Genomic DNA, 71,535 nt, shown 5'->3' on the forward strand with positions numbered 1-71,535 from the left:
GATCAACAAGGAAATAAAGGCCTTAAATGACACACTGGACCAGATGGACATCACAGATAAATTCAGAACATTTCATCCCAAAGCAACAGAATACACATTCTTCTCTAGTGTACATGGAGCATTCTCCAGAATAGATCACATCCTGGGTTCTAAATCAGGTCTCAACCGGTATCAAAAGATTGGGATCATTCCCTGCATATTTTCAGACCACAATGCTTTGAAGCTAGAACTCAATCACAAAAGGAAAGTTGGAAGGAACTCAAATACATGGAGACTAAACAGCATCCTTCTACAGAATGAATGGGTCAACCAGGAAAAAGAATTGAAAAAATTCATGGAAACAAATGATAATGAAAACACAACCGTTCAAAATCTGTGGGACACAACAAAGGCAGTCCTGAGAGGAAAATATATAGCGGTACAAGCCTTTCTCAGGAAACAAGAAAGGTCTCAGGTACACAACCTAACCCTACACCTAAAGGAGCTGGGAAAGAACAAGAAAGAAACCTAAGCCCAGCAGGAGAAAAGAACGGCAATCATAAGATCAGAGCTGAAATCAATGAAATAGAAACCAAAGAAAAAAAAAGAACAATAGAAAAAAATCAACGAAACTAGGCGCTGGTTCTTGAAAGAATATAAAATTGATAAACCCATGGCCCGAACTTATCAAAAAGGAAAAGAGAAAGGACCCAATAAATTAAAATCATGAATGAAAGGAGAGATCACAACTAACACCAAAGAAATACAGACAATTATAAGAACATACTATGAGCAACTCTACCAACAAATTTGACAATCTGGAAGAAATGGATGCATTCCTCGAGACATATAAACAACCATAACTGAACCAGGAAGAAATAGAAAGCCTGAACAGACCCATAACCAGAAAGGAGATTGAAACATTCATCAAAAATCTCCAAACAAACGAAACCCAGGGCCAGACGCTCCCGGGGGAATTCCAACCAAACTTTAAAGAAGAACTAATTCTCATTCTCCTGAAACTGTTCCAAAAATAGAAATGGAAGGAAAACTTCCAACTCAATGTTATGAGGCCGCATCACCTTATCCAAAACCAACAAGGAACCCACCAAAAAGAGAGCTTATAGACGCTATCCTTGATGAACAGAGATGGCGAAATACTCACCAAAATATAGCCAATAGGATCCAACTAGTACATTAAAGGATTATTCACCATGACCCAAGTGGGATTTATTCCAGGGCTGCAAGGTTTGGTTTAACACCCGCCCGCGAATCTATCCAATGTGAGTGCAGGTTACAAACACATATAATTACAACAGAAAGAACCAAGAACAATACCTTCCTGATCAAAACTCGCTCTAAAGTGTAGGGGATAGAGGGTATCATACCTCAATATTCTCAAAGCCATCTATGAAAAAACCCACCGCAAATATTCCTTCTCAATGGAGGAAAAATGAAAAGCTTTTCGCTAAGGTTAGAGCACGGTAGGGCAGGGATAGCCACTGTCACACCGACTGCGTATTCAACATAGTACTAGAAGGCCTACCCTCAGAATCAGACAATGAAAGGGAAATTTAAAAAGGGCATCCAAACCAGCAAAGAAGAAATCAAAAACTATCACTGATACTTATGAAAACGCAAGAGACTCCACTCCAAATGCTGATACAGGAATTATATGTGGAAATGCACAGGGGCAAAAGACTCCTGCCTTCGGCCAAAACTCCAGGGCTGGGATAGAACTTGTACAGGAACTTCCTCTCTCAGCCTCTTGCCCTACTAAGTGTCATTGAAATTAAAATAAAAAAAAAACAAACAAAAAAAACAATGCACAGAAATCAGTTGCATTTCTCTACACCAACAACAAGACAGAAGAAAGAGAAATTAAGGAGGCAGTCACATTTACAGTTGCACCCAAAACCTTAAGATACCTAGGAATAAACCTAATAAAGAGGCTAAGAATCTATACTCAGAAAACTATAACGTACTCACGAAAGATCTGAGGAAGACAAGCAAAGAAATGGAAAAAATGTTCCATGCTCCTGCATTGGAGGAATATATATTGTGAAAATATCTATGCTACCGAAAGCAAACAACTACACATTTAATGCAATTCCTATCAAAATACCACCCTTTTTTTTTCAAAGAAATGGAACAAATAATCCTAAAATTTATGAGGAACCAGAAAAGGCCTCGAATATCCAAAGGAATATTGAAAAAGAAAGCCAAAGTTGGTGGCATCACAATTCCGGACTTCAAGCCCTATTACAAAGCTGTCATCATCAAGACAGCATGGTACTGGTACAAAAACAGACACATAGATCGATGGAACAGAATAGAAAGCCCAGAAACAGACCCTCAACTCTACGGTCCACTAATCTTCGACAAAAGCAGGAAAGAATGTCCAATGGAAAAAAGACAACCTCTTCAATAAACAGTGTCAGGAACATTGGACAGCCACATGCAGAAAAATGAAATTGGACCAATCCTTACACCACACACGAAAATAGACTCAAAGTGGATGAAGGAGCTCAATGTGAGAAAGGACTCCATCAAAATCCTTGAGGAGAACACAGGCAGGAAGCTCTTGGACCTCAGCTGCAAAAACATCTTCCTAGGAACATTGCCAAAGGCAAGGGAAGCAAGGGCAAAAGGAACTATTGGGATTTGATCAAGATCAAAAGCTTTTGCACAGCAAAGGAAACAGTTAACTAAATCAAAAGACAACTGACAGAATGGGAGAAGAGATTTGCAAATGACATATCAGATAAAGGGCTAGAGTGCAAAATCTATAAAGAACGTAGCAAACTCAACACCCAAAGAACAAATAATCCAATCAAGAAATGGGCAGGAGGGTGCCTGGGTGGCTCAGTTGGTTGAGCAACTGCCTTCCGCTCGGGTCACCCATCAGGCTCCCAGCTCCATGGGGAGTCTGCTTCTCCCTCTGACCTTCTCGCCTCTCATGCTCTCTCTCACTGTCTCTCTCTCAAATAAATAAATAAAATCTTTTTAAAAAGTTTATTTAAAAAAAGAAATAGGCAGGAGACATGAACACACATTTCTGCAAAGACAACATCCAGATGGCCAACATCCAGATGGCCATCCAGACGGCCAACAAGACACTTGAAAAAGTGCTCCATATCACTCGGCATCAGGGAAATACAAATCAAAACCACAATGAGATATCACCTCACACCAGTCAGAATGGCTAAAATTAACAAGTCAGGAAATGACAGATGCTGTCGAGGGTGTGGAGAAAAGGGAACCCTCCTACACTGTTGGTGGGAATGAAAGCTGGTGCAACCACTCTGGAAAACAGCATGGAGGTTCCTCAAAGTGTTGAAAATAGAACTACTCTAAGACCCAGCAATTGCACTACTGGGTATTTACCCTAAAGATACAAATGTAGTGATCCGAAGGGTCACGTGCACCCAAATGTTTATAGCAGCAATGTCTACAATAGCCAAACTACGGAAAGAATTTAGATGTCCATCAACAGATGAATGGATAAAGAAGATGTGGTATATGTACACAATGGAATACTATGCAGCCATCAAAAGAAATGAAGCCTTGTCATTTGCGACGACGTGGATGGAACTAGAGGTATCATGCTTAGCGAAATAAGTCAAGCAGAGAAAGACAACTATCTTATGATATCCCTGATATGAGGAGGTTGAGATGCAACATGGGGGCTTAAAGGGGCAGGAGAAGAATGAATGAAACAAGATGGGATTGGGAGGGAGACAAGCCCTAAGTGACTCTTAATCTCAAAAAACAAACTGAAGGTTGCTGGGGGGAAGCGGGTTAGGAGAAGGGGGGTGGGGTTATGGACATTGGGGAGGGTATGTGCTATGGTGAGTGCTGTGAAGTGTGTAAACCTGGTGATTCCCAGACCTGTACCCCTGGGGATAAAAATGTATGTTTATTAAAATTTTTTAAAAACTTAAAAAAGAAAAAAGAAAAAGAAAAGAAGGAGATAAGCAGGGGCACCTGGGTGGATCAGGTCTTGATCTCAGGATCCTGGGATCGAGTCCCACGTTGGGGTCCCCTCAGTGTTCAGTCACCTACCTTGTCACTCTGCCTCTCTGTCCTCACCACTGTAGTTGCTTAAAATCGTTAAAAAACAGAAAAGGAGATGGGTGAAAGGTACGTTTTGAAGATATTATTGATGAGTTTCCTTCCAATGAAGACTGGAAAGGATAAATAAAACAATTCCTGTTGTCCTTGTAAATTTAACTCTAAAAGAATAAAAGGTTTATGGTATCAGGGACCTGTCAAGTTAACCCTTGGTTTCCAACTACTGTAACAATGTTGGAAAAAATAAACACTGAAAAGTAACAAAAGCATGTTCCAGTGGAGGAAAGTCTGTGCTTTTACCTGGGGCACTGGTTCTAGCAGAACTCAAAGAGGGGAACGCCAGCTCCTCCTTCTCCAAGGTCCTGAAAGTCAGCTATAAAACCTATAAAGTACTCACAAAAGAAATTGAGGAAGACACAAAGAAATGGAAGAATGTTCCATGCTCCTGGATTGGAGGAATAAATATTGTGAAAATATCTATGCTGCCGAAAGCAAAGTACACATTCCTGCATTCCTGTCCCAACGCAATGTAGCTCCAGTTCCTCTGAAGCTGAGTCACGGCTTCTTCCCAGAAACAAGTCAGGATCGGTAACAAAGCAACCCCAGCATTTCTGATGTGGTGTCCCCTGACTACTCAAACCAGAGATCCCTGAGTAAAATAGGGCTTGTTCAAATGCCCTCAGGGAAAAGGAGGACCAAACCATGGGAAGAGCCCCAGTATGGAAGGGCCGGTATTTCTCACCTACCAGCACGTCCTGGGGAAGCTCCCAGAGCCCCCTCCTCAGCACTCAGCCAACAAGGCAGTTTCTCTGTCACACCTCAGGAGGCAACAAGTTGCTGCAAAGCCCCCAGGTCTCCCCAGGGGTCGGGGGAACTGGCTGGAAATACAGCTCTGACTCTCTATCCTGGGGCAGTGAGAGGGGAGCTGGATCCCTGGGTGGCTACAGAAGCCCTTCCTGCAGAGGCCCCTTGGGTCAGAGAAGCCGATGGCGCGCCCTCTGCTGGCCATGGCTGCGCACACAGAGAAACCGCCCCCTTCCTGTTGGAGGTGCGCGGGCTCCCTCTGCTGGCCACCCTAGGAATCCCTGCAGTGCTCCAATTATGGCATTTCAGTAGGAGGGACAGAGGGTGCTGTCTCTCCCCTGACAGATCCTGAGGCTCGGCCCCACAACTCCATGCAAAAAGAGGTGCGCTCATCTTCCCAAGTGAAAAGGCCTCTGCAGAGCTCAGCCACTGAGAGGTCGGAGCTGTGGGCTCAGGGAAATCAGATGACCGGGATTCCCGCCTTCTCTAGCCCTAATGCTCAGAGCACCTACCTACACCTCCTCCACCCAGGTCCTTTCTCCACCTCCACACAACTAGGCCACCAACCGCTGTTCAACCTTGAAACTCTTCTTTGTCTCTGCTTCTGTCTACCCTATCTCCTTGCTTCCTCTCCCTTGCTAGCACTTGCACAATTCCCCCTACCATTCATTCAGTGTCTCATCCTGACAGTCTTTTTTTAAAAAAATATTTTATTTACTTATTTGACAGACAGAGAGCACAAGCAGGCACAGAGGCAGGCAGAGAGAGGAGGAAGCAGGCTCCCTGCCAAGCACAGAGCCTGATGCGGGGCTTGATCCCAGGACCCTGGGACCATGACCTGAGCTGAAAGCAGAGGCTTAACCCACTGAGCCACCCAGGCGCCCTCCTGACAGTCTCTTGATCACTCCCCAGACCCTCAGGCCTCGCGCTCTGTGCAGCTCTGTCTGGGAACACCACAGGGAACCGCCTCTCCTGTCAACCCCCTCTCTCCTGCCGTCCTTCGGCCTAGGCCCTGTCACAGGATGTGACAATCCCATTGACGAAGGCTGCTCAGGCTGACCCTGACTGCCGCAGTGCAGTTACCAGCCCCTCCTGGGCAGCATGTGAACAGACTGAACTTGATCCTTCGGTGGCCCTGCCATGACCCCAAAGCTGCTGGGGGATGGCTGCGTCCATGACCTGGGAAGAAGGAGGGCTTTGCAGAATCCAGCCTCTGTGGCCGAAGGGATTGGCAAAAAGGGCCTAGAAGGGGACAGAAGCATACCCCCAGCTCCTCCTGCTGCTGAGGAAGGGATGGGTCTCCTGTCAGTGACCTCTGCCCTGCCCATCCCTCCACAGGGAGACTGTGGGAGCATTGTGGGGCATCATGGGTCTCACCAAGAAAACTGCCACCATCAGCTCCCCTAAAGCACCCCTGTGGTTGGGGGGCAGCTGAGAAGGTGAAATCACTGCACAAAACCCGGATTAATGCTGGGCCTCCTCACCAGGCTCTCAGGGCCTCTCCAGACACCTCATTCTCTGCTCACTGTCACAGCAGACTACGGCCTGGGGACAGGCAGCTGTCTTGCCGATCACTACCCCCTCCCAAACTAGCAGGTGCCATGTGCTCAAGGGGATCTGTCACCAGAGTTAAGACAAGCACCAGTGGATCTAAATTCAACTTGGGCCCCCTCCCCGGAAGGATTCCTGGGGTCCCTTGCAGTAGAGGTACCACGAAGCGTAGTCTTGCTCTATCCTCTGTCACCAGCACTGCTGCCAGGGTGTAATCTGTGCGTGAAGGCGTCACCCTGTGCACTCGAAGGAGAGGGACTGTAAGTCCTCCTGAAGGCAGATGCTGACACAGACACAGAACTATGAACGGTTTATTGGGGCGATACCAGGAGAGACGAAGCACAGGGGAGAGGATGGGCAGGGAAAGCACTCAGACCACCAGGCAAAAAGCATTCATATTTTTACTAAATAAAAACTCATTGGAGCCTGGTTGTTGGAGGTCAAGGAAGTCTTCAATTTACAAAATGATTAGCCTGTAAGGCAAAAGGATTTGGGTTAGTACACTAGGACCTTAGATTTTCCCAAATGCTCTCTGCCTCCCATAGTGTATCTGAGGCCTTGGATGAACACTTGCATGTGTGGCCGCCTCTGTGAGTCTATTTGTAATAGACAATAATTGTCTTCGCATCTCACATATAAAGCTCTGATTGTACCCGTTCTCCTAACTACCGTTTACTTCATTGTGGCTGTGACCTGACATTTAATAGAAAAGGGGGCCCTTTGCCTTGTCTTTGAAATGAGAATGGCCACTACCTGGGCTGAGGTGATACACTCAGTGCATTTTGTGGACTTAAGGGAACATCTTTTGATGCTCTTCTGCATGGAGTGATTTTCATTTAAACAGAACAGTGAATGGTCAGAGCCCATGTATTATGCATATTACTTGCTCTAGGGAAAGGATGAGAGGGAGAAAGGGCGACATGTGAGCCAAGAGGGAAAGGGGAGATGGTGAGGGAGACAGAGGATCCCAGAGAGGCTCCACACTCAGCACCCGGCCGGCTGGGGGCTCAATCTCAGAACCTCGAGATCATGCCCTGAGCAGAATTCAAGATTCTGCTGCTTCACTGACTGAGCTGCCCAGGGGCCCCTGCAGGTTCTTTATGGACTTAACTCCTATTGCTCTAGTGACCTCAGAATCCATGATGCTCCCCGTTTCACAGATTAAAAAAAAAAAAAGCTGAGGTCCTGAGAAGACCACACTGAGAGTTGGATTTTGGGCTGAGAAATCTGGAACACGGGCAAATCTGCAGGACACTGGGACTGAAGTCCCAGGGGAGGTGCACAGCTGCAAGCAGGGTGGTGACATAGATACAGAGGCCTGGTGACAGGGCTCCAGCTAAGGTGGCTCCTGGTCAGCCCTGACTCCCCCACGAACAGTCTGACTCTGGCCGATGAGGCGAGGGCCGCCAACCTTCACCAGGTCTCGCTCCTGTCTTCCCTTTTTCTCAAACCCTACACGCCGCGGATGAAGCGAGAGGTGTTTCATCCCTCCCAGAACAACAAAGGCGGATGCTGGACACGCACGACCGTAAGAGACAGACGTCTGCCATTGTACAACAGAGACTCTTCTTCCCAACAATGGCACCTGCCCACTGCTCAGTGTGTGCAAAGAGCCAGGCACATGCATGTGTGTGCTGAGGAATTTAAAAGCGCCCCCAGCCCGATTTCCCCTTGAATGTCAAGCCCTGAGCACAAACTCTGCCTTTCCCTACCGACACAACTGCAAGGTGATGATCTGGAAACAGAGACGCCTGTACTCTCCGCATGAAGACTTGCCACTTTGAACAGGAAAGGACACCACCCACAGACCCCAGGATATTCCCAACACACACAGGTCAGGACACTGTGAGGCCCAGAGAGGAACAGGTCTCCAGAAATGGGTACAACTGAAAACACCCCTGTACTTACTTGGTTCTCCTCTGGGACCTTCTTGGGCACAGCGCTGCTATTGTCCCGTGGAGCTCCACGGGCTTCTGAGTGGAAAGGAAGCCCTAGAAGGGACGGAGGTGGATTCAGAAGGGCGAGGGCCACGCAGGATTCAAGCCAACCCTCTCCCCCTGCGCCAGCCTATTCCATGCTGTCCCTCTTCCTGTTTCTCACGGGACTCCCCTGACCCCTGTGGAAGAAGGAGGGAACAGTCCCCTCACCCTCACACGTACGACCACTCTGCCTGGGAACAGATGTTTCCAGAACTAATCTATTACGCTGGACAACTGGGGCCTCCACAAATGAGGGTGATGGGAAGGTTGTGCTTCATGCAGCCCAGAGCCCAAAACCTCGTGTCTGCGCAGTGCCCCTGGGCAACGCGTCTGTGTCTGTCCTCTGCGAAATGTCACCTTTCTTCTCCATGGCAGACACCTGCTGCCCAGTTCTGGGCGGTGGACCAGACAGTCCATGAGATGGACGTCCACACAAAGTGGAGGAATGTGACCATGTCCTCACTCGGGCTTATCTTTGCTTTGCAAAGCCTTGTGGTACCACCTCTCCATCCTCTCCACTGACAGAAGTGGCTAAACTGTGAATGTGCTTTATGACTCACATCAATTCAGATCATCTCACCGTGTGGTGGAGGAACGAGGTGGGGCTGAGGCCCCCAGGTCCCCCAGTGTGGAGGTGGAGGAGGAGGAGGAAAGCCTGGTATATTCCGCCCCACGTGGTAGGGCATACGGAGGGGCCCTGGGCTATGAGGAAGCACTGCCACACCTGTACCGACCTGCAGAACAGACAAGAAAATGTCTTAGTAAAACAGACAAAAGTTGCAACACCAAGGGAAGAAACCAAAGTAAAGAGCTCTCAGCACCCGGCTTCTTCCGGAGAGCTGCATCTGCTGCAAAACTGACGAGCCCCTCCCAGCTGGTGCCAGTATAAAGACGGGGGAGAGGGCAGTGGCTGTCACAGGAATAGGCTGTCACCAAACATCACTGCCCATGTCTGCCCAAGTACACCAGCAAGTAGTCGTGTCTTAAAGATGAAAAAGGGTCACTGAAAACTAGTCAAGCAGCAGATTCCAGACACGGGGGCATCGGCATCCAGGACAACACTTCGTCTTTCCTCCTCGGTCCCCGGAGAAGATTCTGGTAGGTCAGAATAGAGGGAATGGGATGAAACTGATTGTCCTTTCTCCACAAAGTTCCTGAGCCATTCAAGGGGAATCGTGCGCTTGAGAGTCCCCAACTCTCCCCATGCTGCTTCGCCTCCTGACAAAGGGTTCTCTACTCTCTACAGCTTCTGGCCATGGACAAAGACCCTTGAGGAATTAGGGGCTTGTGGTCTGACAGAGGCCCTGGAAAAGTGTCTTCCGAGGAACATGATACCAATAACCCTTCTTTACACTCAGCAGCTGTGTTTGTCTTAAATTTCATTTGGAAATTTCAACCCACTGAGTTCCAGAGTCATTTGGTCCAATGGGAAATGAAGATGGGAGGGCCAAATAAGAGAATTCACAGAAATGTGTATGCTTCCCGACGGAAAACTCCACACGTATGATGAGAACAGAAACCAGCTCTTAGGAAAGTTAGGACCAAAGGACCTGCTCCTGGAAGCCCTGTTCAAGGGCGGGGGAGGCAGTGGTCAGTGGCAGGTCATCACTGACGTCCCCCAGTAGAACAGGGTGCGCGGGCTGCGACTCCGACAGTGCGCCTGAGAGCTCGGATACTTCAAAATACTTGTAGAAAGAGTGTGAGTAGGTGGTTCTGCACAGCATGATTTCCAGAGAGGTAAAACAGGGATAACTCGTGTGAAACTTGACCTGAGAACATTCTACACAGCAAAGGAGACAGTATAAAATTCAGAGAGATTTTCCCCAGGCTCCATTTGTGAGGATTCCCGGACCCATCCAACACCAGCATGAGCACAACACCAGTTGCATCTAAACGTAACCTAAAGGGAGTCGGGCCGGCCAAAGGACTTCACTGGGGAGGGAGCGGCCCTCCTCCCCCAGTTACTTCCCAGGGGTGCACTGTGGGCAGGCAGGGGTGCACACACATGCACACGCATCATCCGCAACACCAAGTTGCAAGACGGTAGCACCCATGCCAGAACGGCTACCCGCCCCCTGCGTCTCACCTACAGCCTAGGGTGAACAGAGGCGGTGGGGACAACTGCTGTCACCACATATTAATATACGTCTGCACCTCGACACAGACAAGGAGTCTACCGCCAAGGATAATCCACTAAGGAAAAAACTCCATTCCGGACAGGCCGGGATCTACGTCCAGGATCACACTGCCCCATCATGGCAAGCACAGCATCTCCTTCTGTACATTGAGAACAAACACAATGAGAGGCTATGGGAAGCCCGGTGTCCACGCGTGGACGTGCAGCCGCTCGTGGGTCAACCGGCGGCCCACCAGCCCCCGCCTGAGCGGCTCGGCTTCCCTCCCTGACAAAGGGGTCTTCTACTCTCCACAAGGACTGTCCATGGCAACAGACACCACCAGGAGATAGGAGTGTCTGGAGTCCTACAGTGGACCTGGAAGAGTGATTTCTGAGAGAAGCACGACCCCTACGAGTGAGCGAGACCAGCTCTGTGGACCCGCGTCCTTGACTTTTGGACACTCCTTAGCTCAGGCGCAGAGCAAATGCATAGTCCTTGGTGCTGAGAAACACTGAGGGGCCGATTCACCAACCCCAAATGCAAACCAGTGTGTCTGGAGAGCACATGTGACGCTCCCAGGATGGGTCGGGAGAGACACGATGAGCTGGCACAGCCACCAGACCCCATCTGAACCCGCTCACGGGAGCACAACTGAAACACGTGTGAGGGGTGGGCCCTGAGGGGAGTCACCGGGATTCCCTCTGCAGGGCTGCTGCTCCAGGGGGCGTTTCTGAGACACACCTGCCCCTGGCAGCGAGCCCCATCATCTCACCCAGGCGCCAACTGGAGGGATTCCAGCTCACGTCTTTGTCCGCACAATTGGAAAGCAGAGGAGGTCTCACAACTCACCTTCTCCAGCAACACTCAAGCTGCCCAAAGCATGTGGCACAAGAGGGAGGCAGTCCTGGCTTTTCCCATTTTTCCCTCTGTTAGGACCTCTGCAAACCTCCTCCCGGGTTAGTCTCCTGACCCGAAAACCAAAAATGCTCCTGCTCCCGCAGGAAAGTAAACCACAAACCCAGCCGGACTAGCTGACTTCACTATGGAGTGAGACGTCTTCCTCCTCGAATTATTTACACACATCCGTGCGTGTGCGCGCGCGCGCACACACACACACACACACACACACACGAGGTGAGCATCCTACCACCACATGTCTCTAAGCATCTGCGTTTTGGAAGGAAGCGGGAAGTTGAGGATCTCTACCGCAGCACCCGGAGGCTCCTGGGGGAGCGGCGTGCACTCTGAAAGGGATGATCGCAGATCACACGCAACACCAAAAGGCCAGGACAGGGTGCTGTCCACACTGCAAAACATTTCAGAAACAGACACAACTCAAAACGCCCACACCACTTACCGTAGGCATCTCTGGGCCCTTTTGAGGGCCGGTGTGGCTGTTCATCCTGGGAACCGGTCTAGGTGCTGGATCAGACAAAGGACAGAGGTTTATTGTGGTTTGCACGCCCTCCATGCCTTCCTCTCCCATCTTGCACTCTTTCCCACACACGTGTCCCTTATCAGAGGGTTTCCCACGTGACTCAAGTGACTCCTTTGCTAGGAGAGACACCAGTCCCCTGACTCTTGCGGGAGACACTCCAGGACCCCGGTTCCAGTGTTTCCATAAGTAATGCATCCCGTGTGGACAGGTCGGGGTACAACTGTCTGGAAATCAACACTAAAATTGGGGTGCTCAACACACATCAGGCAAGTCACTTTTTCTTCATAGATTAAACATTTAAGTGAGAAGAGCCTTGGGTGGGTGACATCCACAAACCCCCACCATGAACGGCCCACGTTCTCTTCCCCGGCCACAAGGGATGGTTCGTTTGTCCAGCCTGCGGATGGGACCTAGCACGCGTGACTGACCAACAAGTAAGCATTTCAGAGAAGAAACAGACTCTGAAGGTTGTAGAGTCACAAACAATGAAAGCATAGGCAGATGGAGCAATAAAGCTATGGCATGACACCAACAGCATGAGAGGAATAAAATACATTTCATTGATGAATATGGTCCTATAGATTACCAATAAAACAAAAATATAGGAACCTCCATAACAAGCAAATAAATGTCCTTTTTCACAAATAGTCTTTTTTCCCCCAAGGCTTGACTCCTGAGTCCAGGTGGGAAGGGAGCTCGGCTCCCACCTTCTCAGGCGCAGCTCTTCAGAAGGGGGTGGCCGGGGGGAAGGTGTGGAGGGGCGTGAGCTCCACCTGTCACAGGGGCAAGTGTCCAGGAATGGGAAAGGCACCGTGTGGTTTCACGGCAGAAATCAGGCTGCTGCATTTCACATCGTGCTTCCTACCTTGCCACAGAGGCTTCTGGAACTCAGGCCTTCCCGGCATCGGTCTGCACCGCGTGGGTCCCACAGGCAGCATCTCCCCTTCCATCATGCGCAGTCTTGAACACAGAAAATAACGGACATTTCTTAAGAATTAAAGCACCATGTCCTCTCCTAGGCGCTAAACAGCAGAGCTGTCACCCCTCCAAACCGTAAAAACGCACGTCAAACTCTCACACCTGTGTTTCAGGTAGGCGTTCTCCCTGCTCTGCTGCACTCTCCTCCTCTCCCAATCCTGAGCCCTCATCTGTGGGAGAAAAACACACCCATCATCGGTTGTGCCAGACTGTGCCCCAAGAGAAGATGAGGAAAAGGAAAACACTTACCCAGTTAGCCACAGCATTCCTCTCCTGCACTGCCATCTGAAAAAAGCCAACACACCAAAAGCCCATGTTCAGGGCTCTAAGGGCCACTACCATCACCTGCAGGGGGCGCCAAGGGGTCAGTGTGTTGGGCACAACTCAGGTTACCTGGCTTTGGAAGGTGAACTCCGCCTCTGAAAGCTGATGTTGCATGTCTTCCACTTGTTGTCTGAGGGACAAGTGTTTTCATCAGACACAACCCAACATGGGGTGTGATTTTCCATCATTGCCCAAGTGACCAACCTCCTCTATCAGTCCCCTCATGCATCAGATCCCGACACAAGAACCACTTTCACCTCATTATAACTGGACAGTAGGATCAAAGCTATTGTTACAGCCTTTCTTAATCGTTTTCCTAGGCCTGCAGGTTCAGGATTGAATAATTTCCTTACCCATTTTCAATCCCTCCCTCAGTTATCACATGACAAGTGTCTTTGGTCATGAAGCTCTATTCTCCTTGAACTTCTATCCTCGCCATGGTTCCCAGGGTTGCAAAGACCACCACCATCAGATGGCACTACAACGTTTATAGGTAAGATTCATCCTAGGACAAACTGCTCTCCTCAAGATTAGGACAAGTGACACCAAGGACACTGGTGCGGAGTCAGTTTCCACAGAGTCACACCAGCGCTGGGGATCAGGACATGTTTAGTAATGTAATTGTTTTGTTCCTTATCTTTCTGTAGCTGTTAATTCTCTCTGGATATATCCTCTGAATTTTTGTGTATATTACCTGAGTCCTAATAATGTACCAAGATGAGGAATCCAAAGGGAACAGGGATTTCAGGAGCCAGTAGTAGGTAGTGTCTGGACTTACCGATACTTCTCCATTTCTTCTTTAGTCGCCTTCAGATTATGTTTGGCAGATGACAGCTCATTCCTGGTTTCATTCAGATCATGAATGGTCTCTTCTAACTTCCTAAGATGGGAAAGGTATGTACATTGTCCAGGAGACAAGGTCCTGAATTGCTACCATTTATCCTCCCAAGCACACTTGGTGGCCTAGGTTGGAATGTCCCCGCTAAAAGCACAGACTGACAACACAACAGGGAGAGGAATGAAGGCCCCATTTAGGGTTCAACGACAATCAAACTCTGGCTGCCGCCAAGTTCCCTCCAATCGGGACTGTCTTTATACTTCCCTACTTCAATTCATTCACCATGTCACCAAATAACATTGCACTCTGTGCCCTCTCAGAGTTGGTCTTTGGGTTGAGTCGGTGAAGGCTCATTTCAATTCAAAGTGAAAAGCCAAGCCTGACCAGCCACACCCATTAGGATGAAGCAGTGGCCCATCATTAGTCTCACACCTCCATGGGGAGCCCTGATCCTCAGACCAAGGTTGGGCAACACAGTCAGCCCAAAGGAACCTTCCAGAATGAGGATTCACTGGCATGGAAACTCACTCCCACACATCTCTAGGCTTGAGAAGTACAAGCCCTGCCCCCTCTAGAAAGATCCTGGTGTAGGAAAAGGCCAACCGTACTGCCAAAAATAGGTCCTCAGATAATCCATGTGAACTGTCACATACTCAGGGTGTTTTGTCCAGGGAACAGACTTCAGATGGAAAACTGTCAACTCCATTGAGTCAACCTTCTCGAATACAAGACCAAGTTCATGGATGGTGAAGGCAGCAAACGGTGATGTTAGCAAGGTTGGTTTGCTGGGCTGCCTCAGACTCTTGTTCATGGTGTTGATTCAAAGGTTTCAACAGGACACATGTCAAGAATCTAAAGACTTTAGAAACTGAGACAAAACCTCTAGAAAGAGGAGGACATGAGCATCTGCCTCTGGCCTCTCAACTATCCTTCAGCAAATGGCTTCTGGAGCGGCAGTCAATGTGTGGCCCAGGGATATGGTGTTGAAGAGAGAAAGGTGGTGAGACACAAGACCCACCCCAAGAAGAACTTACCAATGAACAGAACCCAGGTGCCTGTGAGAGAGAGCGGCCCCTACCCCTGGAGAGGGAAGAAATAACACAAAGCTGAGTTTCCAGGGAAGACAGGGAACAGTTTTGCTTTTCAACAGGAATGAGGGCCTCCACCATCCTGATCTCCTCCTGAGAAACAAAAGGAAACACTGGACAAGAGAGCAAACTTGTGAAATTTCTAGAGCACATGAGGAAACATGAGAACCAGATGGAGAAGGAGGAAGCCTAGGAGAAAGGCAGCCTGGCAGTGGGGGCCAATCTCCCCAAGACACATCCGAGAATTCTGGAACAGGCGAGTGAATACAAAGTAAATGAACAAGCAACCTTTTGGGGACAGGTTGGAATGCAACAAGCAAAGTTCCGGTTCAGCCAGCAAAGATGAGACTTAGTAAGACTGCAGGATTTGGATGGGATCCGGGAGAGTTCCACCTAGAAAATCATGTGGAGGGGCACAAGGGTGGCCTGGTCTTTAAGTATCTGCTTAAAAGTATTTGATTCAGGTCATGATCCCAGAGCCCTGGGATCGAGCCCCACATTGGACTCCCTGTTCGGCGGGAAGCCTGCTTCTCCCTCTCCCACTCCCCCTGCTTGTGTTCTCTCTCTCACTGTGTCTCTCTCTGTCAAATAGGTCAATGTACAGTCTTTTCTAAAAAGAAAAGAAAAAGAAAATCACGTGGACAGGAAATACCCTGACCTTCTTAGCGACTGGGCTGCACCGAATGATCTCAGTTGTGCACCAGATGAAGGGACCCAGGATTGCTGGAGCCCCAGCCCATTTTCCACAAAGAAACTTTCCTGGTTTCTGCAGGAAGAGAATTCCATTGTTCTCTCCACATTCTGGAGCCAAGTCTCATGCTGAGCAAGAACTGGACCTAATGCAGGAGTGGTAAGAGCACGTGAGGAGAGCGAACCTGAAAGCACAGTGCAGACTGACCCAGAGGGGATCCAGAATCCAAGGGATTAATGCTGCTACCTGCCCCCGCACGTCCGTAGAACAGAAAGGAACATGCAGGTTACACATATCAAAATAGAAAGGGCAGGCACAGTTCTACAAATTGCCTTTGGCAAACGTACTCTACGATCCAATTCCAGAAGTTCCAAATACAGTTATCTAGACTTGACGCCACATAAATTTATACAACCGTATTTAGGACAACAGAGCAAGAGCTTACTCCTCTGCAGTCCGTTTTTTGTTGTTCCGTGAACTCCACCATCATATCCACTTTCTTCATTAGTAGGTTGAATTCTGCTTCTTTAGCTATTTTCCGAAAACTCGGGGCACTATATAGCGGTCTTCCAGGAACTTTTCCTTCTCTGTAAAGGATGAGTTTCCTTTTGTGTGTTTGTGCCATGACCTGAGAACTTGGTTTTGATGAGGAAGGACAAGGGCAAGACCGCGAAGGCAGGAAGGGATTCTTTCCCTGCCCGATGCAAACGCATCGCCACCCTATGGAGATTTCTTCCCCCCAAACAACATACCTTTCAGTTTTTGGTTTTCGCATCTCAAGGCTCTCGGCACTTCATCATCCAATTCATCTTGGACCTTTAAGACAGATTTAAGAGAAGACCTATGAGGGCACCTAGCAGGACAGCATCACAGAGGGCAACAAAGAAAGTCCCTGAGGCATAAATAGAATAAGGAGAAAGTAAGACAACTGGTTCATTTCAAAAAACGCACAAATGGCTTTCTCAGTGGAACAGATATTTAAAAAAAAAAATCTTCTACTCTATAATTGACTTGCTATCGCCCTTCATCGCTCACATATTTTGTGGGATATTCTACATAACGTGGAGGGCAGCGCTGAATGATGTGAAGATTACCCAACTGTGAAATAAACCATACTTCCCAGATCTTGAAGTGGCAAACCTCATCGTGGTGGTCCCAAATGAAATCGCAGCTCGCTGTTCAGTAGAAGCTGCAGTGCCCAGAAGACCACTCTCTACTCCGTAAACAGCTCCCGGGTACACTGCACTCACCTCCCCCACTGAGTCAAAAGCCTCCCGAGCAGCATTCTAGGACAACGAACATCGACCTCTTACCCCATCCATGGTCTGGATATCTCTGGCTCTCACAATCTCTGAGAGAGCCTGTTTAAGATGAAGGGTGTCCTTCAAATTTTTATTGATGATTTCCAAGTGTTTGATGTTCTCCTTCAAGAAAATATATGGAAATATATATATGTATTGAATGAGGAACAAGGACTCATTCCGTGGGACACTTGGGTGGCTCCTGGATGGTCCAGTCTGTGGAGTGTCTGACTCCTGCTTTCATTGGCCTCAAGTCCTGATCTCAGGGTCATGGGATTGATCCCTGCTTCAGGCTACACACTCAGCATGGTGTCTGCTTGGGATTCTCTCTCTCTCTCTCCTTTAGGCCCCCTCCCCTCACTCTTTCCTTCTCTCAAATCAATCAATCTTAGAAATAATAATAATAAGAGTAATTCATTATTTTTATTTCCATTGTTAGAACACAATGCGGGCAAAGAAAGGATTCTTACTTTGCATTCATTTATTTCCGCAAGGGAAACCTTATGTGCTCTCTTCCTGTGAGATTCTTGCTTTGCTTCCCTGATCTGTAAAGCACAGGAAAAAGGAATCAGAATCCCAAAATAGCATCATGTTAGAGAATCTTTTCTAACAATGTGTAACTCCTTTCTCAAAGAGAGAGGCAGTGCTCTACATTTGTGAAGCTTCTCTTACTCAAGGACCACTCTGGATCCCATGAAATAGATCAATAGAATGAACTAGTCGAGGAGGAAGGAACCAAAATGAAATCACAAAAAATATTTGAAAGGGCACACATACCTTCTCCTCCCAACTGGCTATGTTTGTGTCAAGATATTTGTTTTCCTTTTTCAGCTCAACAATCTTCCTCTTTATTTGGTCTAAAGTAACTGAAAGGAGAAAAAAGAATTTTAAGATAATTAGCAAAACCAGCGACACTGAATAATCCCAGGGGGATTGAATAATCCTACCAGGGACACATTCTCTGACACGTGGGTGTCACTAACTTGTTAGCATTCCCACTGTGCCTGAAGAAAGCAAGAACTCACAGCGATGAACAACGGCATTCGACGGTTTCCAAAGCGCCTGACGGCCACCCAGGCCGTCAACAGCCAGCACCACAGAATCACCACACTCCATGAGCCCCAGACACTATCCATTATCCCCTCTGGCACACATTCGATTCAATTCATTTTCCCTTGGCAGGAAAGGCTCCCTCCACTTCAGACTCAAAACCATGCTTTGATCCTCTCCCGTGACACGTGCTCTGCGTGGCAATATCTGCCTTCTTCTCTGAGTGTAGCCTGTTTGCTAGACTCAGAGAGCTTTCTCCTCTTGACATTTCACCAAGAGCCAGCTCATGGCAAAGTACTCCCTCCAGACCTCAGGCTGTGATCATCACTTGCCTCCTAAACATCTCTCTGCAAAATGACACCTTGTATTCTCCCTAGTCCCATGAGGTGTTCCTCCTCCTGGACTCAGGGCAACTCCCTCCACATTGTCACTTAGACTCCCCATGGGGAAGAGAACCATTTGCAAGACTTAACAAGTCAGTGACACATCAGAAGTCACCATATTTATCCCTCGTCAGATTATACGCACATCACACACCGGTACCGAGAATTTTTGGCGAAGAAAGCCGAAGCTGAAAATCTTACCTTCATATTGTCGAGGCTTTACCTAAGAGAGGAAGAAACAGAGTTGGGCTGGATTTCAGAACATATTACATGTAAAAATCTATAGTTCAGCTAAATACCAAATTTGTAATCCAAAGATATTAAAATAATCTCTTTGCATAGCAGAAGGAATTCGCAGGATTATAAAAGAAGACAAAATGGAATTTCCTGATTAGGTCATCATAGTTCACAATCCATTTCTGATAAAGAGCACAAATGTGTATAACTTCCTTTTGAACCCCAAATCTATTCACATTCTATTCAATGAATGTTCAACCTATTCATTTTGACAAGGGATCATGCAGATATTTACAACATATTCATTATTTCACCATTTCCCTAGCTTTTTTTTAATGTTAGTACCATGCAGTTTGTGTTAGTTTTTTTTTTCATTGTATATATTTACTGAGATGGAATTTAAACATTGTCTCCAGCCTTACTGAGCTACAAGTATAACGTGTACAGTGCATTGATGTGATACATTTATAGATCACAAAATGATTACCACCACGGCTGATCCTTCAGTCTGCCCCATGGTTGCTTTTTGTGGTATATGTAAGAGTATTGCTATTCTGTGTCCTTGGATGAATTTAGTGCAGGTTCCTGCCATGCTAATTACAACACAAAACATACCCAACACTGTCAGTTTGGTGAGTGCCTCTTTCCACTCAATTCTTCCCTACAGGTGCTTGTGTGTCTTTTTTGTCTTTCATGGGGCATGTTTCTGGGATGCATCCATGTTGCATAGTTCTCGAATCTCCCAGATGGGAATCGTCGCAAATCATTAGAGTATGTGTGAACTTTTGAGTCTGGCTTCGCTCATTAGGTTCTTTGTAGAGATGAAGAACCAAGAGATGTGGCAGAAAAACATGTCGGAAGAATTTGAGATTCCATAATGGCACAAAGGGAATAGATGTTGGGATATTGGCAGCGCCCAGAATGCACTATTTTGTGGCCAACAGAATGGTCTGGGAGAAACTTCAGATTGGAGCATATGCTGTGTTGGAAGCAAGGTATAAGGTGATCTGTTTAAACCAGGGAAGCTTGGTTGGCACCATGGGGGAAAACAGGAGGGGCATCTGTGGGTCCCTTGGAAGACCTGATCTTGACTTCTATTCCAGTTAATTGATGTTTGGCTTTCCTAAGCTTTGCTCTGTGGTTCATGAACCAAACCTGCAGTATGGTGGGCTGGATCTCCAGTTTCCAGGCCATTTCTTTCTGAAGACTGGGGAGCTGGGTATGGGTTCCTGCTAAGCAAGGATTCCAAATCGGCCACCTGTTTTCTGGTGAATGTGGTTCCTTTCCTTTGTGAATGCTTCTCGAGCTTTCCTTTAGGAAGGTCCCCTGTGCTGCGACATCCCGAGATCTAGCTGTGTCCCCATGCTCTGGTCCTGGGTCTCTCTCATCAGTTTTTGATGCAGTGTTCTAGGATTCACGGTGTGTGTATAACACCCAGCGCTCCATGCAACACGTACCCTCCTTACCCATCACCTGGCTCACCCATCACCTGGCTCACCCTTCTCCCCACACTCCTCCCCTCTAAATCGCTCAGTTTGCTTCCCAGAGTCCATAGTCTCTCATGGTTCATCTCCCCCTCGGATTCTGCCCCCCTAACTCATTTTCTTCTTCCTTCTCATAATATCCTCCATGCTATTCCTTATGTTCCACAAATTAGTGAAACCATATGACAAGTGACTTTCTCTACTGGACCTCTTTCACTTAGCATATTTCCTTAACTTTTTTTGCACACAATATCTGCAGTGAAGTATAGAACCTGAGACTATTTTAAAGTCCTGGAAGGAAGGAGAAAAGAAGGCAGGGAGGCAGGCAGGCAAGGGAGCAAAAGCTGTGTCAAAGATATGAGTCTTTCCTTCTCTAGAAAGCATTCCTGAAACTTTCCAAAGAGTTGGCTGTTTACTGAATTCACACACAGTTAGAGCACATCAGGTGCTATGAAGTTCCCCAGACTGTTAGAAATGGAGTGTCATCAAAAAGAAGTCAAAGCCATCGAATGAGAAAAAAGAGTGGCCCATGTTGAGAGATGAAGCATAAGCCACCACAGAAAGACAGCGAATGTGTCCAAAAAGGGGAGCCAGGCAATTCAGACTCGAGTGACACTGGTCTTATTATAGCTCAGTAAAATCTAGGCAAGACCTCATTTTGCACCATCAACATATTTCCCCATTCAACAGTTTTACAGGATGATGAGAGGCTGAGGCCAACCCCCACATCTTGCCAGGATATTGGAATATCACCATGCTATCACAAACCAGTCCTAGTAATGTTGGTGGGGAGAGTGCATCAGGGCAGGGCAATCAGAAAACCATAGTTATTCCTTTGATTTCACATGTTGATTAGGAACCTCGGAGCTTCCCTGGCCCTTATCACCAACCCCATCGGCAGGGGAAGTGTAAGGGTAGATGGCTACACTGAATACATAATATTTTTCTTTCTCTTTGAAGGGAAGTTTTCTCCATTGACAGAGAGAGGGGGGAATATTCCCATGTAGAAAGAAACTCAAAAGAGTTCTTCCTTCTTAGAAAGATCAGCCCTCAAGTGAAATTATGTCACAAGAGTCTAACTCAGGGTTTCCCAGAGACTAAGCCACAAAGGGAAGGGAAATACTCAACTCCAGTGCCATCTCTCCCTGCCTCGCCGGTGAATACCTCAGTCTAACCCTGAGCCAGAGGAGCAAACAACCTCACCCTAACACCCACCTACCTCAGGTCTTTACCAGGACACAGTATCTCACTTTCAACACAACCCTCCAAGACATAATACAGGTAAAAACCATGAGAGCAAGCACGAGAATCACACTTCTTGTGGCAGAAGTGATGGGTTAGCAGGCTGGGGCTTTAAAGTCCCTTCCATGTAGGATACTCGATCTAAGGGAAAATTGCACAAGAGGAAGAAGAGGTGGTACATGTAAGCATAGATATGAAACTCTAAGACTGTAACATGATTCTAGACAACACCACCAATACAGAAATCAAGAGTGCTTGTGCTGGCTTCATGAAGAGGCTCAAAATAAACCAGAGGAAAGAATCATTGACAGTAAAGAATGTCCAGCAGAAACTTCCAAAAAGGAAACAGAAAGGGTGCCTGGGTGGCTCAGTGGGTTGAGCCTCTGCCTTTAGCTCATGTCATGATGTCAGGGTCTTGGGATCGAGTCCCGCATTGGGCTCCCTCCTCCGTGGGGAGCCAGCTTCCTCCTCTCTCTCTCTTTGCATGCCTCTCTGCCTACTTGTGATCTCTCTCTGTCAAATAAATTTTTAAAAATTATTTTAATAAAAAAAATCAAGAAAAGACAAAAATTACAAAGACAGCACAGAAAATCCAAGACTGGTAGGTCACTGCAAAATGTGTCACACACACATAATAGGAATACCTATTCCTATAGGAGTGTGGACAGAGAGATATTTCAATCAATAATGACAGAGGATTTTCTGAAATTAATGGAGTTTCCAAATCAAGGTCCAGGGAAATAAAACATCAAACGCAGGAGAAATACAAAAGCACACACACACACAAACAATGAACAAAAAACACCAATGATGTCTGTTATAGAATATTCAGCTACAGATCATTAAAGACAAAGAAACAGTTCTGCGAATCTGGAGCAGGGGCTGGGAGTGGGGAGGGGAAGGGGGAGAGCGGAGCAGTAAGACCTACTCCCGAGGAAGAAAGATAAGAACGACATCGTACTTCTTTTCAGAAATGATGCCATGAAGAACGATGAAATGTGTACACGGTTTAAAGAAACATCGAACTAGAAACCATTTGCCAGTGAAAGGATCCTTCAAAACACACCTCAGAGTAAGTAAGGAAAGCCATCAGGAATAATGACGGGCATTATTTCAATGATGAAGGGGTCTCCATTTCTCCATTGTCCATTTCTCTGAAAGGACACAACAATTTCTAATGTGCATGCATCAACAACAGAGTAGCAGAGCACATGAAGCAGAAACTGAAAATACAGCTGGTGGGAACAGATGAATCCATTCCTACAGCTGGAGAATTCAAAACCCTCTTATCAGTCACTGACAGACCCAGAGATACACAAATTCCAGGAGAACACAGGTGCACTGACGAGCATCACCCATCCGCTGCACCCACTAACATCGGCGGAATTCTTGATTCAATGACGAGGTATAGACACTCTTCTCAAGCTCACGTGCAACAGTCACTGAGAGAGGCCATATTCGGGGCCATACAACACATGTGAACCACCAAAGGGATCAAAACTACAGGAATTGTGCTCTCAGACCACAGATGACTCAAACTAGAGATTGAGAACACAAGATAGCTGGAGAATGGCCAAAAAACGGAGGTTCAAGAGCACACTCTAGAGAAGACAAGGGTGGGAGGGAAGGTGGGTGGAGGGATGGGGGAAAGAGGGGAAGGGGAAGAAGAGTCCACCTTTTGTGGCGAGCACTGAGAAATGTACAGAATTGCAGAGCCATGCTGTACACCTGAAACTCACATTACACTGTTTGTCGATTATGCTTGACCTTAAAAGAAAAAGAGAACATATGGATCAAGAAGGCACTTCAAGGGGCGCCTGGGTGGCTCAGTGGGTTAAGCTGCTGCCTTCGGCTCAGGTCATGATCTCAGGCTCCTGGGATCGAGTCCCACATCGGGCTCTCTGCTCAGCAGGGGGCCTGCTTCCCTTCCTTTCTCTGTGATCTCTTCCCTTCCTCTCTCCTACTGTGATCTCTCTCTGTCAATAAAAATAAATAAAATCTTTAAAAAAAAAAAAAAGAAGGCACTTCAATAGAAATCTAAAACTACATCAATCTAGGTGATCATCAAAATTGACATATTAGAGGGAAATCTGTAGTACTGAATGGACATAAAAATATCCAGTGACTACAAAATTGTCTGCTTATTTATGAATGAAAGTACAGAAGGTACATTAGTATACTTACAGCGAGGATGGTTCTCCACAGGTAAATGAGAAAGGCACAGGCTCCCAAGCAGGCAGTTATAATGAGAAGCTTCCACAGAACTTCAATCACATCAGGGCCAACACATAAATGGTCAGGCAAGGAAAGGACAAGCTGAAATACCATTTGAGAAAATTAGAAATCTCAAAGACATTAACGGTGTATCTGTTACAAAGAATCTACTTTACCAACCCTCAACCGGCCTCCAGGAGGTAAGCATACCTCGCAACTACCTCCTCCTGGAGGAGAAGGAGCACAGAGGGATGACCAAGGAGCTGGGGCAAACTTTGGGGAGTGATACGTGTGTTTATCATCTTACCATGGTGGTGGTTTTCTTGTTGCTTACCTATGTTCAATATCAACAAACGGTATCCTTTGAAAAGATGTTGTGATCACATATACATTATAACACACTGAAGCTGTAGGCAAAATCTAATAGACAAATCTTAAGAGATCTTACTCTACCTACAAGCACGTTGCAAATTTGTTTCTATGGTTAACAGAACTTGAGAATGTATAAGCCAACATAAAATAGACAAGATAAGTCAATGTAAACTTAGAATAGGAAAGAAGTCAGTGACTTCTACTGTCCATACATGAAGGAGCTGGATAAACTCCTTTGGTACATTTCCAAAACTACACCCAAAATTTATGGAAGAATGAGAGAAAGCATGAATATAACGTACTAGAGGTACAAAGGAGCATGTTATATGGACAGGTGTTTATAGATTAGGACATTCGTGACAGAAAAGGGAGGCTGCTCGTTAATGTGATATGTAATTATTTTCCAGTAAAAAATTATAATTAATGTTATTGATTAGTTTCTGAAAACATTTATGTTTTCTTTCAATGCTCACATTGCTTCTGAATCACAGTCCAAGATGTCTGATTCCTGAACTATGTAAGGATTTGCATAATCAGGTGATCATGTGTGCTCTAAGGATATCTGTGAAGTTTAGGATCTCCAAAACGCTGATGGAAGGAATTCCTGTTACTATCTCTTAGTACTGTAATTAAATCAGGCAATAAAAGCTATAAAATTTAACTTTTTAAAGAGAGAAAATATTAAAGAATGTATTTATTTCTTTGAAAGACAGAGGGGGAAGGGCAGAGGGAGACTGAGCAGCAGACTGCCAGCTGAGCAGGGAGCCCAACCAGGGCTCAATCCCAGGACCCTAGGATCATGACCCAAGCCTAAGGCAGACACTTAACTGCTTGAACCACCCAGGTGCCCAGGAATTCTAAAAGAATACAGAATTCATGGATACGAACACCAAGGCAAGGAACACATCATTTTACAAAAACTAGATTTAGAAATATTACAGGTTAAAAGACACTAACAATGCAATTCATACTAGCTCACACCAAGCTTGAATTTTGTGTACACACACTTCTCTAGAAAGGAGCTCCTGAAGTATGTAACATTTTCCCCTTCAGCCCACACAACCGAGGTCAGGAAAATGTGTGCTAGCGGGAAACGTACACTGCCTTTGAATAGCCACTGTCTGAAAGAGAGCAGTAGCTGTCAGCACAATGGTTTTCATGGGTATCAAATGCACAAGAGAAAGAGGCCATCTTGTCAGGAATGGAAAACACGCCCAGTCGTGGGCACTCAGTACATCTGGCAGCTGTCTGGATGCTGATATGAGTAGCTGACTCTGCACTAGATGACAGCCAGTGGGGCCAAAAACACTAGGTTCTCGACAACGGCCATGAGCAGGTGGAGGTGGGAAATGCAAGAGCAGTTCGTTTAGGCAAGAGTTCAGAGATGGGGTAGAATGAGAAAGGCGAACGGATGCATGAGATGCAGCCTAGGTAGAGGGGAATAATTGAAATCAAGACGACCAAGAAATTCCCTCTTCTGAAGACTCCAGTGAAACAGAATGAAGCCTATTTGACTAGAGGTCTCCACATGGGATAGGTCTGCCTCAATAAAAGGGTCCTTCTTGAACAATGACACTTCCGGACCCCTGCTTCATAATCTGGTACAAGCAGATCCAAATAAGTCTACTTATTTCCAGGGGTGTCCCCTAACTGTTATCTCTCTCTCCCTCTCTCTCTCCTGGGGTTACAGGTTTTACTTTTTCATCATAGAGTGAAATATTCATGCTGGGAACCACTTATTTCTTTATATTTGGACAATCCTAAGGATATCCAAAACCTTCTTATCTTGGGGAAATCAACACTCTGCACATACTTGGCCAAAGAAAGAACAACTCTTTCACTTTCTGATCACATCACTCCTAGCGATGTTCCTGTGACATATATCCCAGCAGGATGTGGTCCCTTAGTGTCTTCTGGGATTCTCAGGTCTCCAAGGACCAGGAGGGACACACGGTCCCTGGGGACAGCCTCCAAGACCAGAAGGAGAGGGCTGATTCAGAAGCTGCTGAAAGTCAACAAACCCAGAAGCACAGAGCACAAAGGACCTTTCACTTTTTAACACTCTAGTCCCAACACCAAAGCTTCAGATACCCAGGGCTGTCAAACATGACAAATATAAACATGTGCTGATAGGAAAACCAACTATACAGAAGATGGACCCTGAATTTACCAGGCTTGAAGCAGGATCATCGTTGGGCTTCCAGGGGCCAATCTAACACCCCTAGCTCCTATTAAGTTCGAGTTCTGACATTTTCAAAAACAATTTTAATGAGATAGAGTGTACATATCACACAAGCCCCCTATTTAGGACAAAGAGCTCAATGGCTTTCATATCTTCACAAAACCTTCCTCTTGACACTATAAACCTGGGGGTGTTCAGGTTTCCATCCTACCAAAGCTGCTCTTCTTGGACCAAGCAGCACAGACAGGACCCAAAACTTGATGGAAATGGCTGTGGCCACAACCCCTTAAGGCTGACTGAAAAACCTTCCCTGTTGTGCCCGGTCTTCAGGAAGAACTATCGTTCTTCTGAGGTTCCCATCAGGAACACCATGAAAAAGCTGTTATTAAACCACCATGTGAAGGAACCCAGACAGAAGGAAGACACCACTAGTAGCTCAGTCAGTTAAGTGACCAAGTCTTGGTTTGGATCCAGTCATAATCTCATGGTCCTGAGATTGAGCCCCTCTTTGGGCTCTGGGCTCAATGCACAACTGGTTTGGGATTCTCTCTTTCCCTCCCCACCCCGCCATTCCCCACCACCTGTGCCCCTTCTTTTGCTCAAAGAAATCATATTTTAAAAAATAAAAAGAAGAAGGAAGACACCACTGAAGTGTCATGTTTACTCACATTTGGGTTTGGGGAACTGGGATACGGGAACACGAGGAGCCAGAAGAGTAGCCTTTGCACCATCATGTTCTTGTCCTTTAAAGGGACACTGTGGCCCCAGGGAGGAGGTGAAGATGATTGGGGGCAGGGGAGGGAAGAGTGGGAGGGTTAGGGAGGGGTGGGGAGGGGAGAGGGCGGTAATTAAGGATGGGAATAGGGAGGAAATAGGGGGTAGGATGGGGAAAGCGTTGGTCAGGAGAAGAAGGGGTCAGGACAGTGTCAGGGTCAGATTAAGTATTGGAGGGGAAGGGGCACGGTTCACAAAGGTTAGGAGGTCAGCAGGTCAGTAAAGCACGAGGTCAGCAGGACAAATTAGCAGGTAAAGTAAATTCTCAGGAGCAGTTGGTATGAAGAATCCAAGTTCCACCAAACCTTCCCCTGTTTGAACGTTTCCTTAGCAACCTAGAACCTTCTGATCTCTCCACCAATCAGCTCCTTTGCCCCTAGTACTCAGCATGGATGCCACAGGTGACCTCTTGATACAAAGCCCCCCCCCCCCCATAGCCCACCACAGGCCATCCCAACGACAGGTCCTCTCTGGAACTTTGGCCATCCCACCTGTTTGCTCCCTCCAACCCAGGTCCCTCTTCCCTCTTCTGGGTGCTCTCTCCTTCCTCTCCACACTCCCGGCCCAGAGCCACTGGCTGAACAACGGAGGAAGCAAAGGAGGACCGAACCGCAACAACAATCACATACACAACCAGAGTAGGAGGTTCCAGCCTTCTCACAGCAACTCGCCGCAGTCTACAGAGCGGACATAAGATACAGATCTTGTTGGCAAACCATCAGGTTCGTGCGCGCACACAAACGCACATGCAGACACACACACACACACACACGCACGTGTGAGGCCCCACTGCCCTCTGCTGACCACACGGTGTAAATGCGCATGTATGTCCCCTGGGCCTCCCTCCAAGGCGTCCCCATACCTGCATCAGTGCCCCCGGACAGACACAAGGACCGCTGTGCCCTCCTTGCCTCCTTCGAATCGGGTCCGCGCTGCTCCTCGCAGCGGATCCTGCCGCGCCGGGTGTTCGCTCAGGGCGTTCTCCACCTCCGCGCGCCCGGTGCGGTTCCTGCAGGATCGATGGCTCTTGTTTGGCTTCTGAGCAGCTGCCCAGGTCAAGAGACCCAGGCCCTCAGGTCTCCTGTTTTGGAGGGTCCCACCTACCCCTGGCCTGCAGGAAAACTGTCACAGGGAGCCAGATACCTGGGGCCTGGCTCTGTCACGGGCCCCAAACATGAAGAATGCGCACTCCTGCTGAGACATACAACACTCGCACGCTCCCCAGAGTTTCTCACCTCACTGCCTCTGCTCAGGGAGGAGGGTGAATATTTAGCCTTGCCCTAGCTCTGGGCCTGGCAAGCAGTTTCCTTTGGCCTGAAACCTAATGGAACTCTCAACGTTTATCTTGAAAATTTATGCGAATCCTGCATACTTGTCCCCATTAGATCAGCATGTTTCCATCTGACCCTGCATTTACCCCATCCAAGTGTGAGCCTTTCAGGGACTCCTGTGGTGTCGTTGGTCAGAGGGAGGATCTTGCCACACTCGCCAGCCAGTCCTGGAAAGTGGTTGCAGGACCACGGGATGGTTCACGTGGTTTAGAGCAGAACGCTGACATCAAGGCACTGCTCTCATCCAGGAAAGAGGACGCATGACACGCCATTAGAACTTTCATAGGAATTGCATTGAATCCATAGATTGTTTTGGGTAGTAGGGACATTTTAACCATGGTAATTCTTCCAAGCCATGAGCATGGACTATGTTTCCATTTGTTTGGGTCTTCTTTGATTTCTTGTAGCAGTGTCTGGTAGTTTTCAGTATACAGGTCTTTTACCTCCTTGGTTGATAGATTCCTAGGCGTTTTATTCTTTTTGATCCAAATGTAAGTGGGATTGTTTTCTTACTTTCTCTTTCTGATAGTTCACTTGACTTTCCCTCTAACGGGTCTAAGTTTTACCTTTTCATCTCTTGCCATCAGCAACCATTATTCTGACTTCTAAAACCATAGATCGATTTTGCCTGCTCACTGAGACAAATGGAGTCATTCAGTCTGTACGTCTTTGTGTCTGACTTCTTTCTCTCCAAATAATGCCTGTGAGATTTACACATGTCATTGTCTGTATCAATAGTTCATTCTTCATCATTATGTAGAATCCCATTCTATGAACATACCTAAAATGTACTTCTCCACTCTACTTCTGGGGAGAGAATGGAATTGTTTCCAATCTGGGATAACGTGAATACAGCTGCTATAAACAGTATTGTACATGTCTGTTGCTGAATACTTATAGGGATTTTTTGACTGATAAATATCTAGGAGTAGAGATGCAGAATCATAAGGTGTGCGTAGTTTAAGCTTCATTAAGTTATTACCACACAGTTTTCTAATTCCTAACTTATACTCGTACCACAGTGGAAGCTCAATAAAAGCTCCAACTGCATAGTTATGCTGAGCAAAATAAGTCAGTCAGAGAAAGATAAATATCATATGATTTCACTCATGTGGAATTTAAGAAACAAAACAAATGCACATAAAGAAAAAGGGAAAGAGACAGTGTGGGGGGCGACAAACCAGGAAAAGACGTCTAACTGCAGGAACAAACTGGAGGTCTCCAGAAGGGAGGTGGGGACATGGGTGAAATAGGTGATGGACATTGAGGAGGGCACTTGAGGAGCACTGGAGTTTGTACTGTTTGCTGAATCATTAAATCCTACACTTGAAACTGATAGTATACTGTATGTTAGCTAACTGGAATTTAAAATAAAATAAAATAAATTAAAAAGTTCTATTTGCTCCATACCTTCCACAACACTTGTTATTATGAAACTTTCAAACTTTATATCCCTATAAGCATGCAGTATTATTTCATCAGAGTTTTGATATCATTTTAAGGGCCATGTAGTAGTTCCTTCTGTCAAGATGATAAAGATTTTTAGTTTACTAATCTTTAATTGTTGGAGGCTTTTGTTTTATTTTTTAATTCTTTATAAAACACTTGGATGATCATCCTTTAATATAAATTTTTTTGTGTGCCAATATCAGAAATTAAAAGAGAGTTATCACTACAGATCTTACACACTTAAAAATGTTAGGGGCGTCTGGGTGGCTCAGTTGATTAAGTGTTTGCCTCAGCAGTTTTGGCTTAGGTCATGATCTCAGGGTCCTGGGATTGACCCAGATCGTGTTCCCTCCTTCCCCCTCCTCCTCTACCTGCCAGTCTACTTGTGATCTCTCTCTCTCTCTCTCTCTCTCTGTGTCAAATAAGTAAAATCTTTTTATTTTAAAGAAAATTATATAACAACACAAAATAAAACAAAATCTCAATGATTCAATATCTATTTTAATAATTGAAATAATTATTAACAAATGTACCAGAAAGAAAGTCCTAGATCCAAGTAGTTTTACTGGGAAATCCTATCAAACATTTATGGAAGAAATAACACGAAAATTACAAAAACCCTTTCAGACAGTAAAGGAGCAAGTAACACTGGATGTTATCAGGTTTTTTAAGCCTTTACCAACGTGAAAAGTGAAAAAATCTTCCATGTTAATCTTATTTTTCCTTTGGTTACTAGTAAGATTGGAGTGTTTCTTCTTAAAGGTTTTTTTTGACAGAGAGAGACAGTGAGAGAGGGAACACAAGCAGGGGCAGTGGGAAAGGGAGAAGCAGGCTTCCCACTGAGCAGGGAATCCAACACGGGGTGCGATCCCAGGACCCTGGGACCATGACCTGAGCCAAAGGCAGATACTTAACAACTGAACCACCCAGGCACACTAAAGTGTTTTCTTTTTAATGTAATTATTTGACAGAGAGAGAGAGGGATCACAAGCAGACAGAGAGGCAGGCAGGGAGAGAGAGAGAGAGAGGGAAGCAGGCTCCCTGCTGAGCAAATGCCTGATGTGGGTCTGGATCCCAGGACCCTGAGATCATGACCCAAGCTGAAGGCAGAGGCTTAACCCACTGAGCCATGAAGATGCCCCAATTGAAGGTTTTTGTATATTTACTGTCCTTTTCCCATTTTAAAGTCTGAATGTTTGTCTTTTTCCGACTGGTTCTTTAAGGTTTCTTTATTTATTTGAGAGAGGGAGGGAGAACAAGAGAGAGAGAACACGAGGTCAGAGGGGAGGACAGAGCAAGAGACAGAGACAGAGAGGAGAGAATCTCAGGCAGGCTCCCCACTGCTCAGGGAGCCCGGCACTGACATGGGGCTCAGTCTGACAATTAAAAGATCATGACCTGAGCCAAACTCAATCAAGAGTTGGACACCTAATTGAGGGAGACTGAGCAGAGGCTGGCGTGCTCATTTTGAAAGTAAAGGTCCTCAGTTCACAGTGCCTCTACCTACACACGGTGGTCTAAAATACCTGCTTGTCGGGGCGCCTGGGTAGCTCAGCGGGTTAAAGCCTCTGCCTTCAGCCCAGGTCATGATTCCAGGGTCCTGGGATCGAGCCCCGCATTGGGCTCCCTGCTCAGTGCAGAGCCTGCTTCTCTCTCTCTCTCTGCCTGCCTGTCTGCCTACTTGTGTTCTCTGTCAAATAAATAAATAAAATCTTTAAAAAATAAAATAAAATACCTGCTTGTCATTAGAGCACTTTTGACCTAAGGTATCATTCAAAGACCAGAACTGTGGGAGAGATGGATCACGAATCCAGTCACTCCTCACTTACTAGATTTTCAGTAGCACACTAAGGCACAAGGAGACAAGATAGTTTGGTTTTGATGGAGAAAGGAGATAGGTCATGAAAAACCAGAATATAAAAACCATACAACTTCAGAGTCCCAAAGGAGGTCCTATGCACCCAGGTAAGTGGAGATAATGAAGCAAAACAAGCCCTTCTGGCACAATATTTCATTACACACCAGGGCCTGTACCATATTTGTCTGGGGGATAATCCTTCCAGGGAGCCAGAAAAGTAATAAGACAAAGAAATGTGCAGTATTATCATACTTGTCAGAGAGACTGAGAGTGTGCGCGGGCCGGGAGGAATTTGGGATAGTGTCTAAGAATCGCATAGAAGGCCCAGCAGTGAAAGCAGGAAGTCGCTCCCCACCTCCCTAAGCAAAGTAGTAGATCAGACCGGCTGCAGGGCTTTGCTTCTGACTGGGAGGGACACGGGAGTTTGGGGCCAGAGCTGCTTGGCTTGGCACTCTGGGGATGAGGCTGCACGCTGTCACCTAGGCCTTTCTTTGCATCCTTCCCCATGCAGCAAACAGCTTTTCCTCCAAACAGATGCTGAACAAGTGTATAAAGGATGTTGGTTAAGTATTCGCTATGAAGAATGTTGGGCTCCCCGCGGGGCTGCACATCTCCGTCTCCCCGTGGCTGCGGGAAGGTGCAGAGAAGAGGAGAGAAGCCATGCTTTTCCTGGTGCTCACTTGAGTCCTCACGCTCTCCAGCGTGCTCCCTCCTCCCTTCCTTACAAAACAGAGAGAAAAAGAAGAAAAGCGTGAAAGTCAGAGGATGTATTTGGTTAAAAAACACCAGAACTCCTTTCCCCGGCCAATGACATAAGGGTGAGAGAGCTCCAACATCTCCTATCCCCCATTCCAAAATCAGAGAAGCTCTGAAAAATAAAACTGCTTCTCCTATCTCATTTGATGCAAACCCTGACCTATCAGGAAGTGAAACTCTCTGTGGTCTTTATCCTAATCACTTGGCAGAGTCCTATGTTTCAATGCAGAAATACTTATTGATATGATTTCAAGATGCAGCTCCATAAAAGCTGGGAAACAATGAATTCTAAAACACGTTAGCCATATGGTTTTCAGGTAAGAAAGAATACAGAAAGATATGGGAGACGGAGAAAATGTTCACAAAGCTCCCCGAACAGTGCCTGGCACCCAAGAAACAGGAATTCCATTTTCTCCTGCCCATGTTTTGCTTGTATGGAGAAGGAGCCCTTCTTCAGAAATTAGCTCCAGGCTGGCTAATGGGGATCACATATTACGGATGAGGTACTGAGTGAAAATATTTGCAACTTATGCAACAGACAAAGAGCTAATATCTCGAAGATATCCAGAATTCTTAAAGAAGAAAAAGACCAAACTTGGTAGGAAAATAGGCAAACTACATGAATAGACAGTTTACAGAAGAGATAAGTAAATGTTCCTTAAACATTAAAAAAATAACAGACGGTTACAGAAGGGAAGGGTTGGAGTGATGGGGAATCCGGTGATGGGTCCTGAGGAGAGCAGGTGTGGTGATGAGCACCGGGTGTTACACGCAACTAAGGAATCATTGAACACTACATCAGAGACCGATGAGGCACTATATGTTGGCTAATGGGACATAATAAATAAATAAACTAATTAATTATAATAATAAATAAGCCACCTTTGGGAGCCTGGGTGGCTCAGCTGGTTAAACATCTGACTCTTGATTTTGGCTCAGGGATGATCTCAGGGTTGTAAGAGCCCCACATCTGGCTCTGTGTTCAGTGATGAGTGTGCTTGGGCTTCTCTCTGTCTCTCTCTCTCCCTTTGCCCCTCCTCCCATTCTCTTGTCTCTCAAAGAAATAAATAAATCTTTTTAAAAAACCTGTCCTGTTAAGTTTGATTTGGAAATTGTTTTTCCCAGTTCTGTCTACAAAACAATGGCATCTAATAGTAATGAATCAACATAGAGTCTCGATTATGACTGGGATTATATCTGGGATTTCTTTTTTTTTTTAAGATTTTATTTATTTATTTGACAGAGAGAGATCACAAGCAGGCAGAGAGAGAGAGAGGAGGAAGCCGGCTCCCTGCTGAGCAGAGAGCCCGATGCGGGACTCGATCCCAGGACCCTGATATCATGACCTGAGCCGAAGGCAGCGGCTTAACCCACTGAGTCACCCAGGCGCCCCATATCTGGGATTTCTTAATGCAGCTTCATGAATGGACTTGTTCCCATTGGTTCTCTTAGCTGGCACATTGTGAAAGCTTTTATAATCTTAGTTCCAGCTCCATTTCTCTTACTTTTTGTTTTTAATCTTACATTAAAAAGACTTTAATCTTATTAAAAAGACTTCCCTCAACTTGTATTTCTCTATAGAGAAAGTATGATCTGCTCCAGAAACATCTGTCTCGGGCACATCTGTCTCTAAGTAATTGTGGTATGGGAGCAGGTGACTTTTTCCTTTGACCTCACAACCTCTCAAGGTAAATCGATTATTATTTCCTTCTCTTCTGTAAGCTAAAGGGTCTGGAACTCTATGGTACCTTCTACTTCTAAAGCTCTATCCTTCAACACCAACTAATCAAAAAAATAAAAAACCCTCTATAATGAGAGAGCATGAAGAACTTCATGAAACATGAAAATAAAATGCACATATTTTTAGGCAATATTTTAGAAGAGTAGGATGATACAGTGGAAAAGATCAGAATCTATGTTTACGGCCCACAGGAGGGAAGGATGGAGGCAGGGAGACTGAGAAGGAGGTCCCTTCCCCCAACCTTATACAAGCAAGAGGGACAGAAAGAAAATGGGAAATCTAAGTGGCCTTTAAGTGGTATGTTCTTTTTAAATATGTTTTCTGGATACCCACAAAACATAAGGTAATTTTACCTAGAGCTTCTTATTGTTTTTTTCTATGATTTCATCTATTTATTTGAGAGAAAGAGTGCCCAAGCAATGGGGAAGGCAGAGAGAGAGGGAGAAGCAGACTCCCCACTGAGCAGGGAGCCCAACATGGAGCTAGATCCCAGGACCCCAAGATCATGACCTGAGCCAAAGGCAGATGCTGAACCAGGTGAGCCACCCAGGCCTCCCTTTCACTTTATTTTTAGAGTTTTTTTGAGATAGGAGCTATTAGTGTCCTGACTTCATTAACAGGCCTGGGGAGGTTAGATGGATTCCCTTGATAAGCTGCTGAGTCAGAATTCAAACTCAAACCTTTGACTTCAAGTCCCAAACATTTTCTTCTTAATGATCACTGGAGAGAGGAGTTTAAGGAAAAGAAATCTCAATGCATTACAACCCAAGAAACCTTCAGAATGATGGTAACCAGTAAGAGAAAAGAAGTAGGGGCAAAGGATAAAGGCCAGCATATATGATGATCATACTGAGTATTTATCCAGTGCTGCTTCTCCTTTCCCCCTCTAACAAATTGATAAACAATATAAATTGTGTAAAGGGGCATGAGACATAGAGAAGCCACAAGTCTAGCTTATAAGGAAATGATTGTTCTGTGAATACCTCATAAGAATTGATTGTTAAAATGATGTCATACGATGATGTCAGGAATGGCAGACAAGAACAATTTATGCAACAAATGTTTAGTTAAGTACGTTAGAACAGATACTCTCCTGAGCTCTGGGCATACGATAATGAGTGAATCATATAAAGGCTCTACCTTCATAGATCTCATATGATAGTGAGGACACAGGTATTAAACAAGCAAGTGAATTAGCAATAGCTCAAACACCAACAAATGTGAGAAAGGACATAAAGCAGGATGAAGGGCGATCATGTGACCCTCTGAAAATGTGACAGTTCAGTTGATACTTGATGAACAATTTGAGTTGTTGCATTCGAGGTTAAGGGAACAGTGCGTGCAAAGGCCCTAAAAAGTAGGAACAACTTTGGCAAATGAACAAAAACGATGGCTGGAGCACGGTGGGCAAGGGAGAGAAGCGTCGTGGTAGGTAAGGCTGGAAGGAGCAGCAAGAGCAAGGATATGCAGAGCAGTGGTTCTCGATCCTCTCTGCTCATTCGACTCACTAGAGAAGCTTTCTAAAACTACAGGTGACTGGGTCCCCTCTTTCAGAGAAACTGATTTAATTGGTCTGAGGTGGGATGCAGACATGTGTGCTTCGAAAAACACCCTGGAGATTCTGATAGGTATCCAAATTTTCAAGTTGAGACTTGAAAATACTAAGACTCCCAGGGGGTCTGGACTAAGGAGAATACATGTGTAAGATTTTAGGTGGACACAGAAAATTTGTGAAATTTACACAGAGTAAGCTGAATAATCATTTCAAAAAAAACTGCTCTTTCAAGGTCATCCTCCACAGGGAAATGTGAGAAATCTTAATTGCCTGACCTCCTGAGAACATGAAAGCATTGCCTGCCAAGAGAACTTAACCCAAGAGGCACCAACTCATAAAATATCAAGACATTTCAACTTCCAAGCTAGCTAACACGTATTGAATCTCAGTATGTGTTAGACATCACACGCTCGTCACCTCTGTACAGAATTTCATTTTATCTTCACAATAATTTCATCTTTTTTAAAAAATATTTTATTTATTTATTTGACAGACAGAGAGATCACAAGTAGGCAGACGCAGAGGCAGGCAGAGCGAGAGGAGGAAGCAGGCTCCCTGCTGAGCAGAGAGCCCGATGTGGGGCTCGATCCCAGGATCCTGGGATCCTGACCCGAGCTACAGGCAGAGGTTTTAACCCACTGAGCCACCCAGGTGCCCCTACAATAATTTCATCTTATCTGTTAAGTATTTTAGATAAGATAATGTTAATCTTGGAGAGACCAAGTGTTCCGCATTGCACCACACAGCCACTAAGTGGCAGAGCTGAAATCTGAACTCTGGTCGCTCTGATCCCAAAGTATGATTGTCACCACTCTCCTGTATGTGAATTCTAGTTTGCTAAGGTTACAAAAAGGTCAGTTTTTATTTTTCTTTTTAAGTACTGCTCCTCTAGGAGAGTTCTTTGGGGTTATGTCATGAAAGGCGTCCAGAGTTAGAATGACTCCGACGCACTCTGGTAGAAGGGCGACCGCGGTAGCCATCGCCCAGCTACCCACGCTCCCTCCCCGAAGTAACGCGAGAGTCTGCGCTCTGGCCAAGCGACAAGTTCTGGCCGAGGAATGGGAATGATGTCGATCATTTCTAAGCTAGAACATATAATTGCTCACGGTTCCACCCCTACTGATAGCCCTTCAAATAATGGTTGTTCACAGAAGACCCATGACAGACAAGTAGCAAAAGCAAAATAATAAACAAAGCTTTGTTGTTCTATACACCATGGAGATCTGGGGGGTTATGTGATATACAGCATAGCATAGTTTATCCTGGTACAAACTGGATCCTCTGTGAGCTTTATCAGGGAGGATAAATTACTAGTTCTACTAGGGAAGACAATTCACTAGCTCTATTTATGTAAGATATAGGCCTGCAAAGAGCACGTGTGTGTGTGTGTGTGTTGCTCATCAGCACATTAAAAATAAATTTTAAAAAATCCTCCAAGCCCATTAGAGGAAAACATTCCTCTATTCTTTCAGTATAATCAGCTATTCAACCTGACAAGGCAGTCGATAAATGGAGGACCAAATGACAGTCATTCAGACTGCAAACACTTCCTTGGAAGGAACATGTATACGCATGTATATGTGAACCGAGCAGGGGCAAAAAGGTCTCCCCAAAAAGAGCCTACCCATATGAATGTTTCTGTGGGAGAAATACAGGAATTCAACCAGTAAATACTGGGTAAGCTACTACGTGCCAGGCATTATCCCAAGCACTAGAGATAGAAGAGTGAACAGAACAGTCAAAAATCCCTCCTTTAATGAAGCTTACATTCCAGTGGAGTTAGGGAGGATAATGACACAGCTCCAAACGCACTTAACTGTGCCGGCATATTCTCTTCTTATTTCTCATGATCTGAGCATCCATCTGAACAAATGAGAAATGTGGTAAACCCAATACCTCCCTCCTGTGTCAATATTTAGGGTAAAGTGTGAAGCAGTATGTGTGATAATCTCACCAATTTGGCTTAAACTCTTAAATACTGGTTTTCATTTCCCTTCATAGAAAACAATAGATCTTTCTTCTTCTGGCTGCACCTGGTCCCCTGCCCACTTGGACTAGAGAAAGAAATGGAGTCAATGTTTTGATCATTACATTTGGCACCTAAGGTTCCCTTCATTCCCTTGGGAACCTCTAAAGAAATGACTCTCCCTAGGGCAATTATCCACTGAGACCAGAAGGTTCCAGGGGTAGATTTTAAAGTCAATGGTAACACCATTTTTTTTACTCTAACTGGTATGTTTCCATAGAAAATACTGCAACTCAAGGTCAGCTATGGCTTAATGTATGTGCCATCTCATCCAAGGGTGACAAAGGCAGTAACAATCCCACTTCATTTTTTTATTCTAATAACTACGAGCTGTGTGAATCTGTAACTTGTATATGCCCAGGAACCCGCACAGAGTCTGGTACACAGTAGGTTAATGAGTAAATATTTTGGGGAATAAATGTACCCAAAATAATCATAGGGGGTGTGTCTGTGTGTTTTAGTTTATAATCTTACTTTAAAAAATTTACTAATAAGGGGCACCTGGGTGGCTCAGTGGGTTGAAGCCTCTGCCTTCGGCTCTAGTTGTGATCCCAGGGTCCTGGGATCAAGCTCCGCAACAGGTTCTCTGCTCAGCAGGGAACCTGCTTCCCTTTCTCTCTCTCTGCCTGCCTCTCTGCCTATTGTGATCTCTGTCAAACAAATAAACAAAATCTTTCAAATAAATAAATAAATAAATAAAAATTTACTAGTCAGAGAGGGTGGTTGGGTTATGGACATTGGGGAAGGTATGTGCTATGGTGAGTGCTGTGAAGTGTGTAAACCTGGCAATTCGCAGACCTGTACCCCTGGGGCTAATAATACAGTATATATTTATTATAAAAAAATAAAAAATTATTTAAAAAAATTTACTAGTTAAAAAAGTTCATTAGTCACCATTACAGGTTGTAAAAGCGTAATTCAATATGCTTGAGAATTGATGACAATAACAAAGAGAAAGAATTAAGTATTAAAATACAAGCCCTGGGGGTACCTGGGTGGCTCCATGCATTGTGTCTGCTTGCAGCTCAGGTCAGGATCTTGAGGTCCTGGGACTGAGTCCCACATCGGGCTCTCTGCTCTGCGGGGAGCCTGCTTCTCCCTCTCCGTCTGCCTGTTGTTCTGTCTACTTGTGCTCTCTCTCTCTTTCTATAAAATAAATAACTTTAAAAAATTTTTTTTAGGGATGCCTGGGTGGCTCAGTTGGTTAGACGACTGCCTTCGGCTCAGGTCATGATCCTGGAGTCCCGGGATCGAGTCCCACATCGGGCTCCCAGCTCCACTGGGAGTCTGCTTCTCTCTCTGACCTTCTCCTCGCTCATGATCTCTCTCACTGTCTCTCTCTCAAATAAATAAATAAAAAATCTTAAAAAAAAAAAAAGCAATTGTTTTAAAAAAAAATTTTTTTTTTAAATTAACCTCTCAGAGTTCCAGTTCCCTCATTTGTAAAGTAGTATTAGTAGTACACACTTCATAGGATTTTTGTGAGGATTACCTGACATAATAGTACATGATATCTCAGGAAACTAGAAAGTGCTGTACACATGTAAAGGATAGCTGTTATTACCAGGTGAACAGTTTCTGTGGAAAACAGATCCCTGAGGATTTTTAGACTCCTAACATCTGGATTGTTGTGCTTACATAAACCTGAGGAGTGATTCTACTTTCCCCAGCCTATGATCCAAGCAGTTTACCTAAGTGGTTGACTGTAGATTCTCTACTCTGATAGAATTTGCAATCTCCCCCTTAAAACCTCTGCTAGATTATAATTACCACCTCACTTGCCAGGGATGAAACATGTCCCCCACAGGCCTAGCTAATGGTTCCAGCTGCATGTCCACATAGTCCCTGAGGTCTTCTGCATAACAAGGTCCCTGGTAATTATCATCACTGGAAGTAATCTTGGCCCTTCCAAAGGACCCATTAGAGAGTTGGTGGCAATTTAACAGGGGTGGCTTGTTATCTTTTCTTCCTAGCTTAAGTAAAATGCTCCCATAGGACACTTGTGTAACTAAGTAAGAAAGCATAGAATACATAGTACCCCTTGTAGGAGGGAGAACTCAGCTCTTACAAACCAAACAAAGCATTCAAAGACCTCAGAGATGTTCAAAGAACCAAATGGATCCCAAGTGACTATGGCTGGATGACTGCACCCCAAATTTTGGATGAAAGCACTAAGGAGAGAGAATATTTGAGAAGTGGAATTCAGGAGTAAGTTGTCTAGGAATTAGGGATTGTTTTTCATGACATCCTAGGGAGAGAATACTACGTACTGTCTCATATCCCCAGGTCCTGGCCCTGCTACTGGTGTATAACAAGCATCTAATAGATGAGGCAGATACCTAAGATTGTTCCAGAGGTGAGATGGAAAGATCGGTTGCCCCTGACTCTGTTTCTGGTCCACCTGAAACTGGAAGGGACCAGTATTAACTGGTCAATTGTTCTTTGGTTGTAAGTAACAGAATCCCAATCTATACCACTTGAGGGGAGAAAAGGATTTACTGGCCTGGTGAATCAGGGATGTATTGTTGGAGGGTTGCTTGGGTGGCACAGTCAGTTGAGTGTCCAACTCAGTTTTGGTGCAGGTCTTTATCTCAGGGTTGTGGAATCGAGCCCCAAACACATTGGCTCACACTCAGTGCAGAGTCTACTTGAGTTTCTCTCCCTCTCCCTCTGCCCTTCCCCCTTGTGCTGTCTCATATAAATAAATCCTTTTTAAAAAAGAATGTATTGCTAGGGGCGCCTGGGTGGCTCAGTGGGTTAAGCCGCTGCCTTCGGCTCAGGTCATGATCTCAGGGTCCTGGGATCAAGTCCCGCATGGGGCTCTCTGCTTGGCAGGGAGCCTGCTTTCTCCTCTCTCACTCTGCCTGCCTCTCCAACTACTTGTGATTTCTCTCTGTCAAATAAATAAGTAAAATCTTAAAAAAAAAAAAGAATGTATTGCTAGAACTCACACATGAATTGAGCAAAGTCACAGGATGTAAAATCAATGTGCAGAAATCTGTTGTATTTCTATACCCCAATAATGAAGTAGCAGAAAAGGAAATCAAGCAATTGATTCCATTTGCAACTGCACAAAAAACAATAAGATACCTAGGAATAAACCTAACTAAAGAGTTAAAAGATTTGTACTCTGAAAACTATAGAATATATATGAAAGAAATTGAAGGGGACACAAAGAAATGGAAAAGCATTCTATGCTCATGGATTAGAAGAACAAATATTGTTAAAATGTATACTATCCAGGGGTCCTGGGGAGCTCAGTGGGTTAAAGCTTCTGCCTTTGGCTCGGGTCATGGTCTCAGGGTCCTGGGATTAAACCCGCATTGGGCTCTCTGCTCAGCAGGGAGCCTGCTTCCTCCTCTCTCACTCTGCCTGCCTCTCTATTTGTGATCTGTCTGTCATATAAAAAAAAGGTCTATACTTCTCAAAACAATCTACAAATTTAATGCTTTTCCTATCAAATTACCACTGGCATTTTTCACAGAGCTAGAAAAAACAATCTTAAAATTGTGTGAAACGACAAGAAAATGCAAATGGCCAAAGCAATCCTGAAAAAGAAAACAAAACTGGAGGCATCATGATTCCAGATTTCAAGGTATGTTACAAAGCTATAATCATCAAGACATTATGATATGGGCAAAAACACAGACACAGAGATCAATAGAACAGAAAAAAGAACCCAGGGGCACCTGGGTGGCTCAGTGGGTTAAAGCCCCTGCCTTAAGCTCAAGTGATGATCCCCATGTCCTGGGATCAAGCCCCATATAGGGCTCTCTGCTCAGTGGGGAGTCTGCTTCCTCCTTTTTCTCTCTGCCTGCCTCTCTGCCTACTTGTGATCTTGGTCAAATTAAATTAAAAAAATTTTTTTTAAAGAAAATGAAAAGAGAATCCAGGAATGGACCCACAACTAATGGGGGTCATCAATGGTCGACTATAGTCAACTAATCTTTGACAAAGCAGGAAAGAACATCCAATGGAAAAAAGACAGTCTCTTCAAACGGTGCCAGGAAAACTGGACAGAAACATACAGAAGAATGAAACTGGTGTACTTTCTTAAACTATACACAAAAATATATTGAAAATAGATGAAATACCTAAATGTGAGACATTTAAATGTGAAACCATTAAAATCCTAGAGGAGGAACACAGCCAGGAACCTCCTTGACCTTGGCCATAGCAACTTATTAGACACATTGCTGGAGGCAAGGGAAACAAAAGCAAAAAAGAACTAGTGGGACTTCATCAAGATAAAAAACTTCTGCGGGGCGCCTGGGTGGCTCAGTGGGTTAAGCCGCTGCCTTCGGCTCAGGTCATGATCTCAGGGTCCTGGGATCGAGTCCCGCATCGGGCTCTCTGCTCAGCAGGGAGCCTGCTTCCTCCTCTCTCTCTCTGCCTGCCTCTGTGCCTACTTGTGATCTCTCTCTGTCAAATAAATAAATAAAATCTTTAAAAAAAAAAGATAAAAAACTTCTGCACAGTAAAGGAAACAATCAATGAACTAAAAGGAAACCTATGGAATGGGAGAAGATATTTGCAAATGACATACCTGATAAGGGGTTAGTATTGAAAATCTGTAAAGAACTTACCAAACTCAACACTCAAAAACCAAATAATCAAGTTAAGAAATGGGCAGAAGACATGAACGAATAATTTTCCAGAGAAGACATCCAAATGGCTAATAGTCACATGAAAAGATGCTCCACGTCACTCATCATCAGGGAAATACAAATCAAAACCACAATGAGATACCACTTCACACCTGTCAGAACAGGTAAAATGAACAACACAAGAAACAACAGGTATTGGTTAGGATGTGGAGAAAGGGGAACCTCTTTCACTGTTGGCGCAAACTTGTGCAGCTACTCTGGAGACCAGTTTGGAGGTTCCTCAAAAAGTTAAAAATAGAATAACCTTATGATCCAGCAATTGTACTACTAGGTATTTAGCCAAAGGATACACAATTACAGATTTGGAGGGGTACGTGCACACAGATGTTTAGAGCAGCATTATCAACAATAGCCAAACTATGGAGAAGCCCAAATGTCCAACAACTGATGAATGGATAAAGAAGATGTGGTATATATAATATTACTCAGCCATCAAAAAGAATGAAATCTTGCCATTTCCAATGACATGGGTGGAGCTAGAGTGTATTATGCTGCATGAAATAAATCAGTCAGGGAAAAAGACCACAGGTCTCACTCACATATGGAATTTAAGAAAGAAAACAGATGAACACATGGGAAGGAGGAAAAGAAAAAGGAGAGAGGGAAACAAGTCATAAGAGACTTTCAATACTAGAGGACAAACTGAGAGTTGATGGCGGGAGGTGCTGGAGGGAGGGGGAGATGGGCTAGATGGTGATAGATATTAAGGAGGTCACTTGTGATGAGCACTGGTGTTGTATGTAAGGAAGGAAAAACTGGATTCTACTCCAGAAACCAATATTCCATGTATATTAACTAACTAAAATTTGAATTTTTAAAAAATGAGGGAAAACAAGAATGTATTGATCAGCCAAACCATAGGAAGATCCAGGTGCAGGTGGGCCTCCTCCATGTTGAGGTCCCTTCCTGAGGTCCCTCTTAGCTCGCCTTCCCACCTACTCATAGTCTTGCCATTTCCAAAGCCCAATTCAAATTTCACTTCCTCCAGCAATGTCTCCGCACCCACCCCGCATAGCAGCTCAGCCTGTGTTGAGATCTATTGTTTCTTGTTAGGAACAGGGAAATGGAATGTGTGGGGGAGGAGGATGCCACCTCCTAATGAGCACTATCATTTGTTGAGCCTGTGTTACTGTCCAGGTGCTCTCTTCCCTCTTGTAATTACATCAGACCCACCCAGATAAACTAGGATAATCTACCCAATTCAAGGTCCTTAACTTAATGATATCTGCAAAGTTCCTCTTGCTGGATAAGCTAACATAGTCACAGTTTCTGGATGCTAGGACATGGACATCTTTAGAGAGCCTTTATTCAGTCTACAACACTCAACTTAACCTTGGGATTTTGTTCATTAAAGGACAAAGGAACCCTAGTAATGTCTGAGCCCAGGCACTCTCTTCCAGATATCATGTGGGGTACCAATGAACTCTGGAGGTGAAAAATGTCACTGATCACTGTCATCAACAAGAAACATTTAGGCACAGACTTCACTAAACCCAATTCCTCTTGGCAGCAACTGACATTCCCAAAGTTACAAGCAGTCAATGTTTATGTTCAAACCAGTCAGCAATACTGTCTCAAAATTATTTCCAAATGAGATTGCCAACATTCAATAAAACATTCCATTAAAACATTCAATAAAAGCCAACATTCAATAAAAGCTAGGAGTTTGAAGGATTTCTCATGATCTACTCTAATCAATGAATTGAGACTTCAGATATGGTTCCCTTAGCTGTCCTTTGCCAGGACGACAGGCTATGTCCAGCTAAGCCACAAGAATCAAGCATGCCAATATCCTAGGCTACTTGAAAATCATGAGCGACTCTGATAATAGGCCATCGAACAGTATGGATCTTGGTATCCTCAGATCCATGGACAAGAGTAATCCACTAATGTGCTGGGGCTTAGCACTGAACCATGAGAGGAAATGCTGCTGCATTTCCTCTCTCCCCTCCTAGCTGTGTCTCATAAACTGCTGTTGCTTTAACCACAGGTGTCCAGAGAAACAGCAGCTCTCCTCCTATGGGATTATGATCCTCCCAACTGTGCACCAGAGACTCTGGACTAGAATGGCACAGATGCCACCAAAAGAAAAGAAGGAAGGACCCAGTTTTTTGGCAGATACAGAGCTGAGTCTTTGTGAAGAAGCTGAAGGCCTTTCTGGATCAATAATACCATTTTCTGGTAAGGAAAATATGCATGTGGTAACATGGAAGTGATTCTAGTAAATGAGAAGTTGGGAGAGTATGTTTAAATGTACAGAACAGAGCACAAAGAGTCCCATCATCTTGCTGTAATTGGGTAACTGCTGATCAACCCCAGATAAATGTCCCTTTGACAGGAAAAAGGACTGTTCTACCTTATGAAAGGTGATAGAAATATAGCAAAAATCTGTGATAGCATTTCCTTGGGTTGGCCCTGGAGAACACAAATGCAGGCTAAAATTTGTGCTTGGTGCTCCACGAATCGCTTTTGTTAATTATTCAACCATCAGAGCCTCAGTCACTTTATAGGTAAACAATGCCTAGGGCGCCTGGGTGGCTTAGTCTGTTAGATGCCTGCACTCTTGATTTCGCCTCAAGTCATGGTCTCAGGGTTAAGATCTCAGGATTGTGAGACAAAGGACAATGTCGGGCTTAACCTAGCCTGGAGCCCCTTTAGGATTCTCTCTCCTCCCTCTGCCCCCCAGCCCACTCCATTCAGGCGCTCTCTCTGTCTCTCTCTCTCAAAAATTTGTAAAAATAAAAATAAAACAAAATGCCTGCCTCCGAAGGGTGTTGAGATAAGTAAACAAGATATTGTATAAAAAACAGAGTGCTGACTGCACATTAATTGCTCAAACATCCTTCCACTGTTAAAGGTTCCCTTAACGCACTAGAAATCACTAAGACTTTAGAAATAACCTACCCAAATTCTCTCACTTTTACAGATATCTTCAGGAAATATTTTGTTAAATATGTGTATATACAAATTTCTACTTAGGTAATGTCTTGACCTAAAAGAGTCAGTGATTTCCAGATTTGACCCTGGAATCATCAACTTCCCACAGGATCCAAAGTCAGGAAATGGCTGTGTTCAATGCAAAATGGAGACTCTTCCAAGTTTCACAGTCTCCATAAAGGCTTATATGTACAAATTTACCCAGAAAATCAATAGCAGACTAAAGAGACAGAAAGAAGAAATGTTACTGGCAAAAAATTTTTACAGTTTAATTGAAAGATTCTCACCTGTAATATCTTGATTACTATTTTATTAGTAATGATTGTGTTTGCATATACAAGACCTATTTCACTGATTATACAGATAATGGAGGTAATGAAGAATTCAGATCAGATCTATTTTATGATATTTAGTTTCACATTTTTTTGTATGTTAATTTGATGATATGGCATATTTATCTGCGGTGATACAGGAAATCACAACAACTGATTTTTCAATTTGGAGGAAAAGATGAAGGAGATTTGTATTAAAAACTATCTGCTTGGGTACCTGGGTGGCTCAGTGGGATAAGCCTCTGCCTTTGGCTCAGGTCATGATCCCAGGGTCCTGGCATCGAGCCCTGCATCGGGCTCTCTGCTCAGCAGGGAGCTTGCTTCCCTCTCTCTCTGCCTGCCTCTCTGCCTACTTGTGATCTCTGTCTGTCAAATAAATAAATAAAATCTTAAAAAAAACCTATCTGCTCTATTCACCTTAGGAAGCAAGAATGTTCTAGGTGTCCCATGTCTTGATAATCTTTCTAATTCATCATTAAATTGGGACCAAGAGGGGCGCCTGGGAGGCTTAGTGGATTAAAGCGTCTGCCTTCGGCTCAGGTCATGAACATAGGTTCCTGGGATGGAGCCCCACATCAGCCTCTCTGCTCGGTGGGGAGCCTGCTTCCTTCTCTCACTCTCCGCCTGCCTCTCTGCCTACTTGTGATCTCTGTCTGTCAAATAAATAAATAAAATCTTTTAAATAAATCAATAAATTGGGACCAAGAAAGTTCAAAATGATGGAAGTGAAGACTAGAATATTTCAGACTGATGGCAGTTGAGTTCAGCCCCAAGAGCCTGGAGCACAAGTGACAGAGCATTAAAAAAGGCAAAAAAATTAAAAAAAAAAAAAAAACCCAAATGGTGGCTCCAATCCAATAGCTCTTCTAGTTTTTTTTTTTTTTTTTTTTTTTTTTTATCTCAAACAGTGAAAGCCTTCTTCCATAAACAGCTGTGAAGTTTGATTTTTAACATGCAATGTTTACTGAGCCCTAGCTACCCACCCGGCACTATGATAAGGTGCTCACTTAAACCCCACGACTAACCAATGAAGAAGGTACTACCATTAATCTCATTGCACAGATGAAATGAAACTTGGAGATATTAAGTAACTTGGCGAAGGGCATCCAGAGAGGCAAGTGTGAATGCAAGTATGCGTGTTGTATATGTGCATACTCACGGGTGTGGGTGTGGGTGTGTGTTTGGGAGAGAAATAGGGTGTCACTTTTGGCAAAATGCTAAATCATAAGCATGGCCCCCACTACTCTCCCTCTCCCCACCCTTCTCTACTCTTGCTACCTCCACCAAACTTGCGCAGGTGGTTCCTCTTCCTTCTTCCTTGTAATAATGGAGAACATAATACCAATGGTATTGCCAGAAATAGCTCTTCCTGGGTTACAGTAAATTGCATTTGCACTAAATGGGCCTCCTGCTTCTCCACATGTCACCCTGAGCAGCAAGGAAGGCTCGGCCAAAACAACATCCTTTGTTCTGCTGTTTATGTTATCACCATGTGGCAGACTTAGGCACCCTTTGCACCTGCAGATTGTTCCATCCCATACAAGGCAACTAAGTGGGGCCAGAAGGCAAAAAGATAAGGGCATTCATCTTCAGCAAAAAACCTTTATCAAAGAAGGTAAGTCATAACGTCATGTTAAGTAGTAAGAATAAGATACAGCCTCTACCCGCACCATCTAGGTAGGTTAGGGATACAAGACACAGACATTGAAAACAATAATATAAAGTAGAAAACTGTCATGTGAGGAGTACTGACGCATAATATGGAAATTCAGGGGAAGAAATAACAGTATTATTTTTAAAGAAATGTTAAATGAGGGGCACCTGGGTGGCTCAGTGGGTTAAACCTCTGCCTTTGGCTCAGGTCATGATCTCAGGGTTCTGGGATGGAGCCCTGCATTGGGCTCTCTGCTCAGCAGAGAGCCTGCTTCCTCCCCTTTCTCTCTCTCTGCCTGCCTCTCTGCCTACTTGTGATCGCTGGCAAATAAATAAAATCTTTTTTAAAAATATAGAAAAAAAAAGAAATGTTAAATTACAGATGACAGTAGGAAGATGACTTTACTAGTATCACAAAGCTAGTTTTGAAAGAGTTGGAGTAAAGTCCAGCTCTCCTGATTCATGAAGTAAAACTATTTCATGAACATATGCTACCACGGTACTAATGAAAATAATCTTAACAAAAGCATTATTTAACACGTTGGAGGTATTGTCTATATGCTGGTCATTTTACACACATTATCTTATTAAATCCTCATAAAAACCCTAGGAGACAGGTATTATATTCCTCCCCCATTTTACAGATGAGAAAATTCAGGTGCAGCAAGGGTAAGTGATTTCCCCAGGGTCCCACCATCAGAAAGTTGCTGATCCAGGACTTAAATCAAGGTTCCTAAGCACTTATAATGAAGAAGTTGACGGAAAGGATGGCAGAGAAGCCAGAAGGGGAAGGACAGACTAAATCTTAGAGCTAGAAATGGACATTCCTGAAAAGTGAGTGCTTTTACTGGAAGAGGAAATTCAAGGAGAGGAGTTAGAAAATACAGTTAGAATCGAGTATGCAACAGACAGAAGCAGGGCTTGAATGTCCCTTGTGGCAGGAAATATTCTGTGTGTCTATTGTTTGGTTGGGAGAGAGGGTAGGGACAGAAGATGGGAACTCAACAGTTCTATAATCGTTGGTTTAATTTTGTTTTGTTTTTAAGAATAATCTAATCATAGACAGAATGAAGAGGGAGAGGCCAGTGGCAGGGAGACTGGTGAGCAGCTGAGTGCCACAGCGTCGAAGAAAAATGAGTCTTCTCCAGGTGTCCCCCAGCTTCCCCGGGGGTGGGGGAGCACACAGCCACAATCCACTTCCCAGTCTCACCACAGAGCATCCAAAGAAACTAACGCTCTCCATTCACCTCTCCTCACAGGCTGCAGAAGCTCCACATCCACATCAGTTGGCAAAGCCCTTTGGGAATCACAATGATTTTTTTCCGATACCAGACATTCAGATTCATCTGGCTTGCCAAGCCGGCTGGCCGGTACCTTCACAAAGATCACCAGCTTTGGTCGCCTCTGACTCTTGCTGACTTTGAAGCCATAAATCGCTGTGAGAAGTCACTGCCTAAGAACTTTAACTTTGCTGGGGATGTGCTGGACCAGTGGTCCCAAAAGGAGAAGGTATGACTTGACAGGCTTCTATTAGATGCTTGGCATCCACATGTGTCTCAGGCTTCCATTTCCTTGTTCCATGGTCCATTTGCCACTCCCACTTCAGTTCTTTCATCCTTCCTGGTTTTCTTCGTTTCTTTCCCCCTTGCCCTCCTCTCTCCCCAGGGGAGGTCTTTGATCCACAGCTCCCCGTGCTGTCTTTCTTTGGAGCCTCCTCAGTCCAGAGCAAGGTGGTTACTTACAGAGTCCTGCCTCTTTTCCTGCATTTTCTCCAAGTCCCACACAGCAGCTCTTTGCTTTCTATTCATCTGTTTGAGCTGGTCACAGGCTTATTCAAAAAGCAATAATTTGAACTTTGATTTTATTTATTTATTTGTTTGTTTGTTTATGTTAGCCATTGTATAAGTACATCATTCGTTTTCTGATGTAGTGTTCAATGATTCATTAGTTGCATATAACATCCGGTGCCCATGACAACACGTGCCCTCCTTAACACCCATCACCCGCCGACTCCATCCCCCAACTCCCTTCGCCTCTGAAACCCTCAAGTTTGTTTTCCCCCAGGGTCCATAGTGTCTCATGGTTTGTCTCCTTCTCTGATTTCTCCCCCTTCAGATTTCCCTCCCCTGCCTTATGGTCCTCCGTGCTATTAGTTATGTTCCACATATGAGTGAAACCATACGATAATTGTCTTTCTCTGCTTGACTTATTTCACTTAGCATAATCCCCTCCAGTTCCATCCATGATGCAAATGGTGGTTATTCATCCTTTCTGATGGCTGAGTAATACTCCACTGTGTGCATAGACCACATCTTCTTTATCCATTTATCTGTTGAAAGGCATCTCAGCTCCTTCCACAGTTTGGCTATTGTAGACATTGCCTCTATTTTATAATAATAGTCATCATTGGAGTGATTAGGAGAGAAAACATGGAGAAGAATAAAGCAAAAAGCCTTGAGCGTTTGCAGTGTAGCCTCAGGTCAAGTCCCTGCTTACTGACCCCACCCCATGCTGGGCTCTGAGCTAGATACTTTCCTATCAGTGCTTCCCAAAACTCACTGCAAGAGCCTGTGCCTCAGAAGATATACAAGGTTTCAAACAATGCTGAATCAATCTTTCCTATGAAATTGAGGGGATAGTCTTCCTTTAAATCCATGTACATCTTTAATAGCTCTCCTATTAAATACTATTAAATACTCTCTTTTGAACAAAAGAGCGGGTAGAAGTTGAAAATCTCTGGGTATATTTTGTTTTTCATATATTTATTTTTCAGTAACCCATTTTAACAAGCGGTACTGGTTCTCTAACTATGGCGACAAGTAAATGCATTTTCCTTCTTAAGTAAATGTGCACCAAAAGCGAATGAAAGTAAAGAGCAACGTAAAGGACAACAGCACAGGTGTAGACAGATCTGGCAAACTAGCGATATTCCAATGACTAAAGGTTGAGCAATGCTGACCTATATTATTTCAACAAATCCCCATCACCAACCTGGGGGGTTGCGGATAAGGAAAATAACCTCATAGAAAGTTAAGCTCCTGACCCAAGGTCACCAGTCCCAAGGGTATGGGAAACGGCCCCTGATCTTAGGGAGCTTATACCCATAGTGCAGGGCATGTGATACAGTGTAATGGAGTCATCTGGCATTTGAGCATAATTCTTCTGCAGAAAAACACAGAGATGTCAGGAAGGAGAAGAAGAGGAGCCTAAGGAAACCTTCACAGAGGAAGTAAAATGGAAATTGAGTTTTGAAATAGTTTCCAACCAGGGAGGTAAAAGGAGAATTCCAGATATCCCAGATAGGGAAAGAAAGGAGGAATCAATTTTTGTCCCAGGTAACATATAAAACACAGGGGTTTTGCAACATAAACAGTGTACTCTGAGAATGATATGAGAAGTTTCCTCCAGAAATCAATCCCTTGATGAACCTCCCCCAAAGGTCCACCATCTTGTTCTTTGTTACCTATAAAAGCCATACTTCAGTCTTCGGAGTTAAAAAAAATAATTTTACATATATATGTGTGTGTATATATATATATACACACACATACACACACACACACATACATACATACATACATACATATAGTTCCTAATCAACCTTAGTACAAAAATTGGGTTTATTTAGATGGAACATAATCTAACTCAAGCAAGACAAAAACCTTATTGGACATGGGAGTGCTCATAAAACTGGACAGTCAGTCTCAGCAAGACCAGGAAACCAGGACAGCTCCCTGGGGGTATGTAAGCCCCAAAAACCCATACACAAGTTTTGTTTCAACCATATTGTATCTTTCAGTTCTTCTTAGAGAACTCAAAATCTGGGAGAGAAGGCCTGACTCGCCCCACATGGGTCACATGCCACCCACTGGTGGGTGGACAATTACCCTGATGGGTTGTCTCACCTAAGCTGTACTCAGTAGGAGAGGAGTAGTTCCCCCAAAGACAAACTGGGGTGCTGTTACCGGAATCCACCAGCATGGGTGCTGAGGGGAAGTAATGGCAGATGTCCCATCTATTTGGTGGACCAGTCATGCAAGCTTGCTTTCTTTCCCATGTGCCCATGGCCAGGCAGGAGAGAGACCAGCCAACCCAGCCCTGTGGTGGGTGAATGGCAAAGGGGACGAGGTGAAATGGAGCTTTGAAGAACTGGGCTCCTTGTCCCGAAAGGCTGCCAATGTGCTCACCGACCCCTGTGGCCTGAAGAGAGGAGACCGAGTGGCCGTCATTCTGCCTCATATCCCAGACTGGTGGCTTGTAAACGTGGCTTGTATGCGAACAGGTGAGTGCCAATATTTAACATTTCTTTTTTTTAAAAAGTTCTATTTATTCATTTTAGAGAAAGCATGCACGCTAGTGGGTGTGAGTCGGTGGGGGGAGGAGAGGGAGAGCAGACAGAATCTCAAGCAGACCCTGCACTGAGCACAGAATCAGACTTGGGCTCCATTTCACAACCCTGTGGTCATGACCTAAGTCACCAGGTGCCCCAATATCTAACATTTCTAAATCATGCAGAAACAGAGAGAGAATGAAATTTGATGTTTTTCTGAATTGTTAGTTCCAACTGAAGCTATGCTTACAAAAAACAGAAAAATAAGAGTTGATTTTTTATTATTAATTAATGACAATTATTAGTAATTATAATTATTATTATTCCATGATGGGTTAATAATAACAACTATTGTTTTTTTTTAATAATAACAACTATTCTTTTTTTTTTTAAGATCTTTATTTATTTATTTGACGGAGATCACAAGTAGGCAGAGAGACAGGCAGAGAGAGAGGAGGAAGCAGGCTCCCTGCAGAGCAGAGAGCCCGATGGGGGGCTCGATCCCAGGACTCTGGGATCATGACCTGAGCCGAAAGCAGAGGCTTTAACCCACTGAGCCACCCAGGCGCCCCTAATAACAACTATTCTTATTAAGATATGAGTGTTGCAAAAAAAAAAAAAAAAAAGTTTGCAAGGGAGGAAACCGAGGTTCAGAGATCTTAAGAAGACTGTCCAAAGTCACACAGCTAGAAAGTTATGCAATTGGAATCTATTTTTCTATTTTTAAAGATTTTATTTATTTATTTATTTTGAGATAGAGAGGAGAGGGGCAGAGGGAGAGGGAGAGAGAATCTCAGTGTGGAGCCCAATGGGGGGCTCAGTCCCACAACTGTGAGATCATGATCTGAGCTGAAAGCAAGAGTCAGACACTAAACCAACTGAGCTACCCAGGTGCCCCGCAATTGGGATTTAAACACAAAACTGTATCAAAGCAAATGGGGCTCACTATGCCTCTTGGCAGAGATGGCTATGATGCATTTATCTAGATGACACAGAATTTACTTTCTTGAATACGTATGGACTCTCCCTAACATGAAAATATTAAAGGATGAAAAAGCATTGTAAGAATGTAAGGACTTGGGGCACCTGGGTGGCTTAATCATTAAGCATCTGCCTTTGGCTCAGGTCATGATCCCAGGGTCCTGGGCTCAAGCCTCGCATCGGGCTCCCTGCTCAGCGGGAAGGCTGCTTTCCCTTTCCTAGTCCCCCTGCTTGTATTCCCTCTCTTGCTGTCGCTCTCTCCGTCAAATAAATAAAATCTTAAAAAAAAAAAAAAGGAATGTAAGGACTTAGAAGAATATGACTGTGGGGGGCACCTGGGTGGCTCAGTGGGGTAAGCCTCTGCCTTCAGCTCAGGTCATGATCCCAGGGTCCTAGGATCAAGCCCCACATCAGGCTCTCTGCTCAGCAGGGAGCCTGCTTCTCTCTCTCTCTCTCTCTACCTGCCTCTCTGCCTACTTGTGATCTCTGTTTGTCAAATAGATAGATAAAATCTTAAAAAAAAAAAAAAAGAATATGACTGTGGGGACACCTGGGTGGCTCAGTGGGTTAAGCCGCTGCCTTCGGCTCAGGTCATGATCTCAGGGTCCTGGGATCGAGTCCCACATCAGGCTCTCCTCTCAGCCGGAAGCCTGCTTCCCCCACCCCCACCTGCCTCTCTGCCTACTTGTGATCTCTGTCTGTCAAATAAATAAATAAATTCTTTAAAAAAAAAAAGAATATGACTGTGGAAACCAGTTAGAAAGCCTCTGCCTCTCTTTCTCTCTCTTCTTTTTTTAAGGTTTTATTTACTTATATGACACAGAGAGAGAGACAGCAAGAGAGGGAATACATGAAGGGGGAGTGGGAGAGGGAGAAGCAGGCTTCCCGCTGAGCAGGGAGCCCCAAATAGGGCTCAATCCCAGGACCCTGAGATCCTGACCTGAGCCAAAGGCAGACTATTAATGACTGAGCAACCCAGGCCTCTCCCTCTGCCTCTTTCTAGGCAAAAATTAATTAATTAAGGTATTCAATGACACATTTTGATAATTTATAACGTACCTCAAATAAAAATTCCACATACTGTTTTCCCCTCTAGGAAAGAGACTGGCAAAAACCATTGCCTATGGGTTGGCCACCTGTTTTCATAATTAAAGTTTTAAAATTTTAATGGAATATAGTCATGCTTTCTCATTTATTTATTGTGTGTGGCACTTTATGCTCCACAGTGGCAGAATTATTAACTGAGACAGAGATGGAATGGCTCACAAAGCCTAAAATATTTACTATCTGGCCCTTTACTGAAAAAGTTTGCCAATCCTTACTCCAGAGCATGACATAAATGTTTATAAATCAATTAAAAATAAATAAGAAGACTAGAGGAAAAACTACCATAGAGGACAGAAGGACGTTTGTTACACTATCATAATAAGAGAAAAAAAAATGGAAACTATATAGAAATGATTAAATTATGACTTATTTTCTTATGGAATTTCCACACTATTTTCCAAAGTGGCTGCACCATTTTGGAAAGGGGTTCCCATTTCTCCACATCCTTTCCAATACTTGTTGTTTATTGTCTTGTTAATTTTGGCCATTCTAGCTAACAAAGTTTAGTAGAGGTATGTTCATTGCTAGTTGAAATTATGATACCTCAACGTGATGGGATATCATTAAAAAGACCAACTATAAGGATTTTTCATAATGGTGTTGAAAAATGCTCTGTCAATATTAAATTTTTTTAAGCTTTTTTTATGTTTTAAAAGATTTTTATTTATTTATTTTCACAAGTAGGCAGAGAGTCAGGCAGAAGTAGGGGAAGCAGCTCCTCGCTGAGGCAGAGAGCCTGATGTGGGGCTCCATCCCAGGAACCCTGAGGACCTGAAGCTGGGCAAGGCTTTCTCTCAGGAACACTGGCTCCTCATATTTAAATTTTTAAGAAAAAGCTCAAATTCTTTTTATATCCAGTATAAAAAGGATTTGGAAATGTGAAGCCAACAGTGGGTTAAAGGAGATTAAAGGTGGTTTGTCATTAAAAAATGTATGCAATATACTAACATAATTTAAGCAATTTGGAAATGCCAAGATTAAAATGGAACTCCACAAGCCAAATCTCAAAAACATTCCAGTTTTAATTAAACTGTTAACAGCGGAGGGGGACCTGATGGCGGAGAAGTAGCAAGCTTAGACTGCTTCATCTAGCCGGACTAGATAGCTTATCTCATTTGCAAACACCCTGAAAATCCATCGGCAGAGAATCGAAGAGAAGAAGAACAGCAATTCTGGAAACAGAAAATCAGCCAACTTTCTGAAAGGTAGGACCGGCGGGAGAAGTGAATCCAAAGCGACGGGAAGATAGACCCCGTGGGGAGGGGCCGGCTCCCGGCAAGCGGCGGAGCAACGCGCACAAAATCAGACTTTAAAAGTCTGTTCCGCTGATGGACAATCGCTCCAGAGGCTAACCGGGGCGAAGCCCACGGGGCGGGGTCAGCGTGGCCTCAAGTCCCGCAGGTCACAGAGAAGGATCTGGGGGTTTCTGAGTGTCGCAGGCTTGCGGGTATTGGAACGGGAAAGCCGGATGCAGGAGACGAGCCGACAGTAAGCTCGCAGCTCCGTGTTTACCTTGAACCGGGTTGGTCGCAGGCTCGGTGAGCTTGGAGCGCGGCTGGGGAGGTCAGGCAGACGGGAGTAAACTGGTCGCTGTGCTCTGAGGGCGCACCTGAGGAGTGGGGCCCTGGGCTCTCGGCTCCTCCGGGCCGGAGACCAGGAGGCCGCCATTTGTATTCATTCCTTTTTTTAACCCCCCCCCCCCCCCCCTTCCGGAACTCTACGGAAAGCGCTCAGGGAACAAAATCCTCCTGAAAGCAAACCCGAGCGGATTACTCAGACCCCGGCCCCGGGTAAGGGCTGGTGTAATTCCGCCTGGGGCAAAGACACTTGAGAATCACTACAACAGGCCCCTCCCCCAGAAGATCAACAAGAAATTCAGCCGAGACCAAGTTCACCTACCAAGGAGTGCGGTTTCAATACCAAGGAGAGCAGCATAAATTCCAGAGGAGGAGAAAGCCAAGCCGGAACACTTCATGGCTTTTTTTCCTGTGATTTTTTTTAGTCTTGCAGTTAATTTGTAATTTTTTGTCTTTTTCATTTTTTTTTTTTTCTCTCTCGCCTTCCGGTAAATTTTTTTTTTTTAACTGTTACCTTTTCTTCTTTTTTACGAAACTATTTTTTACTAGTTATATCTAATAAGATATATATATATATATATATATATTTTCACAGTTTTCTTAGGTGTTTTTCTTTTTTTAAAATTCTTTTCTGTTCTTTCTTTTTTTTTTTATTTTTTTTTTTTTTTTTTTTTTTTTTTTGTTTTTTCTCTTTTTTTACTTCCTTTTTGAACCTCTTTTTATCCCCCTTTCTCCCCACTCACGATTTTTGGATCTCTTCTAATTTGGTTAAAGCATATTTTCCTGGGGTTGTTGCCACCCCTTTTATGTATTTTACTTGCCCCTTCATTTACTCTTTATCTGGACAAAATGACGAGACGTAAAAAATTCAAACACAAAAAAAAAGAAAAAGAGGCAGTACCCGAAGGCTAGGGACCCTAATCAAATACAGACAATCGGTAATATGTCAGATCTAGAGTTCAGAAATACAATTCCTCAAGGTTGCTAGCCGGGCGGCTCGAAAAAGGCATGGAAGGATATTGAGAGAAACCCTCTCGAGAAGAATATAAAAGCCCTTCTGGAGACAAAAATAAAAAGAACTCAAAATCTCTAACCAAAGTGTGAAATGCAAAAAAGCTATTAATGAGGTGCAATCAAAAAATGGAGGCTCCTCACTGCTAGGATAAATGAGGCAGAAGAAATAATTAGTGATATAGAAGACCAAATGACAGAGAATAAAGAAGCCTGAGCAAAAGAAGGGACAAACGCTACTGGAACCACGAGGGGAGAATTCGAGAGATAAGTGAACACCATAAGACGAAAACAACATTAGAATAATTGGATTCCAGAAGAAGAAGAAGAAAGTGAGAGGGAGCAAGAAGGTATACTGGAGGAGAATTATTGGGGAGAATTTCCCCAATATGGCAAAAAGGGAAAGAGCATCAAAATTCAGGAGGTTCAGAGAATGCCCCCTCAAAATCAATAAGAATAGGCCCACACCCCGTCAACTAATAGTAAAATTTACAGTCTCATCTGGACAAAGAGAAAATCCTGAAAGCAGCCCGGGAAAAGAAGTCTGTAACATACATGGTAAAAAATATTAGATTGGCAGCTGACTTATCCACAGAGACCCTGGCAGGCCAGAAAGAGCTGGCATGATAATTTTCAGAGCACTAAACGATTTGTGAAAAACATGCATCGAAGAAATACTATATCCAGCTAGGGCTATCATTGAAAATAGAAGGAGAGATTAAAAGCCTTCCAGGACAAACAACAACTGTAAGAATTTGCAAATACCAAACCATCTCTACAGGAATCTTGAAAGGGGTCCTCTAAGCAAAGAGAGAGCCTACAAGTGGTAGATCAGAAAGGAACAGAGACCATATACAGAAACAGTCACCTTACAGGCAATACAATGGCACTAAATTCATATCTCTCAATAGTTACCCTGAATGTGAATGGGCTAAATGCCCCTTGTCAAAAGACAACAGGTATCAGAATGGATAAAAAAACAAAACCCATCTATATTTGTTTATTTGCCTCCAAGAAAACACATTTTTAAGCCCGGAAGGACGATCCTCCAGATTTAAAGTGAGGGTCGGTGGTGGGAAAAGAATTTACCATGCTAATGGACATCAGAAGAAAGCAGGAGTGGCATCCTTATATCAGATCAATTAGATTTTAAGCCAAAGACTATAATAGAGATGAGGAAGGACACTATATCATACCTCAAAGGTCCCCTGTCCCAACCAGAAGATTTTAAAACAATTTTAAATATCTATGCCCCCAATGTTGGGAGCAGCCAACTATATAAACCAATTAATAACAAAATCAAAGAAGAACACATCAACAAGAATACAATGATAGTAGGGGACTTTAACACTCACCTCACTAAAATGGACAGGTCATCCAAGCAAAAGATCAGCAAGATATAAAGGCCTTAATGACACACTGGACCAGACAGATGACATCACAGATATATTCAAATATTTTCATCCCAAAGCAACAGAATACCACATTCTTCTCTAGTGTCACATGGAACATTCTCCAGAATAGATCACTCTCCTCGGTCCTAAATCAGGACTCTCAACCTGGTATCAAAAGATTGGGATCATTCCCTGCATATTTTCAGACCACAATGCTCTAAATCTAGAACTCAACCACAAAGGAAGTTTGGGAAAGAACCCAAATACATGGAGACTAAACAGTATCCTTCTAAATAATGAATGGGTCACACCGGGAAAATTAAAGAAGAATTGAAAAAAATCATGGAAACAAATGATAATGCAAAAACACAACGGTTCAAAAATCTTGTGGGACACAACAAGGCAGTCCTGAGAGGAAAAATATATAGCGGTACAAGCCTTTCTGCCTTTCAAGAAACAAGAAAGGTCTCAGGTACACAACCTACCCCTACAACCTAAAGGAGCTGGAGAAAGAACAAGAAAGAAACCCTAAAGCCCAGCAGGAGAAGAGAAATCATAAAGATCAGTAGCAGAAAATCAATGAAATAGAAAGCAAAAAACAATAGAACAATCAACGAAACTAGGAGCTGGTTCTTTGAAAGAATTAATAAAATTGATAAACCCCTGGCCCCGACTTAATCAAAAAGAAAAGAGAAAGGACCCAAATAAATAAAATCATGAATGAAAGAGGAGAGATCACAACTAACACCAAAGAAATACAACTATTATAAGACATACTATGAGCAACTCTACGGCAATAAATTTGACAATCTGGAAGAAATGGAATGCATTCCTAGAAACATATAAACTACCACACACTGAACCAGGAAGAAATAGAAAGCCTGAACAGAACCCATAACCATTAAGGAGATTGGAAACAGTCATTAAAAAATCTCCAAACAAACAAAAGCCCAGGGCCAGACGGCTTCCCTGGGGAATTCTACCAAACATTTAAAGAAGAACTAATTCCTATTCTCCTGAAACTGTTCCAAAAAATAGAAATGGAAGGAAAACTTCCAAACTCATTTTATGAGGCCAGCATCACCTTGATCCCAAAACCAGACAAGGATCCCACCAAAAAAGAGAGCTATAGACCGATATCCTTGATGAACACAGATGCGAAAATACTCAACAAAATACTAGCCAATAGGATTCAACAGTACATTAAAAAGATTATTCACCACGACCAAGTGGGATTTATTCCAGGGCTGCAAGGGTTGGTTCAACATCCGCAAATCAGTCAATGTGATACAACACATCAATAAAAGTAAGAACAAAAACCATATGATACTCTCAATAGATGCTGAAAAAGCATTTGACAAAGTACAACATCCCTTCCTGATCAAAACTCTTCAAAAGTGTAGGGATATAGGGCACATACCTCAATATCATCAAAGCCATCTATGCAAAACCCACCCGAAATATCATTCTCAATGGAGAAAAACTGAAAGCTTTTCCGCTAAGGTCAGGACAACGGCAGGGATGTCCATTATCACCACTGCTATTCAACATCGTACTAGAGGTCCTAGCCTCAGCAATCAGACAACAAAAGGAAATTAAAGGCATCCAAATCGGCAAAGAAGAAGTCAAATTATCACTCTTCGCAATGATTATGAATACTATGTTGTGGAAAACCCAAAAGACTCCACTCCAAAACTGCTAGAACTTATACAGGAAGTTCAGTAAAGTGGTCAGGATATAAAAATCAATGCACAGAAATCAGTTTGCATTTCTCTACACCAACAGCAAGACAGAAGAAAGAGATATTAAGGAGTCAATCCCATTTACATTGCATCCAAAACCATAAGATACTAGGAATAACCTAACCAAAGAGACACAGAATCTATACTCCAAAAACTATAAAGTACTCATGAAAGAAATTGAGGAAGACCCAAAGAAATGAAAAAACGTTCACATGCTCCTGGATTGGAAGAATAAATATTGTGAAAATGTTCTATGCTACCTAAAGCAATCTACACATTTAAATGCAATTCCTATCAAAGTACCATCCACTCTTTTTCCAAGAATGGAACAAATAATTCTAAAATTTATATGGAACCAGAAAAAAGACCCTCGAATAGCCAAAGGGATATTGAAAAAGAAAAAGGCCAACGTTGGTGCATCACAATTCCGGACTTCAAGCTCTATTACAAAGCTGTTCATCATCAAGGACAGCCTGGTACTGGGACACCAAAAACAGACACCCTATATCAATGGAACAGAATAGAGAGCCCAGAAATAGAACCCTCAAATCCTATGGTCACCAATCTTCGACAAAGCAGGAAAAGCATGTCCAATGGAAAAAGACAAGGCCTTTTCAATAAATGGTGCTGGGAACAAGGGGACAGCCACATGCAGAAAAATGAAATTGCGACCTTTTCCTTACACCACACACAAAAATAGACTCAAAATGGATGAAAGGACCTCAATGTACGGAAAGGAATCCATCAAAATCCTTGAGAACACGGGCAGCAACCTCTTCGACCTCTGCCGCAGCAACATCTTCCTAGGAACAACTCCCCAAAGGCAAGGGAAAGCAAGGGAAAAATGAACTACTGGGATTTCATCAAGATCAAAAGCTTTTGCACAGCAAGGAAACAGTTAACAAAATCAAAAAGACAACTGACAGAATGGAGAAATGAATATTTGCAAACGACATATCAGATAAAGGACTAGTGTCCAGAATCTATAAGAAACTGCAAACCTCAACACCCAAAGAACAAATAATCCAATCAAGAAATGGGCAGGAGGACATGAACAGACATTTCTGCAAAGAAGACATCCAGATGGCGAACCGACACAATGAAAAAGTGCTCCATATCACTCGGCAATCAGGGAATACAAATCAAAACCACAATGCGAGATCCCTCACCTCACACCAGTCATGAATGGCTAAAAATCAACAAGTCAGGGAAATGAACAGATGCTGGCGAGGATCGGAGGAGAAAGGGGAAAACCTCCTACAACTGTTGTGGGAATGCAAGCTGGTGCAGCCACTCTGGAAAAACAGCATGGCGGTTCCTCAAAAATGTTGAAAAAAAAATTAAAAAAAAAAGAACTGGCCCTATGACCCAGCAATTGCACTATTGGGTATTTTACCCTAAAGATACAAATGTAGTGATCCAAAGGGGCACATGCACCCGAATGTTTATAGCAGCAATGTCCCAATAGCCAAACTATGGAAAGACACCTAAGATGTCATCAACCAGATGAATGGATCAAGAAGATGTGGTATATATACACAATGGAATACTATGCAGGCCATCAAAAGAAACTGAAATCGTGCCATTTGCGACAACATGGATGGAACTAGAGCGTATCATGCTTAGCAGAAATAAGTCAAGCAGAGAAAGACAACTATCATATGGATCTCCCTGATATGAGGAAGTGTGTGATACAACATGGAGGCTTAATGGGTAGAAGGAAGAATTAATCAAACAAGATGGGATTGGGAGGGAGACAAACCATAGTGACTCTTATCTCACAAAACAAACTGAGGGTTGCCGGGGGCAGGGGGTTTGGGGGGGGGGGGGAGAAGGGGGTGGGATTATGGACATTGGGGAGGGTATGTGATTGGTGAGTGCTGTGAAGTGTGTAAACCTGTTGATTTCACAGACCTGTACCCCTGGGGGATAAAAATATATGTTTATCAAAAATAAAAAATTAAAAAAAAAAAAAAAAAAAAAAAAAAACAATACTAAAAAAAAAACTAAAAAAAAAAAAAAAAAAAAAAAAAAAAAAATGTTAAACAAGCAGCTGAGGATTATTTTCTAGTTCAGAGATTTAGTAAATCTTCTGAGTAAATGGTGAGATGCTGTATTGTATCATGTGGCAAAATATTTTTGCTTTTGCTATAGAGTGTATACAGTCCAAATCCACCAGAAGAGAACTTTTTTTCTTAACCCTCATGATATCCACTGAACACATTCATATCACAAATCTACCAACAGTACTAATAATTCCTGAGCCACTAACAACAAGTGTTTGTGGAATGCCTGGGTGGCTCAGTCCATTAATGGTCCTGCCTTCGGCTCAGGTCATGATCCCAGGGGCCTGGATCAAGTCCTGCATCTGCTGCCCAAGGAGCTTCTTCTTCTCCCTCTACCCTACTCTGCTCCCCCTACTTGTGCTCTCTAACAAATAAAGTAATAAAATCTTAAAAAAAAAACCCACAAGTGTTGGCAAAATAAATAATCATATTTTATATGGAGTATACTATCTGATATCTGGTTAGGTATTTTCTTAACTTCCTTAATGTCATATATTTACTCATTTTCCCAAGAGGTGATGACAAGTGAGAACTTTTAAAATATATTCAACGAGGGGATGCCTGGGTGGCTCAGTGGGTTAAAGCCTCTGTCTTCAGCTTGGGTCGTGATCTCACAGTCCTGGGATCAAGCCCCACATCGGGCTCTCTGCTCAGCAGGGAACCTGCTTCCCTTCCTCTCTCTGCCTGCCTCTCTGTCTACTTGTAATCTCTGTCTGTCAAATAAATAAAATCTTTAAAAGATAGATACACACACACACACACACACACACACATATTCAGTGAGTATAGTCTCCTTTCTAGGAATTCAAATCCACATATCCCCATTTCACTGAATAGGAAACTCAGCAAGAAATAAGTAGTCTGCTATATAGCATAGGTTTTGGGAGTCTAGGAAGTGTATCTTTGAATTCTGGTTCTGCCACTTACTGACTTTGTGACCGCTGGGCTCGTTTTCATCTGCACACTGGGATTGATTTTTGAGTGAGATAACAGACACATAATGAGGACTCAATAAATGGTAGTGGCTATTTGTATACTTTACATACACTTCTCTTTCCTGCGCTGATTCACTTTAGAAAGAGCAAACCACCATCCCTCTTTCTTTCATCTAATTCCCCCATATATGCTCTTCTCATAGGAACTGGTATTTTAAAATCAGGCCCGTCTCAGGCCAGGGTTTAGAGTGGAGTGGAAGGGTGGGACAAACTAAGCATTGCCAAAGGAGCGTAGGCAGACTTTGGCGATTCCAGACCACTGGGAAGACCCGAGTTTCAGGGCTGACTCGGCCACTCACTGGCTGTGACTTAATCTCTAATTCTAACAGCATGGGCCCACATGGCTACTTAGAACAGTGGCCTCCAAGCTCTTCTAACTGCACAATCTATCAATAAAGATATTTGGGATACGCATCCTCCCAGCTGGATATAATTATCTGTACTGTTCTTCTGCACAATATAGCATGCATGTTATAAAATATACACAAAATGAGATTAAAACACTAAAGATAATACCACTATCTCAATACAACTTTCTAAAATTCTAATTCTTCTCATCTTTAGTGGATTACCTTGCAGAAAACTAACTTTGGAGACCACTGGTTCAGAAGATTGAGTAAGATAATATTCCTGAAAATTTTCTTATGAGCTGTAAAGTGCTATTTAAGCATTACATAATGATGTTCCACAAAAATGTTACATAATAATGGCCCACCATTATATTGCCTACTATATGCCAGATACTTACTATTATTTTCCCCATTTTAAAGATAAGGAAAGGAAGGCACAGAGAGATCAAGTAACATGTTCAAGGTCACAAAGCTAGTAAGTCACAAGGACAGAATTAGACCCAAGGACTATTAGACTCTGAAGCCACTGTTTGAAGGATTACCCAGTGACCAGGGTCCTGTGGGATATCCCTGGGGATCAAGACAGGAGTAGCTAAAAGTCTGTATTCCCCACCCAAGTACAAAGCCTGCTTCCACAGTCCATTATCTCTTGCCTAAGGGACAAGAGATCTGTTTCAACTCAGGGCTCTCTCTCCTTCCCAGGGCTGGTCTTCATGCCAGGAACAACCCAGCTGAGAGCCAAAGATATTCTCTATCGGCTGCAAGCATCCAAGGCCAAGTGTATTGTGGCGAGTGAAGAGGTGGTCCCGGCAGTGGAGTCCATCATCTCAGAATGTCCTGACTTGAAGAGCAAACTCCTGGTGTCTCCACACAGCCAGAGTGGGTGGCTCAGCTTCCAGGAATTATTTCAGTGAGTGAGTGGTTTCCCCTGCCTCATCTGCAGTACCCACAATAAAATCAGTCACAACTATATCTTGGAGCCTCCTTCCTCCGAGGACTTAGCAATTGTGTCAGTTGATCCAAACTCCTTGCCATAAAAGAATCACCTAATATAAGATTTGACTAAACTTGGAGGATGAAGGAAGGAGTCCAGGTTGAGCTGCTTTAAAAAACACGGGTGACTGAATGGGGGTGGGTAGTATCAGCTCGAGAAAGAGCTTAAAGTTGGACATATTCAGATTGAGGATGTTTGTGAAGATCCGAATGTCTAGCAGCAGTGGTAGATACATGAGGCTCAGACTCAAGGATCTAAAGAGACAAATCTGGAAGTCATCAACATATAATCAGTTCTGAAAAATCCAGAGAGAGAAAACTCAGGTGTCCAAAGAAATAGATAGAGTCAGTCAGACAATGAAATCACTAATTAAAAATCTCCTTGTCACCTGCAGATTGTAATGTGTCGCTTTTGGTCAAAGAAAAAAAAGAAAATTTAAAGCCTTACGTTAAAGGTTTCCACACTGGATTGAGAAGCATTTAAAAAAAATAAGAGTGGGTTTTTTCCCCCCACAGTATTAGATATTGTGAAGAAATCTTCCTTTCCCCAGCCCCCACACATACCAACTTCATGTACTTATGCTCTTTATTGACCACTAAATTGTAGCATATCTTCAAAAATAATTATTGAGGGACACCTGGCTGGCTCAGTTGGTAAAGCATGGGATTCTCCCCGCTGCCCATGTGAAAAAAAAGCAGATCGGCCTCATCGCCAACTTCCTTCATCCTCCAACTCCAGTCAATCTCCAAGTCCTGCTAGTTCTTTACTTTGCCTCCTTCTCTCCACCCCATTCACCAGAGCACAGATGCAGACCCAGATCTTCTCTCCCACCTAGATTAGTCCCCAGCGTGGCTGCTCTGATTCCAATTTGGTTCTTCTCAAAATCAGTATATGTAGATAATATATGTATTCGATATCAGTATATGTATATACTCATTTTGAGAAGAACCAAACCCTATATATATATATATACATATATATATATATATGCGCGCAATATAACTGGTCTCTTTTTTTCCTTTTTATTTATTTATTTATTTATATAAAAGATTTTTATTTATTTATTTGACAGACAGATCACAAGTAGGCAGAGAGGGCAGGCAGAGAGAGAGGAGAAATCAGGCACCCCACTGAGCAGAGAGCCCGATGCGGGGCTCGATCCCAGGACCCTGGGATCATGACCTGAGCTGAAGGCAGAGGCTTTTTTAAACCCACTGAGCCACCCAGGTGCCCCCCCCCCTTTTTTTTTTATTTTGTGGGGGAGAAGGTAATTTACCAAGAATATCATATTAGTATTTCATAACACAATGTTTGACAATATAGTTGTATGTCTATAATAATGAATCCTCATTGCTTTACTGTTTTAATGACAACTGTATTCACTGATCATCAGGATGAATTAAAATTTGCATCCTTGACCTTATTGCCTTAAACTCAGGAAATGATACATGAGTCTCCAAAATTCTCAGGTGTTTTATCAGTTATCCAATACAGAGCTATAAGACATCCCAGAACTTAGTAGCATAAAACAACAATCATTTTATTTGCTCAGGATTCTGTGGGTTAGAATTTCATGCAGGCCTCAAAAGAGGCAGCTTGTCCTTCTCCACATCAGCTTGACTGAAGCTGGAGGACCCAAGAGGGGCTCACTTGCAAATCTGAGTGAGAAAGGGCTGAGAAAATTTTCTTTCTTTGATTGATTTATTTCACTTAGCATAATACCCTCTAGTTTCCAACCCTGTTGCTCCACCAATGACAAGGTATCATTTTTGATGGTTGAGTAGTATTCCATTGTGTGTGTCTATGTATGTGTGTTGTATGGTGTGTGTGTGTGTATACAATACATACACCACACCATCTATCTCACATCTTTATTCCCATTCATGTGTCAATGTATATCTGGGCTTTTTCCCATAGTTTGGCTATTGTGGATATTGCTGCTATAACATTGAGGTGCAGGTACCCTTTTCAGATCACTACCACACCTTTTGTATCTTTGGGATAGATACCCATTAGATTGCCGATGGCTGGGGTCATAGGGTAGCATCGATTTTTCAACTTTGTTGAGGAACTTCCATACTGCTTTCACAGAGTGACTGTATCAGTTTGCATTCCCACCCAGAGTGTAAGAGGGTTTCTGCTTTCTTTCTTTCTCCTCATCCTTGCCAACATATGTTGTCTTTCCCTGACTTGAAGTTTAGCCATTTTGGACAGGTGTGTGAGGTAGAAATTGTGGGTTTTGAGTTTGTATTAAGGAAAACATTTTTTCCATAAAGCCCTTAAATCTCACATTGATTGTGACTGTAATGGTCTGGCCCATTCCTAAATCAGTCCCTCGTAGCAATGAGAATTCCCACAAATTGGCTTAGGATAATCAAAAGATTCACCCCCTGGAGCTATATAAAGTACAACAGTCTCCCCTGAAGGCATATGAACTCTATTTACCTGAATACCTGAACAAAATCAGAGTTTTATCAGTGTCCCCCGCAAGGGAGGAAGAATGGGTTGCTATAATGGTAAGCTCCCACTGATGTGTGCCAGTGAAGAAGATGCTGAATAAAAGTATTCAAACAAGTTGATTCAGAGATCAAGGGGCGCCTGGGTGGCTCGAAGTGTCGGAAACAAGCCTCCTCTGCCTCGGCCTTCAGTCAAATCAGGTCATGATGGCCCAGGTTCCCTGGTATAGCGAAGATCACCCACACTTCGGACTCTCTGCTCAGCCGGTGCGCCGCCTGCTTCCTCCCTCTCCCTCTCCTCTTCCTAGCTTCTGCGTAGCCTGCCTTCGGTACTGCCTACTTGTGGATCTCTTGTCAGATAGTAAATAAAATCTTTTTAACAAAAAAAAGTTTTGATTCAAATAACCAAAGATCTTCCTTTAAAAAAAAATAAGAAAAAAATATAAAGGACAACTACTGAAATCTAATCAACAATTCCACAAGAAGACCCATCCATGACTGACTTTAAAAATATATAGAGAGAGATTAGACTATAAAAGCACTTAGAAGAAAATGTTTTAAGTAAATACAAATTCACCACCTTTCATCATTGATAATGAAAGTCCTCTTGGCTATCAGTGTGGACTATATAGAGTTTGATGGCTAAAAAGAAAATGATTTGTTTAAAAGTTTCGCACAGATCTACTACAAATCCCTTTAAGATTTATTGAGAAATTCTCCTCTCAAACAGGTTTTGGGATTAGGTCTTTGTTCTATTAACTCTTTTTTCTGAATCAAGAGGGGGCACAAGTAGCAAGGAAAAAAATATATATATATATACACATAATTGTAATATATAATAATAATCTCATATACATATATAATTGTAATATATATAATAACAATCTCATATATATATAGTCTCAAGTTCAAGTGGGCGCCATCTTCAGCTAACCATGTTGGGTTGAGACCCATACTTTACAAGATCCACCTCTGTCAGAGCACAAGGACTGTGTGTGGGACCGGAAATATCAAGAACCAATGGCCATTTAAGTTCACCAGTGGACCACGAAAGCTCGCCCAATATGGCCCAGCACTCTCAAAGCAGCCTCGGACTTGGGGTAAGAAAACCCTCTTTGGAAGGTAAGGGAAACGGAACGTGGTCAATGCTAACCCTACTCTCCTGATTCATGCCCATGTTGTATATCCCATCCACTGCCTAGCTGACACCGAATGGCCACTTGGATGACTATTAGGCTTTCTCCACGTTTAACAGTCCACAAACACAGAACCCCTCATGGCCCGTTCGCCAGGCTTAGCTCATAATGGCACCATCTCACCACTGGATCAATCCAGAATTACTGTGTTAAATAAGGTGATGGGCTGATTAAGTAGGGGCACTTGGTTTGATGAGAGCGAGACCGGTGAAAATAAACCTGAAGCAAATCCTTAGACCCTCTCCAACAACCACTGTTTGGTTCCTTGTCGGTTTCCAGGTAAAATTCACCCACGAAACCAGAAGTCCTTCCTATGTATTTCTATACTATCACCTTATCGTAATTTTATTTTCTTCAGAGCACTTATCACTATTTGAAGGGATTATGATACTGAGTTACATTCTTACTCATTTAAATGGTGTGCTTATCCGGTCTCTGATCCTATTAAATTAAGAGCAGGTATCGGGCTCACTACGACCATGCTAGGGAGAACGGGGCCTAGCCTATCACAATATATTTGAACAACTAAGTATTTGTTGCATTCATGACAAACAATCGGTATACCATGTCAAATTTAGGCCCCCTCTCTACTTTCAGATTACCAAAGGATCCTAGAGAGGTCCCTAACAAAAGCGGAAGAAAGAATCACTTCGTCTGCCGTTAGTTTCTTATGACCCTTCTCCTTCTATTTGACCTCTATCCATGAGGTTCTGCCCCAGTTCTTGAAGATTCCAGTTCGTTTGCTCTTCTGCATGTTTTGTTGTTGTTGGTGATTTTTTGGGTTCTCGTGTTTTTGCTTGCATATCTCCATATCGTTAGGTATTGGGCTAGACCTGAAGTCCTCAGGATATCATGTGGAATAGTCTGACACTGGCTGGATCAAGGCTGCCATTGGCAGTGTGTTTTATCAACCTCGTGCTTCAGCGAGCCCTGTGATCCTTTGTACAAATCGGATAGGCCCATTTTGACACTGAACACACCTTACTAGATGGTAGTCAAGGTTTCTAGCTATCTTTCCCTTTTTTGTCTCCCACACGACCACAATAACCTTCATACCCGGCTCTAAACCACAAAAGAAATGATTCTTCAGAATATAGTTCCTGGCTTGTGGAAATCATTCCGTTTAAAGAAAAATTCGTCTCCGGGGATTTGGCTTGATGAGTGTCTAGTGTATTTCACAAAGATCAAGGACGCCCACACACATACTCTCATCGTTGCAAACTATCCAGGTTTGTCCACATTCCACTTGCAAAACTCTATAAATAACCAACAATTACAAGGCTCAAGATCTAAACAGAATCTTTGGCTTCTGAGAGTTCAGTGAACCAATACAATAGTGGGTCGCGCCCGATAAATCCAAACCCTACGTTAGGAGGATTGAAGGTGGGGTCACCTTTCTCCCACCAGCACAGCTCCTACTTCACATTCTCCGCTCTCACCTCTTGTTGCTTTTTCACTTTGTGAATTTTTCTCAGAACCCAGTTTTTGTCTGATGAACCAAGCACGTACTCCAACGCCGCCCTTCTCAACAAGACACACCGCTCGCACAGTACTGAAGTATCAGAGACTGCCCTGCATTTCTTTAGCCTTTACAAAGATTGATTTTAGGCTAATTTATTTTTCAACCTGAAAAATCCAATTATGGAGAATGAATGAAATACATATTACTAAACACCAACACCCACTGTGTGTGAACCAAAAGCTCTACTACACCCTGATGTTATTTTGGCCTAAACTGTTCTTTAAGAGATTGCTTGAACCGGTCTTAACAGAATGGTGGGTAAAATATAAGAACTAAAGGGATCTCTATGTCAAGGTTTTTACACAGTGTCCCTGTGCTTACATAAAGCAAAACTAACTTTTGACATGTTCTAAAAATGTTTATTTTCAGTTTTCTTACAAAATAATGTTTTAATAAAATAGTTAAACTATTATATAATACGTTAAGAAAAAAATATATTTTTATTTTTAATAGTCGTTTAATGTTATAGTAAATAAGATACATTAATGCTATAATAATTAATATGGACTTATATTAGTCTAATTAAAAGAAGATACTACATTAGTTTGCAAAGATAGGGTGTATATTTTAATCCGCGATTTCCACTAATAACTTTACAAACTATTCTTCGTCACAAAATCGGCATTTACTGTTATATAGAACAGCATGGAATCCATGGGTGGGGCATATACTATCTCTTGCAGTACAATGGAGACAGTCAGCTTATGTGATCAAACAAAAGTTTTCTTGATCTTTGACAATTCCAGAGAGCCTACAAAATAATCTTGAAAATAATTATCTCAAAAGCTAACATTTCTAATACAACAAGATCCAATCATCATTATGTCGGCACATAGTAGAATCTGTCTAGACCATAGGTACCATCTAAAAACATGAGTATCTCTCTAGATTTAGCATGCTTAGGTCATTATTTTTTCTTCTTTACGGAGCTGGAGGTAAAAATAAGCCTGGCAAAATCTTATTAAACAGTTAAGGAAAAGACCTGAAAACATGCCTCTCATAATGCACCTAATTCAATCCCATCAAAAAGAGTGTCTTTTTTTTTTTTTTAATTTGAGGGAGGATGGGTGGAGAATGCAAGCAGGGGGCGGGGCAAAGGAGCAAAAGGGAGAGAGGAGGAGAAAGAATCCCCTAGCTGATCTTCTGCATTAAGTGTGGGGTCGACGAGGGGCTCAGTCTTGCGACCCCCCTGAGATCATCAACCTGAGTGGAAATCACGATTGGTGGAGGCTTAACCGACTGAGTCACCCAGGTGCCCAGCATGATGCGTCTTTCAGAGAAAAGTGTTGGGAGGTTTTGGTAGGGTTAGATGCACACCCAGGCTGTGTACTGTATAGGAATCTTATGGGCAGGTAGGTTTTCATAAGGTTCCACGGTGAAAGGTAATTTGCAGCCCTGAGGTAGAACTAACTACTCCTCATACTTGGGGGATAGATCTCAAACTCAAATCCTTTACTTTCTGGTTTATGAGAATGGACTGTGTTATGTGGAGAGGGGCTGTGTATGTCTTATTACTGTAACAGATGTGTTCTTTCAGCACTAACTGGAACGTCCCCAGCAGCAGACACTTATTGACGTCACTAGGAACAACTAATAAGTACTTGGGTTTTGGTTCTGAGCAGCTCACGTGATCATATATGATGGGAAACCCTGTGACAGTGAAAGAGGATGAGGGTGGCAGGACATCAGCTCTAGTTGTGGCCGCTAATTAACGCCTTCTGACAACTGTCTTTCTGCTTCCATCACGCAGACTCTCACCACTTACCCCATCACCCACCCTGTGCAGCGCCCCCATGTGTACAGGATGCTTTGTGAGAGACTGAAGAGGGACTTGAGGCGGGATATCCACGAGTGAGCTCAAATGAAAGCGCCGGTCTAGCATCATTAGATCTCCCATTTCAGTGCAGGTTTCCTCAGTCTCGCACTCTGACATTTTGGACTGATTCTGTGCTGTTCCGGGGCTGGCCTGTTGCACTGTTAGGATGTTGGCGCATTCTACCATTGATGTCAGTAGAGCCTCACTGGCGACCACCAAAAATGCCTCCAGATATGCCTAGTCGCCTCCGTTGCCCCGAGGTTAGTGTCTAGGGACAACATCTCCGGTTTTCTCCGGGACACAAAACAGAGCCCTCCAGTATGAGAACTAACCCCATGGCACCCCAAAGTACAACTGTGTTGATATGCCTTGAAGAGAAGCTACTATAGTCTGATGACTTGCGATTTAATCAATTCTCCAATCACCTGACCTTAGGGACTTGCAATGTATATTTACGTAAGCATGAAATTGATATATGTGAGGAGAGATGAGAAGGAAGAGAAGAAACAATGTAAGTAGTGACCAATTAAGGAGCGCGCCTTGTCCATCCCTCTATCACCCTCCCAAATGTTGGATGCCCGGGAAGTGAGAGG

At 43.7% G+C, this 71,535-nt stretch overlaps 3 protein-coding genes across 5 annotated transcripts; 1 reads left to right on the top strand and 2 right to left on the bottom strand.

Moving 5' to 3' along the window:
• Window positions 1-6,795: 6,795 nt before the first annotated feature.
• Window positions 6,796-16,294, bottom strand: LOC106005583 (transport and Golgi organization protein 1 homolog). Of its 3 annotated transcripts, XM_045071915.1 has the most exons (11): window positions 15,829-16,294; window positions 15,117-15,162; window positions 14,023-14,124; window positions 13,314-13,374; window positions 13,170-13,205; window positions 13,023-13,090; window positions 12,808-12,902; window positions 11,862-11,926; window positions 8,968-9,121; window positions 8,317-8,399; window positions 6,796-6,881 (listed from the first exon to the last, which is right to left on the bottom strand). In XM_045071915.1, exons 3-11 carry the CDS (start codon window positions 14,034-14,036, stop codon window positions 6,861-6,863), a joined length of 597 nt encoding a protein of 198 aa, XP_044927850.1. In that variant the 5' UTR covers window positions 14,037-14,124; window positions 15,117-15,162; window positions 15,829-16,294; the 3' UTR covers window positions 6,796-6,860. The 3 variants fall into 3 exon arrangements, with proteins under 3 accessions (XP_044927850.1, XP_044927849.1, XP_044927848.1); XM_045071914.1 differs by having other exon boundaries at window positions 15,117-16,294; XM_045071913.1 differs by lacking the exons at window positions 15,117-15,162; window positions 15,829-16,294 and adding an exon at window positions 14,736-15,077.
• Window positions 16,295-16,392: 98 nt separating this feature from the next.
• On the bottom strand, window positions 16,393-28,455 carry LOC106005584 (transport and Golgi organization protein 1 homolog). Its single transcript, XM_045071916.1, has 8 exons — window positions 27,963-28,455; window positions 23,743-23,874; window positions 18,797-18,818; window positions 17,940-18,028; window positions 17,633-17,707; window positions 17,175-17,285; window positions 16,614-16,677; window positions 16,393-16,448 (listed from the first exon to the last, which is right to left on the bottom strand). The coding sequence occupies exons 1-8, from the start codon at window positions 27,966-27,968 to the stop codon at window positions 16,393-16,395; spliced, it is 555 nt and encodes a 184-aa protein (XP_044927851.1). The 5' UTR covers window positions 27,969-28,455.
• A 22,949-nt stretch (window positions 28,456-51,404) lies between these two features.
• On the top strand, window positions 51,405-63,872 carry LOC123389699 (acyl-coenzyme A synthetase ACSM4, mitochondrial-like). The gene is made up of 2 exons (XM_045071912.1): window positions 51,405-51,687; window positions 63,661-63,872. Exons 1-2 carry the CDS (start codon window positions 51,405-51,407, stop codon window positions 63,870-63,872), a joined length of 495 nt encoding a protein of 164 aa, XP_044927847.1.
• The last annotated feature ends 7,663 nt before the right edge of the window (window positions 63,873-71,535 follow it).

The sequence above is a fragment of the Mustela putorius genome, unplaced genomic scaffold (genome assembly GCF_011764305.1).
Source record: "Mustela putorius furo isolate JIRA1106 unplaced genomic scaffold, ASM1176430v1.1 tig00004006_pilon_pilon_pilon, whole genome shotgun sequence".
Classification (NCBI taxonomy): domain Eukaryota; kingdom Metazoa; phylum Chordata; class Mammalia; order Carnivora; family Mustelidae; genus Mustela; species Mustela putorius.

Coding starts and splice junctions, on each gene's coding strand:
- LOC106005583 (XM_045071913.1), bottom strand. CDS start 14,893: ATGAACAAGAGTCTGAGGCAGCCCAGCAAACCAACCTTGCTAACATCA. Junction 14,125..14,735: donor CCCTGGACAAAACACCCTGA/GTATGTGACAGT, acceptor TTCCCATCTTAG/GAAGTTAGAAGAGACCATTC. Junction 9,122..11,861: donor AGGGCCCAGAGATGCCTACG/GTAAGTGGTGTG, acceptor TCTGTTCTGCAG/GTCGGTACAGGTGTGGCAGT.
- LOC106005584 (XM_045071916.1), bottom strand. Junction 16,678..17,174: donor ATATCCAGACCATGGATGGG/GTAAGAGGTCGA, acceptor TCTGTCTTAAAG/GTCCAAGATGAATTGGATGA. Junction 16,449..16,613: donor CGAAAACCAAAAACTGAAAG/GTATGTTGTTTG, acceptor CATCCTTTACAG/AGAAGGAAAAGTTCCTGGAA.
- LOC123389699 (XM_045071912.1), top strand. CDS start 51,405: ATGGCAGATGTCCCATCTATTTGGTGGACCAGTCATGCAAGCTTGCTT. Junction 51,688..63,660: donor CGTGGCTTGTATGCGAACAG/GTGAGTGCCAAT, acceptor TCTCCTTCCCAG/GGCTGGTCTTCATGCCAGGA.